Source organism: Panthera uncia, assembly GCF_023721935.1.
Source record: "Panthera uncia isolate 11264 chromosome A1 unlocalized genomic scaffold, Puncia_PCG_1.0 HiC_scaffold_17, whole genome shotgun sequence".
NCBI lineage: Eukaryota > Metazoa > Chordata > Mammalia > Carnivora > Felidae > Panthera > Panthera uncia.
In genome coordinates, this window is record NW_026057577.1 from 102,911,908 (window position 1) to 102,973,356 (window position 61,449).

Sequence of the window (61,449 nt, forward strand, 5' to 3'; positions counted from 1 at the left end):
TCTTTATCCCTTCATCCATCGATGGACATTTGGGCTCTTTCCATACTTTGGTTATTGTTGAGAGTGCTGCTATAAACATGGGGGTACATGTGTCCCTTCAAAACAGCACACCTGTATCTCATGGATAAATGCCTAGTAGTGCAATTGCTGGGTTGTAGGCTAGTTCTATTTTTAGTTTTTTGAGGAACCTCCATACTGTTTTCCAGAGTGGCTGCACCAGCTTGCATTCCCACTTTTGTTTTTTTAATCAGGCTTTGTTTATTTGTTTAAGTTTATTTATTTATTTAGAGAGAGGCAGAGACAGCATGAGCAGGGGATGGGCAGAGAGGGAGAGGGAGAAGAGAGAGAATCCCAAGCAGGCCTTGCACTGTCAGCACAGAGCCCAACACGAGGTTTGATCCCACAAACCATGAGACCATGACCTGAGCCGAAATCAAGAGATGCTTAACTGACTGAGCCACCCAGGTGCTCCTAATCATGCTTACTTTAATAAACAAATCAAAGCACACCTAGTTAAAGGTTGAAACACTCTCCACTGCAAGCAAGAAGGAACTCTGCAGAGGACTGATCTGGGGGAAAGAGCAGTGAAATGACAACAGCAGAGTGCACACAGCATACACCTAGAAACACTTCCTGCCGTGCCAGGCTCTGGACAGTGTCTGACCCCTTCTTAATATGGCACTATTCTCAGGAGCAGGAAACATAACAAGCTTTCATAACATGCAAAAGACACAAACCTAGACAAAATGACAAGATGGAGGAACCCTCCCCAAAAGAAATATCAATAAGAAACCACAGCCAGGGGGTGCCTGGGTGGCTCAGTCGTTTGAGCATTCGACTCTTGATTTTGGTTCAGGTCATGATCTCATGGTTCATGAGTTTGAGCCCCACATTGGACTTCATGCTTCATGCTCATGCTCAAAGTCTGCTTGGATTCTCTCTCTCTCTCCCTCTCTTTCTGCCCCTCCCCCACTCACTCTGTCTCTCAAAATAAATAAATAAACTTAAAAAAAAAAAAAAAGAAGCCACAGACAAGGATTTGCTCAAAACAAATATAAGCGATATATCTGAACAAGAATTTAGAGCAACAGTTATAACAATACTAGCTGAGCTTGGAAAAGCTTAGAAGATCCCCAGAGAAACCTTTGCCGCAGAGATAAAAGACCTAAAAATTAGGCCAAAATAAAAAAATGATATAACTGAGATGCAAAAACAACTGATGTAATAACAATGAGGATACAAGAAGCAGAGGAATGAATAGATGATATAGAAGATAAAATTATGGAAAATAATGAAGCTGAAAAGAGGGGAAGAAAATTATTAGATCACAAATACAGACTTAGAGAACTTAGCAATTCCACAAAGCACAATAATATCCATATCCTAGGAGTCCAAGAAGAAGAGCAGGAAAAAGGGGCAGAAGGTTTATTTGAAAAAATTATAGCTGAAAATGTCCCTAATCTGGGGAAGGAAACAGGCATTCAAATCCAAAAGGCACAGAGAACTCCCTTCAAAATCAACCAAAACAGGTCAACACCAAAATATAGCATAGTGAAACTTGCAAAATATAAAGATAAAGAGAGAAACCTGAAAGCAGCTGGGGACAAGAGGTCCTTAACCTACAAGAGTAGACAAATAAGGTTAGAAGCAGACCTGTCCACAGAAACTTGGCAGGGCAGAACGGAGTGGCATGATATATTCAATGTGCTAACTGGGGAAAATATTCAGCCAAGAATACTTTATCCAGCAAGGCTGTCATTCAGAATAGAAGGAGAGATTAAGAGTTTCCAAGACAAACAAAAACTAAAGGAGTTCGTGAACACGAAACCAACTCTGCAAGCATTATTAAGGGGGGGCCTTCTGAACAGGAAAGAGAGACCAGAAGCAACAAAGACTAGAAAGGAACAGAGACAATCTATAGGAACAGTGACTTTACAGGTAATACAATGGCACTAAATTCATATCTATCAGTAATTACTCTGAATGTAAATGGACTAAATGTTCCAAACAAAAGACATAGGGTATCAGAATGGGTTAAAAAACATGACCCATTGATATGCTGCTTACAAGAGACTCATTTTTGACCCCAAAACACCTCCAAATTGAAAGTGAGGGGGTGGAGAACCATATATCATGTTAATGAACATCAAAATAAAGCTGGAGCAGCTATACTTATATCCGATAAACTAGATTTTGAAGCAAATACTGTAATAAGAGACGAAGAAGGGCACTATATCATAATAAAGGGGTCCAGCCAACAAGATCTAACAATTGTTAAGTATTTATGCCCCCAACTTGTAGAAAGCCAAATATATAAATCAATTAATAACAAACTTAAAGAAACACATTGATAATAATACAATAATAGTAGGGGACTTTAACACCCACTTACAGGAACAGACAGATCATCTAAGCAGAAGATCAACAAAGAAACAATGGCTTTGAATGACACACTGGACCAGATAGACTTAACAGATATATTCAGAGCATTTTATCCTAAAACAGAAGAATACACATTCTTTTCGCGTGCACATGGAACATTCTCCAGAATAGATCACACACTGGGTCACAAATCAGCTTTCAACCAGCACAAAAAGATTGAGATCACACCATGCATATTTTCAGACCACAACGCTATGAAACTTGAAGTCAACCACAAGAAAAAATCTGTAAAGACCACAAATACATGGAGGTTAAAGAACATCCTACTAAAGAATGAATGGGTTAATCAGGAAGTTAAAGAAGAAATTTAAAAGCAAATTAAAATGAAACATAACAGTCCAAACCCTTTAGGATGCAGCAAAGGTGGTCATAAGAGAGAAATATATAGCAATCCAGACCTTACTCAAGAAGCAAGAAAATACAAATATACAACCTAACCTTACACCTAAGGGAGCTAGAAAAGGAGCAGCAAATAAAGCTCAAAAACAGCAGAAGAAGGAAAATAATAAAGATTAGAACAGAAATAAATGATATAGAAAATTTTTTAAAAAGTAGTACAGATCATCAAAACTAGGAGCTGGTTCTTTGAAAGAATTAATAAAATTGGTAACCCCCTAGCCAGACTTATCAAAAAGAAAAGAGAAAGGATCCAAATAAATAAAATCATGAATGAAAGAAGAGAGATCACAACCCGAAACACAGAACTACAAACAATTATAAGAGAACATTATGAGGAATTATATACCAACAAATTGGGCAATATGGAAGAATGGATAAATTCCTAGAAACATATAAACTACCAAAACTGAAAGAGGAGAAAGAGAAAATTTGAACAGACCCATAACCAGAAAAGAAATTGAATTAGTAATCAAAAATCTCCCAACAAACAAGAGTCCAAGGCCAGATGGCTTCCCTGGGGAAATCTACCAAACATTTAAAAAAGAACTAACACTTATTCTTCTGAAAATATTTCAAAAAAATAAAAATGGAAGGAAAACTTCCAAACTCATTCCATGCCACAAGCATCACCTTGATTCTAAAGCCAGATAAAGACCTCACTAAAAAGGAGAATTACAGACCAATTTCTTTGATGAACATGGATGCAAAAATTCTGAACAAGATACTAGCAAACTGAATCCACCAGTACATTAAAAGAATTATTCACCATGATCAAGTGGGATTTATTCCTGGGCTGCAGGGGTGTTTCAATATCCATAGATCAATCAATGTGATACATCACATTAATAAAAGAAAGGATAAGAACTATATGACCTTCTCAGATCATGGATACAGAAAAAACATTTGACAAAATACAGCATCCTTTCTTGATAAAAACCCTCAAGAAAGTAGGGATCGTAGGAACATACCTCAACATCATAAAGACCATATATGAAAGACCCACAGCTAATATCATCCTCAGTGGGGAAAAACTGAGAGCTTTTTTCATAAGGTCAGGAACATGACAGAAATGTCAACTCTCACCACTGCTGTCCAACATAGTACATAGTAGAGGAAGTCCTAGAATCAGCAATCAGACACCAAAAAGAAATGAAAGGTATCCAAATTGTCAAGGAAGAGTCAACCTTTCACTCTTCACAGATGACATGACACTCTACGTGGAAAACCCGAAAGACTCAACCAAAAAATTGCTAGAACTGATACATGAATTCAGCAAAGCTGCTGATATAAAATCAATATACAGAAATCTGTTGCATTTCTATACACCAATAATGAAACAACACAACGAGATATCAAGGGATCGATCCCATTTACAACGGCACCAAAACCATGAGATACCTAGGAATAAAGCTAACCAAAGAGGCAAAAGATCTGTACTCTGAAAATTATAGAACACTTATGAAAGAAATTGAAGAAGAGACAAAGAAATGGAAAAAGATTCCATGCTCCTGGATAGGAAGAACAAATATTGTTAAAATGTCTATCATACCCAAAGCAATCTACACATTCAATGCAATCTGTATCAAAATAACACCAGCATTCTTCACAGAGCTAGAACAAATAATCCTAAAATTTGTCTGGAACCAGAAAAAGACCCCAAATAGCCAAAGTAATGTTGAAAAAGAAAAGCAAAGTGGGAGGCATTACAATTTCATGTTTTAAGCTATAGTACAAAGCTGTAATCATCAAGACAGTATGGTAGTGGCATAAAAACTGACACATGGAGCAATGGAACAGAATGGAGAACCCAAAAATGGACCCATCACTATATGGTCAACTAATCTTCTACAAAGTAGGGAAGAATATCCAATGGAAAAAAGTCTCTTCAACAAATGGTGTTGGGAAAACTGGACAGAGACATGTAGAAAAACAGACGTGAAAAGATGCTCGACATCACTCATCATCAGGGTAATACAATCAAAACCACAATGAGATATCACCTCACATCTGTCAGAATGACTAAAATTGACATCTCAAGAAATAACAGATGTTGGCAAGGATGTGGAGAAAGTGAACCTTCTTACACTGCTTGTAGAAATGCAAACTGGTGCAGCCACTCTGGAAAATAGTATGGAGGTTCCTCAAAAGTTAAAAATAGAACTACCCTATGACCCAGCAATTGCACTACTAGGTATTCACCCAAAGGATACAAAAATACTGATTTGAAGGGGCACATGCACCCCAATGTTTATAGCAGTACTATTAACAATAGTCAAATTAAGGAAAGAGGCCAAATATCCATCCACTGATGAATGGATAAAGAAGATGAGAGAGATAGAGATAGAGATATATAGATACACCAACCCAAACCACATGCACGCATGTGCCTGCGCACATACACACACACACACACACACACACACACACACACACACACACACACTGGAACTAGGGTGTATTATGCTAAGCGAAATAAGTCAGTCAGAGAAAGACAAATATCATATGAGTGGAATTTAAGAAACAAAACAAATGAATAATAAGGAAAGGGAAGGAAAAATAAAATGAGATAAAAACAGAGAGAGGCAAACCATAAGAGAGTCTTAACTATACAGAACAAACTGAGGGGCTGATAGAGGGGAGGCGATGGGCTACATGGGTGATGGGCATTAAGGAGGGCACTTGTGATGACCACTGGATGTTATATGTATATGCATATGTATATGTAAGTGATGTATCACTAAATTCTACTCCTGAAACCAGTACTACACTTTATGTTAATTAACTTGAATTTGAACAAAATTGGAAGATAAAAAAACCATATCAGAATAGAGTTCAAAAATAGATCCATATGTATGTTGTATCAATTGATTTTAGACAAGAGTGCCAAAATAATTTAATGGGAAGAAATAGTCTCTTCACCAAATGGCAGTATTATAATTGGGTACTCAAATGCAAAAATTACAAACCACAGTTCTTATCTCACACCATATACAAAAATTAATTCAAAATGGATTCCAGATATAAAAATAATAACTAAAATTAAAACTTCTAGGGGTACCTGGGTAGTTCAGTTGGTTAAGCGTCTGACGTCAGCTCAGGTCATGATCTTACAGTCCGTGAGTTTGAGTCCCACGTCAGGCTCTGTGCTGACAGCTCAGACCCTGGAGCCTGTTTCAGATTCCGTGTCTCCCTCTCTCTCTGCCCCTCCCCTGCTAGCACTCTCTCTCTCTCAAAAATAAACATTTAATAATTTTTTTAAAAAACTTCTAAAAGAAAACATGAGGAAAATCTTTGTGACTGCATTAAGCAAAAAATGTGTTAGGACATAAAAACACAAACCACAAAATTTAAAAACTGAAAAATTGGACTTCATAAAATGAAAAATATATTGTCTTTGAAATACACTGTGGTTGTTTTTTTAATGAAAAGACAGATTACAGACTGGGAGAAAACATTTTTTTTTTTTTTTGAGAGAGACAGAGAGAGGGCACAAGTGAGTGAAGGGCAGAGAGAGAGAGGAAGAGAGAGAGAGAAGCGGGGCTTACCTGAAGCAGACCTCAAACTCATAAACTGTGAAATCATCACCTAAACTGAAGTCAGATGCTTAAGCAACTGAGCCACCCAGGCGCTCTGGGAGAAAATATTTTTAAATCACATATCTAGTGTAAGACTTATATCTAGAAAATATGAAAACTGCTTTCAATTCATTAATTTGAGGACAAATGACTCAATCAAAAAATAGGCAAAATATTCAAACAGACATCTACCAAAGGAGATATTCAAATGGCAGAAAGAAAGAAAGAAAGAAAGAAAGAAAGAAAAAACAGAAAGAAAGAAAAAGAAAGAAAGAAAGAAAGAAAGAGAGAAAGAAAGAAAGAGAAAGAAAAGAAAGAAAGAAAGAAAGAAAGAAAGAAAGAAAGAAGAAAAAGGAAAAAAAAGTACATAAGTAAGATACCACTAGAATGACTAAAATTTTCAAAATAACTGACAATACCAAGTGTGGAGCAGGATATGCAGGAACTGAAATTTTTATATATTGCTATTGGAAATGCAAAATTGTACAATCACTTTGGAAAATAATTTGGTAGTTTCGTATAAAGTTAAACATACTTTTACCATACAACCTAGAAATCCTACTCTAAGAATTTACCCAAGAGAAATGTCCTCCCAAAGATTTATATAAGAAAGTTTATAGTATATTTATTCCTAGTAGCCAAAAACAGTAAATGGTGCAAATTTCCATCACTTGGTGAGTGTATAAATGAATTGTGGTATATAAAGAAAACTACTCAGCAATTTAAAAAAGACAAACTAGTGATACATTCAGAAACATGGATGAATCTCAAAAGCATTACACTAAGTGAAAAAAAAAGACACAAAAGACTACATACCATATGATTCCATTTAAAAGACAGTCTAGGAAAGACAAAAATATAGGGACAGAGAACAGATTAGCAGTTTCTAGGGGCCAGGAATGGGGAGAAGTGATTAACTGCAAAGGGGCATGAAGGAACTTTTGGGGATGATGGAGATGTTCTGTATTTTGATTGCGATGGGAGTTACTCAGTTGTACATATTAGTCAAAGCTCATCAAATTGTATACTTTAAAAGAACGAGTTTTATTATGGACAAATTGTATCTCAGTAATTCTAAAATTTCTTTAAGAAAATTACCATTAGGGAAAACTGGGTAAAAGTTACACAGGATTTTACCGTAGCATTTTATCCAAATGCATGTGAATCTATACTTACCTCAAAATAAAAAGGTTTTAAATAATATTTTTAACTATGAGATTTTAAAAATCTCTTTAAGAGAAAGATGAAGCATGAAACATTACTTCTATTCATAAAAGAAGTAGTAGAAGGAGGAGGAGGAAGAGAAAAAAGGCTTATGCTACAAATCAGGGCTCAGTGGGAGTACAGACCACACCTATGGGTCCAGCGTTCAAGGTGATTTACCCAAAGTCATATTCCTGTGAGAGAGAGATGGCTTCTCCTCTGAGCTTGCACAAGTTGTCATCAGAAAGCCACTGTCAGTTATGACTCCAAATGTCCCCCAGTATTAGGAGGAATCCTATGATCCTCTACAACAAACTTTAGTTCAACATCTTACCAAAAAAGCTCACGGTGACAGTGAGCTGCGAAGAATCAATGTCAAACTGCAACCATTCTAAATCTCCCAGCTGTACTTTCCACCAGTGGGTTAGGTCAACCCAGGACAAGTGGCCCTGCCTAATGAGAGACTGGCAAGCCACCAAAGTACTTCCCCAAAAATCCATGGGGGCAGGAAGAGGTAGAGCTGTCCATAGCAGTGGATGAAGTTCCTCTTTAGGATTCCACATCTGCCTGTCAGACTTCCTTTCTTTGGTCCAGCAGACTGGGTTCCAGTAACCACAGGTAGGCATCACAAGCAGTAGGTGAGGCATTCTGGCAGGAAGCAAAAAGGCCAACTGTCATAAAGAGCTTGAACTTCAGCTTGGGAAAAGGCCCTCCACATATTCAGCTAGAAGCTAGACCTTGACTTTCATCAGAAAACTCGAGTTTCATCCCAGCTTGGCTTTTGCGGGACCTTGCACAAGTCCTAACCTTGGTTTTCTCATCTCTGATGATGGTAATACTTCATGAGAGATAGATGCAATAAGGTCACGGTTATTCAAATGTCGGGGTTCTTCTTTTTCCCTGAGCCACTGTTTCCCAAAGTGTAGCCCACATATCACTAGGGGTACATAAGAAAATTTTGGGCTATAATAGACTTTTTAATTTCAATACTTATAAACTTAATTTAAAGGGTATTAGAAAAATAGAACTAGCCCATCTACCTTGCTAAAATGAAATTAAGTTTAAAATTGGGTCCAAGTAAAAACTACATCAAAAATATATTAGGTTAATAAATTTTTAATGTAATTAAGTAGATATGGTAGAAATCATAAAAATGATTAAAATTTGAGAAATAATACTCTCAGCTATGAGAACCAGGGCTGTGAATCTCATCCTGGGGTCTCTTGGCAGGGGCCCTTGAGGGCTTTACATTATACAACACAGTGCTCTCTTTGTAAGAACCCAAGTCACATTATTTCTGGTCATAGGATCAGATGCAATTGTACTTATCCTACGGATTTGGTTTGTTTTATCTCATGGAATTGCAAACTGTGTAGTTGATTGGGTTTTCTGGCTTGCACTGACAACAAGAAAGCTTAAAGCTCAACTTGAGAACCAGTTGTCAAATACCTATAGGATTGTGACCTATTTGTTTTTTACTGGCCTCACTCCTAATTCTATATAATGGCTCTACCTGATCGTCATTTTTAATCTCTTCTACTTTTAACTTACTCTCTTCCCATATTTTTATATCCTTTGAAGCCATCTTAAATCGTTTTTTTTTAAGTAATGGAAGTTATAAATTTTTAAATGTACTAAGTTTCTCTTCTTGTCTTCCTTTTTTTGAAGATAGCATAAGCAAAATTTGTCCTTAAACTCAAGGGTTTGTTCTTTCTGCATCTTTCTGAGTCCCTAGGTTAATAGGAATTTCAGTGTGCTTTGATAAGCGTGAGACAATCAATTATTTCATATCATTTTGGAATCAGTCCTTGTCAAAAGCCATTCTTTTCAGTGTTACATCATTACGACACAAACAGATAGTTATGACTGATTTCAGACCTGGGTAACCCCACAGACCTAAAGTAAAATGGAAAGTGGGTGCTGTGGTGGAATTGGGCTTCCTTTGTTTCCTCAAAAGCCAAGGTTTGCTGACAAAGGAAAGAAAAAACCCCAAGCTAAAATGATACCAAAATTTGGTGTCAGAACATTCAGAATACCACAGCAATGGGAAGCCATTCTCTTCATAGTTAGTATAATGAATCTCCCAAGAGAGCAGACTTTTCCTGCCCACATCTCTTTGAACCTCCTAATGTTTTCTCCAGGGAGAGAAGACTGTATATTTTAGGTCAACTCTTCATCTTTTTTAGAATCTTGGTTACATTATTTTTTTTTTTTTCTGAGCCTCATTTTGTTCTCTGTAAAATAAAGATAATCCCTATTCTATCTATTTCAACATGAAGTCACATTGAAATATTCATCAGGACTCTTTGCTGCATTTGACAAAAATTCAACTCAAACTAGCTAAGGGCAAAAGATAGCTAGTGGTGGCAGCAGGGATTATTAGAAGTTATTCATATGAAGATTGAATAACCAAAGCAGTGCATAAAGATGGATGTCAAAGACCCCTGGAATCAGATAATTAAGTGCCACCAAGACCCTCTTTGCACCCCTCATTTCTGTTTCATTTTACAGGTCTACTTTATTCTTTTTTTAAATAGACCAGCCAGGGGGTGCCTGGGTGGGTCAGGCAGTTAAGCGTCTGACTTCAGCACAGGTCATGATCTCATAGTTCCTGAGTTCAAGCCCCACATTGGGCTCTGCGCTGACAGGTCAGAACCTGGAGCCTGCTTCCCATTCTGTGTCTCTCTCTCTCTGCCCCTCCCCCACTTGTGTGCACATGTGCGCTCTCTCTCACTCTCTCTCAAAAATAAATATAAATAAAATAAAATAAAATAAAATAAAATAAAATAAAATAAAATAAGACCAGCCAAGAAGATGACCACCATAGCTCCAGGATCTCAGAATTCACAAAGCACAAACCCACAGAGGAACCAAGATTCGCTTTCTCTAGTACCAAACTCAAAAATCCAACAAATGGAACTGATTAACTAATCTTTGGTCAGGTACCAATCACTGAACTCGTCAACTGTGGCCATAAATTTGGCTATTTTCATTGGCTCAGATCAGATCAAGTGCTTATTTCATGGCAATTAATACAACCTGGGAGAGAGGTCTTTAAAAAGATGGCAGCTCCCGCTCAAGTCACATGGAGTAGAGAAAGAAGCATTTCCCAAAAAAAGAGAAGATGCAGAAAGGTAACAGTTATGGCAGAAAAAAACACTAGATAATTACTATAGAAGATTTTAGGAAATCTGGATTATTAGGCAAATAAATGTTCTTCAAATCAATCAAGACTTCAAGACTCTTATCAAGTTTTACCTACTCCAGGAAGCCTTTACTCATAATTGTTGCCAATTATGAAACCCTTCCCTCACTAAGCTACCCATTATGTTTATGTGAAACATACCTCCCACTCAATTATATTTAATTCCTCATTTGAGTATATACTACATTAAATTGCTTCCTAAAAAACTATTTTAAATTTTGTCTCCTCCCCTTGATTGTTCCCTGATGATAGAAATCAGCTGATGTGGTCATAATGATTGGTGTTAATTTATTACTGCTCCCAAGAAACATATTTGCATTTTAACTAGGGTCTACCACCAGCAAGGTCTTAGCCCAAAGGAGTGATAGCAAGGTTGGAAATGTTAAACCTGTACAGCAGGACATCTCTGGCAGCCCAAACCAGAGTCCAAGTGCTATGAAATCAAATGTGACCCCTACTATATTACTATATTTGTCATCATCATCGTCATCAGTTCTGGTCTGTTGATAGACTTACAGAAATTATGCATTTAGGATGTATTACTTGGAGGTGGGGAAGGGTGGGCAGCATTGCATTCATAAGACCACGAACTCTGGAGTTGAGCAGACCTGAATTTGGTCTAAGTTCTGCTACCTAGTTATATGATTGAAGTGAAATTTCTTCATACCTATGAATATTAGTTTCCTCACTATAAAGTGGGTAGCACCTACTTTGGGGAGCTATTTCAAGGATTAAATAAGATGTCTAAAGCCCTTAGCCTTGCAGCTGTTACACAGGAAGTACTCAATAAATGGTAGCATTTTGTTAAAGTTCTAAATCAAATAATATGTCCCATTCCCCCATAAACACATGTATTCATAAAACCACATGATACAACTTTCAGTTGCAGAGTGCAACAATTATATCTAAATTCTATGTAGAAAGGGCTACAGTCACAACAGTATATTCAAGGATATTCCTACATAAACTCTGTTAAATCTTCTGTCAACACATAGGACTGCAATACTTCCATAAAACTTTATTAAAGCTACTATTTTTTAATTAAGACTTCCTACAAAATCCCACACACAAACATGTATAAAAACACAACTACCCCCGTCCCCGACCCGGACCCACAGCAGATTCTAAAAGGGTAAGAAACTAACCTTTCCTGGACTATGCTACTGAAAACATGAGGTAGTTCTCTAGTGTAGTATAACACAGCCTAACCTGAGTAATAAAGAATTTCTTAATTTTTTCCCCAGTGCCCTTGAAACTACCCTTCCAGAACTTCCTCTTCCCTGTGCTCTAGATCTTTACTTCCTGCTTTCTTCATCAAAACACACCTCTCCTATATCCTATGCCTTCAGTGACAACGAATTCTATATCAATTCATGCTGACTTGCGAGTGGCTACAGAAGTGTGAAAATGTTATTCTTTCCAGGAAACAAACCTATGTTTTAACTAGAGCCAAATACAACAAAGCATCTTATCCCAAAGGAGTGTTAACACCACGGAAGTCCAAAGAGAAAGAAATTTGGGACACGAGATGGTCAGACATTTTCTTACCATAATATGAAAAATGTCTCATAATTTTTTATACTTCATAAAGAACTTTTTATTCATTATCTGATGGGCAACAATTCTTATTCCTATTATACAAATAAAGGAATTGGGTATTAGAAAGTTAAAATTGCCTAAGGTCACATAGCTGATCAATGATAGGTTCAGAAATATTTACTCTAGATCTCCTAACTCCAAGCACAGGGTCCATTCATTCAGTGAATATTTGTAGATTATTTACTATATGCCAGACACTGTTCTAGAATTAATTAATTAATTAAAAAAATCTTGCTCTCGTGGAGTTTACATTCTAGATAAGGAAGAAGGGAGGAACCAACAAATTTAAATTTATTTTGTGTCATTTGGCAAAGAGACATAATAAAGAAAAATAAATCAAGACAAAGGGGATAGAGTGTGCTAAGAGTGCTATTTTATGTAGGGTAGTCATAGAAGGCTTTTATGAAAAGGTACATGTCACAGAGACCTGAATAAAGGGAGGGAGCAAGTCATGTGTTTATCTGAAGTATAAACTTTCCAGAGACAGGAGTCTGTCTGATGCTTCTAAGGAACAGCAAGGGAGCAAATGTGGCTGGAGTAAGCTGGATATGGGAGTGAGCAGCAGCAGATGAAACCAATGAGGGAGTTGGGGCAGATCGTGGAGGGACAAGTGTACCAATGTAAGGATTTGGGCTTTATCCTAAATGAAATAAGAAGGCTTTAGAACACTTTGAGCATAGGAGAGACTGAGCACTCTGATAGGAGCTAGTGATGTAACAATGGGTAACCAATGATAATTAATTTGGGAGCTCAAGCTAAGATCATGTGTATAGAAAAACCTACAATCTTAAAACTCACATATTAAAAAAGAGGACAGTCTGAAAAAAAACAATGATTTATGCTTCTATCTCAAGAAGTTAGGCATGAAATAAACTAAACCTAAATAAAGTGGAAGAAAGAAAACAGTAAGAGCAGAAAGTAATTAAATAAAAAATTAATCCTTACTGAGACAAATCAAGTTCAAAAGGAAGGAACAAATAACCAAGAGCAGAAATGGAGAGGGGCATTGCTATAGATATTTTAAACACTGAAAATATCATAAGGGATAATATTAAAAACTACTTCTAAACTTCAAATTTTAGAGGAAATAGACAAATTCCTACAACAATGTAACTTACCAGAACTGACATAAGAAGAAATAGAAAATTGAAACAATACTGTAAACATTAAATAAATTGAATACATAATTTAAAATATTTCCCCAAAGAAAACCACAGGCCCAGATAGCATTACAGATGAGTTTTACCAAGTATTTAAAGAAGAAATTATGTCAGGTTCTACAATAAATAAAATGGAACACTAACTGATTTGGGGGCCACCATAACCATGATATCAAAAATTGACAAGAATATTCTGAGGAAGGAAAATTACAGGCTAATATCACGCATGAACACTGATGCATTAAAGCCAGCAATATATAAAGGACAATATATTATAACCAAGTAGTATATTATAGGAATTTAAGACTGAGTTAACATTTAGAAATCTATACCTGTTAATTATGACATTAAAAGGATAAAAATAAATATCATATTACTGTCTCAGGAAATGAAGATAAAGTGAGACTTTGAAGAGGAGATAATTGTTCATTCATCATATTTTCCTTATGGTATCAGTTGTAATGCCTCCTCTTTCATTTCTAATTTTGAGTCCTCTCGCTGTTTTTCCTAGTAAACTAGCTAATGGTTTGTCTATTTTGTTTATCTTGTAAAAAAAAAAAAACATTCATTGATCTTTTCTATTGTCTCTCTAGTCTGTATTTCATTTATTTCCACTCAACTCTTTTTTATTTCTTCTTTCTGCTTCCGTTCAACGTCTGGCTTCCATTCAAATATGCAACCCTTTGAGATCTTGGTAGGACTTTGAGTTGTTCTTTAGTTTACCACCACTGGAGTAAATCAATCATCAATGGAAATTATGATACCTTTCATGGGAACCACTGGATCATCTTGGCAGGGAAAGAGAGAAGATGTTACCTGGAAGTCGGTAGTTTCAAATATTTTCATCCAAGATGCCCCAGATCCAGGTCACTATAAATCTGCCAATGAGCCCCTCCCTGTAGCATGGTTCATCTCCTTCATCACATTCGTCTAGCAAGTCAAACTTGAAGTTCAATCATTTGATTCCCAAGGTAAACCCACTGAGTAAAAGGTGCCATGGGATAACTGTTCCCATTTTATTGTTGAGAAGACTGGACCCACAGGAAGTCAGAATTTGTAGAGCTAAGTAAAGATCCAAAGAGAGTTTGACAAAGTTCACTCAATGCATATTTTGTTTTTGCCACATCTAAATACCACCTGCACTATTCCATTCCATTTTGTTTTGTTTTGTTTTGTTTTTTCTTAACGAGCACTTACTATTTTTACTTAAGTCAACTGATATTGAAAGGAAATTTTACTTCATTATCTTAAATATAAAAGCAATATAATTTGCCATGAATAGACTAATAGATACAATATAAAGTGATTTTAATTAGAAACTGTTGCCTCAAGAGCTTTGAAAAGTCCCAACGCCCAGGCTTTATCCCAGACCTATTAAACTAGAACTCTTTAGGGGATGAAGGATGCCAGCCCTAAGTAGTTTTCTAAAGTTCTCCCCAGGAAATAGCAATGTGAGCCAAGGATGAGACCCTCTGGAATGGATGGTATTGTGGGCTACAGCCTATGTGTCTGAGGCCTGCTCCTTGATCAAAAGAGACATCAACAAGTGATGGAAAGGTCTTAAAGACACACTAGCCCAAAACTGAATCTTCCTCATTGATGGCATCTAAGGGATGGAAAATTAAATTTGCAATGGGGGAACAAAGTACTCATTTGGGATTTGTAACTATATAGTGAGTTGTTCTCTTGCAGTCTAGAATCACCTTACAGGGCACTTGACCTTTGGAAAACACTGAACCAGAAGATCCCAGGTGGTCTGGTTTCTATTTCTGTGCCCTTTCTACTCCAACAGTCTGCTTTCCAGCCAAAGACTCCACCAAGATGACTCTGGAGAGTTCTTTCCCTCTGTGTGTCTCCAGGAGAAACCCCAAACACCTGCGTTTACATCACACTCTCAGACCTATCTTTCTATTTCAACATGAATATGTCCAGTGGATCACAGCAGAAAATCTTAAAGCCACCACATCTCTGTGTCCTTTCATTTCCTCTTGAGAAGCCCCACATTTTCACCCAGGAATGTTTGGCCCTAGAGATGGCTTAAGTCAGCTTTTGCTCTTTTGGATCTTAAAAGGAAGTATCACCAGGGAAGAGAGAAATGGGAGAGATGGTGCAGAAAGCCACATGATTTTCAGGAGCGCTTCTGCTACTGGGTTTCTCTTTCTCCCCTCACCTCTAAGCACTCACAAGCACCCAAAGACAGCCTGTGCCGATTGAGAGAGGAGTCTAAAATGAAAGCTAGACTACTGAATGGAGATTCCTATCTCCAAGACATTGTTTCCTTTCCCAACCTGGAGCATCACCATCAGTACTGGGCACCTGCCAGCCTGGACTCAAGTTTGAAGAGCTGCCCTGGAGGACAGACAGCATGGCCCCAAGAAGAGACAGTTTAGCTCGCTAAACAGAAAGTTAAGCACAGTTCTGAACTCCACACTTCCTATATTTAAAACCTCCAATGCTGACACACTGTCTACTGCCAGACAGCCAGGCCATTTTACTGCCTTGTCAGCTGAATCCTTTTCCCCTGCTTCCCTTGGAGCCATGGATCCAGTGTTGGAGTCTCCTTCCTCGTCTCCAGTGCAAAGCTAGGCAGCTACTGCTGTGCCCCTGGCCTAGAAAGTCCTTCCGCCCCATCCCTACCTGTCCAAAGCCTACCCACCCTCAAGGCTGATTGCAAATATCTCCTCCTCCATGAAACTAAGGTGATTCCTCCAGTCAAATGACAATGGTAATAGAATTAATAATAATATCTAGCATTTACTGAGTGATTGTTATAGGCAGGCACTAAGCTAAGAGCTCACAAGCATGACCTCGGGCAAATCATACATTACATAGGATCTCATTATCTCTGCCCTGCCATTTTCTAACCCTATGACATTAGTTGAATTACTTTTTCTCTCTGTGCTTCATTTTCCTTAGACATCACTGGGGTTTATAAAATACCTTCTTCATAAGGTTATTGTAAGAATAAAATAAGTTAATGCATATACAGCATGTGGCATAGAACCCGACACATAGTTTTTGCTCAGTAAGTAGTACTATTTCTTCTAAGAAGTTTACAATAAATAAATACTAATGTATTAGTATTATCCTCATTTTACAGAAGAGGAAACCAAAGCACAGAGAGTTTGGAGTAAACAGCCCACATTCAGTGAAGAGCCAGGATTTTTCTTCTCTCTGATATTAACTGGGCTTTACTCACAGTGCTCAACCGTTCTTGTCAATTATTTGTGTATCTGCCTGCTGTCATCTTTCCAGCTTCCTTGCCCACTTTTTCTTCAGCGGTCACTAAACTCAAGGGAACTATTTGGCATCTCTTGGACACTCGCCCCTGCATATTCTTACCTCATTGTCCCCTCCCCCATCCCTTTTCTCCTGATCACAACGTAGCCCCTTCCTTCAAATCTATTGTGACTGTCTCCTGTTTCACGTAATCTGCCTTCATCCTCCCGGGTGGGCATGCTCTCTCTGCCTCTTAAGTTCCCCTGGCACTTCGAGTGGTCTTGGAGCACTTCTCTCATCCTGTCCTGTTTAACAGCCATCTGAGCACTTGGCTTATTTCCCCTGCTAAACTGTAAACTCCTCATGAAAAGGGATTCCCTCTCAACTAAATGAGACACTACGCATTCAATAAGTTTAATGGATGAGTGAATGGATGAAAGCATGAAAGAATGAATGCACTTGTTTCAATGCTTCCTTGGAGAGGCTCTGTCTTCCTAGATGTGTTGGTGCCTGCATTGTACTAAAAGCACTTTTGTCCTGAGCACTTTGAAGAGAAGATAACTGTTATTTCATCACTTTTCACCTAGACCAAGGAGATATCAAGAGAATTCATATTCGCTCTGATTCTTAGTGCAGAAATCTGAGCTTTATTATACCTTGGCAAGTTTTACACGCACCCTTTCCAGAAGTTGCCATCAGTCAGTGCAGTCAAATCCAACCCACAGACATGTTTGTTGTAGTGATTACAATATTGTTTTTTGAACTGAGTTTGAGGTATAGTCACTTTGAAAGACAGCTTGACAGCTTTTACAAGACTAAACATACTTTTACCATCCAATCCAGCAATCACTGTCCTTGGTATTTACCCAAAGGAATTTAAAACTTATGTGCACACAGAAGTCTGCATATGGATGTTTATAGCAGGTTTATGTGTAACTGGAAAAACTTGGAAGAAACAAAGATGTCTTACAGTAGGTGAATTAATAAATAAACTACAGTACATCCAGGCAGTGGAATATTATTTAGCACTGAAAAGAAATGAGTATTAAGTCACGAGAAGGCACGAAAGAACATTACTAAGTGAAACAGGCCAATCTGAAAAGATTATACACTGTACAATTTCAACCATAGGACATTCTGGAAAAGGAAAAATTGTGAAGACAATAAAAGGTCAGAGGTTATCAGGAATGGAGAGAAGAAGGATGAATAAGTGGGTGCAGAGGATTTTTAAGGCAGTGAAAATAGTCTATATATCATAATGGATGTATGTCATCATACGTTTGTCCAAACCCACAGAATGTACAACATGAAAAGTGAATCATAATGTAAACTATGGACTTTAGGTGATAATGTCATGTCAGTGTAAGTTCATCAACTGAAACAAACTTACCACTCTGGTGGGGATGTTGATAATGGTGAGGCTGTACCTGTGAAGGTGGGGCAGATGGTATATGGGAATTCTTTGCACCTTCCCCTCCATATTGCTGTGAACCTTAAACTGCTCTAAAAAATAAATGTCTTATATTTTTAATGTTTATTTTTGAGAGAGTGCAAGTGAGGGAGGGGCAAACGGGGGGGGGAGGGGGACAGGGGATCTGAAATAGGCTCCATGCTGACAGCAGCAAGCTGGATGTGGGGCTCGAACTCGAGAGCTGTGAGGTCAAGACCTGAGCCAAAGTCAGACGCTCAACCGACTAAGCCACCCAGGTGCCCCAGGTCTTAACCTTTAAAAATGGAATCTGAACTCATTTAGATGGTACACGACCACCCTAGTATTTTGAGGTCTCCAATGCCATCCACACGTGGTACCCTTCCTTTGTTTACTTTTCGTACCTGGCTCCTAAAAGCCCCAGAGTTTATCATCCCACAAGTGTAGCATAATAAGGGGCCTTTACTTCAAGCCTTGGCTCTAAAACTTTCCAATAGAACAATGAGAGAATCTGAATAAAGATATGTTCATTTCAAATGCAGTAATTCTGAGTGGATATAGAAGAAAATGAGGTATGAGCATCTGGAACTGTAATTGAGGACCGTTTGACTGTGTTAGTTTTATGACCAAGGACGTTGAGAGTTCTTGTTGCCTTCAGAAGTGCCTGAGTATCCACTGGGAAATATTTTTATAATTTATTCATCAACCGCACCAATTTTTGCCTGATAGTATTCTAAATACTGTAAGATTTAGAAGGGAAAGAGGCATCTTGACACGAAGAACCTTATAATCTATGTATATAGCCCTGGAGGATAACAGTCTGAAAATAATAAAAATAACTTACCAGGTACTGAGTGCCTGCTGTGAGCTAGGTTCTGTTCATAAAGCCTGTGAGTCCTCCATATACAGTATGTACCTCAATCTTCACAACAGCCCTTTGTGGTAAGCACTAGGAAAGGTATCCACATTTTAACATGAGAAAAGTACAGCGCAGAAAAATTGAGTACCTTTCCCAATGCCATATAGAAAATAAATCTGTGTTTAAGCATCTGGGCTCTTAGAGACTGTTACATTTAACTATGTCTTATACTCCACCTCAAAAGGTAGGATGAGTTTACTTTAAATGAAATATGTAGAGAGAAAAGGTGGCTCTAGTTCAGGTCATCCAAGTTTAAAAGGATATATTACTGCTTCCCATCTCAACCCCCAATAAAGTCATGCTTCTTCTGCATCAATTTAACCACTGGCCCCATTCTCCATGTGGCATACCATGACGAAAGTCAGTGGATCCAGGAGGAAACTCACATGGCTACACCATGCAGAGAGAACTCAGATCATTCAAGGTGATGATACAAATGCAACATTTCCAAGGCTAGGATTTCCCCACCAGGAAGTGACTCTCTGGTCAACTGCCAGATAGAACGAGATAGCCTAAAGTCAACCTAGGAGCCCTTCTTCATTCAGAGTGTATTTTTTCATGCCTAATGTGTTGACCAATGAGAACACATCTTATCTCTGAGTGATACTGTGTGTTCTCTAGCTGATTATCCTTACATCACAAAAATGATGTAAGGATATCTCTCAGTTCCCATGGGAACTGGTTTCATCAGTATCCCAACCAACCTGGAAAATTTACATATGTGGTGTCATGCAGAAAGAGAAAGTTAAATTGCCTTAAAGTCAACTGGTTCTACTGACTACTATTCTTTGAGACAACATGGTATTTATATTGCAGCAAGGTTCTGGGGCATTCCAAAGACAGGTCTGCTCATCTGCTCACTAATCCTCACACTTTCTCTCACTCACCAAGAATGGCATCCAGCTAAGGAAATAGATGAGAGCAACCAAAGAAATGTGCTGGTGGAGCCGGGGGTTAAATTTCTTCTTGGCATGTTCTATAACTGCCTTCTGGCAGGATGTTCCTGATTACAAAGCGCAAGGCCCCAAGGCTTAGCTATCTTAACTGCAGGTTCTGACAACCACCAACCCTTCAGAATCTGAGCATTCATTTCTTCATCAAGGGCTCCAAAATCGCTATTGCATATCACATACTCATTTCCTCTTTCTTCACCAGCACATGCTTTCATGCTATTGCTGAAGATCCATACGTGTTTCTCCTGCTTTTCCTCCTCTCCCCTATCAAAAGTAGTCAGACTGTGTTAGCACTCTGGGGTATCGCTAGAGGTTTAAGGACAAATAGGATACAGATTTCGGAAAGAGTAGCAAGTTTGCTTCCTGGAATTTTCACAGAAAATACTACTATGTACTCAAATACGGCTTTGGATTTAGCAGCAAAGGATGATATTGGTTCTATAATCTGAAATATCTAGTTCTGTGGTCCCCAACCTGTATTCCAAATCCCCCCAGGGTACCATGTAAATACACAGAAGTGCCGTGAGGTATTTGAAAGTCCCCAAAGGAAACATGGGATACGCAACATCTATTGAGCACTTCACTGACTCAGGACTGCTCAGTGTGTCAATACTAGAGCATGCCACATTCCTTTCAATGACAGCATATCTTTGCAAAGCTATGTTTTCAGCAGTTACCATGCTGTACCATAAGGAAATCCATGTGGAACAGGAAATGAAGGTGGCCGTGTCCAATCTGACTCCACACACAGCCCATTAGTAACTGCGTGACTTAAGAAGCAATAAAAATATTATTTTCTTCTTTCAATCTATGCGTATTGTTGTTTTCAAATGACTACTAAAAAGTTGTCAGAACATAAAGACTTATCAAGTTGTCTGGACCTACCTACTTCATAAATGAAACCATTAGGTATCTCTTTTGGCCTAAGGGTGCCATGAAAAAAGTCACTGAGGCACTCAGGGTTCTGTAAACTGAGAAGGTTTAGAAACCTCTGCTCTGGTCAGTAATGTTTTCCAGCTCCCAGGGACCTCATTTGTACCGATCTGATTACAAAGCATATTTAGGTGTTGGTTTGGGTATTGTGGCTGCTTCAGCTCAGTGACTTTGTCACCTTTCAGTGCCAAAGGTACCCACGACACAGGCCATCCTAACTAGTGCACGCAGCCCAGGGCCTTCCCAGCCTTGCGGGGCATTTCCCACAGCCCTCTGCTCTACTCACACTGGCCTTCTTTCCGCTCCTCAGACACACCTAGCGCTCTCATTATGGGGTCTTCTTACTTGCTTTTATCCTGTTCACTTTCATCTTAAATGCTACCTCGTCAGGAAGGCCTCCCCCGACCTATTGCAGCCAGGTCTCTCTGTTATTCCATCTCTTCCACCTTTCATTTCCTTCATGGTATTTTGTCCCTCTGCATACACGTATTTACCTCCATGGGGGCAGAGTCTCTATTTGCTCACTGCTGTGTCTGAAAAACTTAGCACAGTGTCTAGGATATAATTGTCATTCAATAAATAACTGTGAGGCAGACCAATGCCCGCATTTTGACTCTGGCCCTGTCAAGCCCAAAGAATTCAAAAGGCTTTTCTGGAAAACAGCCCTTCACATAGAAACATGGGCCAATTGTATCAGTAGCCCAGGCAGAGGTCTCTGGTCCAGGGTGGTATCTGAGATCATGAATCCCAGGTCTGCCACCTCCTTGCTGGTTGACACTCATTCTGTCTCTACCTCCAGGGTCTTTGCCTATAACAGGGTTGTTATGAGAATTAACAACCTGTCATTGGTGCGGTCACTGGTGCCTGGCAAGAAACAAATGCTCTAAATAAAAGTCAGATGCCATTATGAGGACAGCATTCAAGGACTCCCCACTGATGCCCACATATCATTCTTAGGGGAAGTTTCTGCCTCAGAAACTGATGGGTCAAAATGACTCTTGTTCATTTTAAAATACACGGATCACTGCAAACAGTGATACATGGGCAGTTAATACCCAGATCCGTCGGTTCCCCTTACACAACTCATGATTGGAACCAAAAATAATCTGTATGGAATTCTGAATATCCAGTTGGATGCCAGAAATGGAGAGTGTTCACTGAATTACAGCTAATTTGTCTAGATGTGGCCTGCCCTAGGGCTCCAAACACTGAGTGTATTTGCTTGATCCTCTCAACCCTCTGCTTGCTTCCTTTTAACCATCTTCTAGGCTTCTGTCCAGTGGTACCTGGGAGCTTCTAATCATACGGCCGTGTGGCTCCCCTCCTTGCAGGGGGAGGACACATGAGTGCCGTCTTCATCCATTCATACCGGATTGCTGCTGCATTCTCTTTCCTGAGCCTTCTGCCCACAGTCTCTCCTCACCTCACCTAATCATATCTGGATGCATCATTTTCAAAAACCACTGGAATCACATCCTTCTCCTCCCCTCCTATAGCCCACATATCTGAAAAACAATTCTTCCTTTGGCCTCCTATATATGGCTTGGCTGAGGATAATGCCTTTCCTGCTAACCTGAGTTGCCCTACTTCATAAACATAATATAAGGTGGCCTTGCATGACAGATGGTACTGATGGACTTGAACACGTGATGTTTCAATTTCAGCCTCTTGACTTACTAGCTACATTTTCTATGGCAAGTTAACTTCACATCTATGAGCCTCAGTTCTCTCGTCTGTAAAGTGGGCAAGACAGTACCTGCCTCATAGTTTTGTTGAGTCCTGGATGGGAAAACACCCAGGAAACATAGCATGGTACCTGGCAGACAGAAGCATACTCAAAAATGTTAGCTTTTATTGTTTCTCATACAAACTCAACTCCTCATTCTTCAAGTCTCAGCTTAGACATCACCTCTCCTGGGAAGCCTTCTGTGACCACCACCCCAATGACAAGTATGTTTGTAAAGCACCCTACCCTGATCATCATCGTAAGATGTATCACACCCCAGTGTCATTGCCTCTTGGCTCTTTGGTTGCCCCCTAGGATGCATGAGAGCATCACTGCAGGGACAGCATTTCTACTACACTGCCATAGTGTCTGGCATAAAGTAAGTGCTCAGTAACATGCAGTCCAATGAAAAGTAATTAAAGAAACAAACTACTAAAGACAAAATAATTATTAAAATTTTGCTATTACATGACCTAATAATTGCTCCATCATAAGACCAGAAACTCATCTGGCAACGAACCACATTCCTTTTTTATATTATTTAATTTTAGTAAGAGTTACCATCTATTGACCCATCTTTTTTTCTTTTTTTAATTTTTTTAAACATTTATTAATTTTTGAGAGACAGAGAGAGACAAGAGTGTGAGCAGGGGAGGGGCAGAGAGAGAGAAGGAGAGAGAGAGACACAGAATCCGAAGCAGGCTCCAGGCTCTGAAATGTCAGCACAGAGCCTAATGCAGGGCTCAAACCCACAAACGATAAGATCATGACCTGAACTGACTGACGCTTAACTATCTGACGCTTAACCGACTGAGCCACCCAGATGCCCCCGTTGATCCACCTTGTACATAGAATGTAATTTGATTTTTGTATCTACTCTCAGAGCTGTACACTATCAGAGGTCCCATCTTCCTCAGATGAGGACACTGAGGCTCAGAAAGTTGAAGTGATTTGTCCAAGGTCATCCATGTGGCAGAACTGAGCAGAGACCAAAACTCAACACCGATCAACTCCAGGGTCTGTTTGTTGTGCTGCTTTTTGATAGAAGTGAGGATGCTGCTTTTCCCTTTTGCTAAATTTCTCTGGCCTCTCAAATACTCCAGAGTGGCATTTCATCATCATTGGTGCTTACGCCACATACACGGTAGTGCCCTAGGTGTAAATCAGTTTGGTGACTAACCACATATTTGTCTTGGCATTATTTAACTTTCACGCCTCATCGGGTCTCCCCAACATGAGCAAATCCTGTAGGTGGCAGTGCCCACATCAAACCATTCTATCTCCCATGGTCTAAAGGTTGTTACATATTCACATAAAATGACTGGAAGGTCTTTACCAAATGTGACAGGTAAGTTTGAACAGCCTGCCTTGGATCTGTGGTATAAACAGTTTTCACACTGGGGAATCCAGGAGGCACCTACAGAAGACAGACATATCTAACAACCTTTGTACTATTTGATTTTTTTTTTTTAACCAGGGGCATGAGTTATTTTTTTAAAGTACCATCAAAAATAAATAAAGATAGATCGATAAATAGAAAGGATTTTTTAAAGCCAAAAATTGGAGAGAAAATGACAGGGCAGGAGACCAGGGTCAATAGCTGCCTTCCAGGGCAGGTTTCCAGAGCAAGATATAATAAAAAAAGCCCAGATGAATATAAACGCCTAGTAAAGAGAGAAATTAACGTAGGCTCAAATATGAGTCCTAGACCAACAGTCACAGTGGAAGATGCTCCAAATCTCAGGCCCTGATTTTTGGTCCAAGCTACTTCGTGTCTAGAGAATTCTACGCTCCCAGAAATTCTAGCAGTAGGAATATGCTTTATTGAACGATGATTTAACAATTTACCCTACAAATGCAGGGGTGGCCAGTTGATATGCAATAATTGTCTTTTGGTTTGAGTTGACGTGGAAAGACGCAGTAGATGGTAGCACTTCACCCCAGAAATGTGCCCTCTCCACCTTGGTCCCACCTTGCTTGGTTCTACCTGTCTCAGGTGACAGTAATACCAGACCAACTGTTCCCGCAGCTTTCTAACATAAGCATTTAGATACCTCTGCAACCCTACAGCCCAGGACACACCCACTTCCGGCCTGCACACCCATTCCTTTCACTGGGATTAACATAAAATTGCACTTAGAAAGGAAGAGAAAAAGATTTCCATATGCAAATGAAGATATCAATGACAAAGTGGAACACTTGTATTACTGTGCAGTCCGTCCAGTCTAGCAGGCAGAGATGCCCACTTGGGCAACGGACTTCTGCAGTGACGGCATCCGACACCCACTGCCTTCAGAGCAGACCCAGATGGAAGGATGACTGTAGAAATGTGACCGGACTCACTGTTGAAGGGAAGGAGGTAGGTGAAGACATCTCAGCCCCTTTAAAAAAGAAGCTGACTTTAGGGATCTCTTATAAAGCATTAAAACAAAAAACATATCTGAATGACACTTGAAAACTTGAATGAGATCACTTTGGACTGCCTTCTGCTTCCAGGAAACACCACACCCATGACACTGGGTCTCCACTGCCACCCATAAAGTCCAGCGCTTCAGCAGTGACACAGCAACTCTCATCCCAAGAGCACATTCAATTACATGACATAAATATGGACCATGATCTAACCTAGCACTGTCCGGTTCTAGAAAGCAAATTCCTAACCACGACGTATTCTGCCTTTTTTGCGTGCTTCATTCATGTCTTTTTTCAATGACATTTTTTCTGACTAGAGAAGTAATACATGTTCATTATAGGCATTTTGGAAAATTAAGGAAATCAAAAAGAAGAAGACAAAAATCATCTATAATCATACCACTCAGATTATTCACTGTTAAGTTTTTGGCCATAGAACCTCCAGTCTTTTTTCTTAAAAGCACACATCCCACAGGTATGCTGTGTCAAACGGGCACATGCACCTCAATATTTATAGCAGCACTATCAATAATAGCCAAAGTATGGAAAGGGCCCAAATGTCTATCAACAGATGAATGGGTAAAGAAGATGTGGTATATATATACAATGGAACATTACTCGGCAATCAAAAAGAATGAAATCTTGCCATTTGCAACTACGTGGATGGAACTAGATGGTATTATGCTAAGTGAAATTAGTCAGTCGGAGACAGACAAATATCATATGACTTCATTCATATGAGGACTTTAAGATACAAAACAGATGAACATAAGGGAAGGGAAGCAAAAATAATATAAAAACAGGGAGGGGGACAAAACAGAAGAGACTCTTAAATATGGAGAACAAACAAAGCGTTACTGGAGGGGGGGGGATGGGCTAAATGGGTAAGGGACACTAAGGAATCTACTCCTGAAGTTATTGTTGCACTATATGCTAACTAACTTGGATGTACATTTTAAAAATAAATTAAAAAAAATAATAATAAAGACGGAAAAAAGGCACACATCCCCCATGCAAGTGGGAGCTACTTCCCATGCCCCTAAACTAGAAGTGTCCCCTCAAAAGCAGCTAATCATATGAGGGAATAACACTTGGTCTTGTGTGAAATTAATTGTCATATTTCTTTACTTCACTGACAGCCCTAACCACTTATATTTGACTCTCAGTCACCTACCTGGTTCCCACCCAGTTGGAGTATCCATTCCTCTGGGATCTTGATCCTCTCCACAGCTCAGGGCAAAACAGACTAGTGTAAAACCTGACTTTCATTGTGAGCCCATTCTCTTTCTCAATGATCAGTTTATAGGTGACCAGGAAGATGAGGAGAAGAATACGAGGACTTCCAGGACAAATTCTTTGCTCCTAAGAGAGACACACAAGGAAAAAACAGTCCTTTATTATCCTAGATGCTGTCCTGTGTGGATGAATGCCTAGAACCAGAGAGCTATTTTGGGAGGCTGAGAGAAGCTAGCTGGAGATTAAAGCTCAAAGCGCCCTAACTGATCCAGACAGAATATTCTAGGTGACCTCCAGCAAGATACAAGTAACCACTAGACACAAAACAGACTATTGTGAGAAAACAGCAATTTACAGAAGAATATGTATAGTATGACCCTATTTATATAGCCAGATAGATATAAACGCATAGAAAAAAAGTCAGGAGTAGACTCTGGAGGAATATACATGAAAATGTTGGCAATGGTGACCTCTAACCACCATGTGAATCAGGGCTTCAACTTTTTATTCTGCATGAATTTGTAGTGTTTGAAGTTTTTACAGTTGCATGCCTGCATGTATTGCTTGTGTAATTTTTTTAGCATTTTAATTTTAAGGAGTATGCAAGGCTTCCCCTTTATTTGAAATTTGTATTAGAAAGCTCAGAGCATTCATCTTTTAAAAAAAAGTTTTGGGGCGCCTGGGTGGCTCAGTCAGTTGAACTTCCGACTTCGGTTCAGGTCATGATCTCATGGTTCATGGGTTCGAGCCCCGCATCAAGGCTCTGTGCTGACAGCTCAGACAGAGCCTGGAGCCTGCTTCAGATTCTGTGTCTCCCTTTCTCTCTGCCCCTCCCCTGCTCATGATCTGTCTCTCTCTCTCTCTCTCTCTCTCTCTCTCTCAAAAATAAACAAACATAAGTAAATATTTTTTAAAAAAAGTTTTGTGGTCAGAAAACTCTTCAAGTTATTTTCAGTTTCTAGGGGGATCCTCTCCTTCTTACAGCTCAGCCTGCCTGCTGTTTGCTCCCAGACCTTACTTTTCCACAGGAAGAACCTGAGGGAGATCACAGGCTGTGGTTCAGTTTACTTGGGCCAGAGTCTGGACTGTGATGTGGGGCAAGGTGATAAACGTCTTCTGTGAAATCAGGATGATGGGCATTTGGCTGACATTACCAGAGTGCCGTCTGGCCTTGTGAGTGTCCAGAGATAAGGAAGGCAAAAGATGTTATCTCTGGACAGTGGCGCACTGGGGTTATTCAGAGTGTCACAAAGTGCAGGCCAAGATCCCCACAAGTAGAGTCACCTGCAAGCTCATTAAAATGCAGATTCCGGGGCGCCTGGGTGGCGCAGTCGGTTGGGCGTCCGACTTCAGCCAGGTCACGATCTCGCGGTCCGTGAGTTCGAGCCCCGCGTCAGGCTCTGGGCTGATGGCTCGGAGCCTGGAGCCTGTTTCCAATTCTGTGTCTCCCTCTCTCTCTGCCCCTCCCCCGTTCATGCTCTGTCTCTCTCTGTCCCAAAAATAAATAAAAAAAAAAAAAACGTTGAAAAGAAAAAAAAAAAAATTTAAAATGCAGATTCCTGAGCCCCACCTCAGATCTACTGATTAACAACCTCTGAAGGCAGCGCCTGAGAACCTGAATTCTTTATTATCTGCAGATAAAGTGTGAGAAGTACTTTCTTCATAGGCAAACTGGACTTGTCAAAATAGTCGGGCCTGTGGCAGAGATGGGGCAAGTAAAGGTTCTTCCTTCTCATCCTGGTTATCTGGATGCTCAGGGCCAAATGAGTGGCTAGCTGCAGCCACAGGGTTTCATGGCATGAGGGCTATTAGGAGCTCTATCTCAGGCTCCTCCCATTAATTCTGTCACTCATCTTCTAGCTTCAATGTCCCCTAGCAAGCTACCAAAAGTCTTCCTGGGACAGGCAGGATAGATAGATAGATAGACAGATAGATGATAGATAGATAGATAGATAGATATAGATAGATAAATCAGCCACTTATTAAGCATTTAGCCAGGATGCTGTGCTAAGTGCATTGCATCTCACCTCATTTAATCTCACAACATACCTAAGATCGGGTACTATTATTAACCCCATTTTACAGATGTGAGAACTGAGGCTTAGAGAAGTTAAGTAATGTGCACAGCAGGTGCCAGAATTCAGGTCTACTTGTCCTTGGTGCAGGTGGTCCCACACACCTTTCACACAGGACTGGTCCTGGGGCTGCAATCTGAGCCGGGACAGGGGTGGGGGGGAGCAAGGCTTACCTTGAACCTGCTTTTGCAAAACTAGCACGCTATTTTGACTTAGATTTTATATTCAAATCAGCTTTTTTTTTTAATTCTGAGGCTGCTTTTATGAACACATTGGTAAAATGGTTTTATCTTACTTGTCTTATTTTATGTATGTATGTACTTAAGGAAGGCCACAGAAGGGCTCCCCTGTGGTGATGCAGCCACTGTAAACAAGCTGGTGAAACTATTTCTGCCAACTTTATATTAAGTTTTCTGTTAAGTAATCGTTGATGACTTGTTGGGAGTAGTAAACACATTTTTACAGAAAGAAACCCCCCCATTGGTACATATTTTAATGTATGTATGTGTGTGTGAGTGTACAGGTGCCTCATATAACAACAAAAATCAAACTGGAAAGGTCCCTTCCGCATCACCGTCCAGCTATATTCGTCAGAGATGCCCATGGTAACAAGCAGGAGAGCTCACGCGTGAGCACACACACACACACACACACACACGGTATCATACAACCCAATACAATGCAACTTACTTTGTTCATATCTACATATGACTTGGATACAGGACGTTTCACTTTGTTGTTTAACTTGAGAAGAACTTCTGTTTCCCTTGAAGCCTAGAGGGCAGAGGAGGTGGGAGAAGGCACTCGGAGCTCGAGGTACTGTCTCCGCCCAAGCCAGAGCACCAGGTCGGATAAACAGTGGGACTGCCAGCTCAGCAGCCCCCGCCCTCCCCGGATGGGTCAAACGGAGGGAGGAAGTGTGTGGTTGGGAAGCTCCGCTGCTCTCGCCCGGTCTCCAGTTTTCCCCGCGCAGAAACTGCAAGGAAAGTTAGTATGGGAAGCTGCGTCCACCTGAAACCCTGCCGGGGCCCAGGAACTTCCCAGGCGGCGGGGACTGGAGACGGTGCTCCGAAATGGAGACCTCGCGGGTGAGAGTGAACTCTCGGGTCGCCGGCGCGGGTCTGGCACGGCCTCGCAGCAGCGCCCCCTCTCGGCGGCCCTGGGTACGGCCTGTATCTATCGGCGTGCATCTGTGGGCTTGTACTTGGTGTTGGTGTTTCCAGCTAGTGTTTCTGTTGCTGCTCTTGTGCAGAATGGTTGTGGGTGTCTAACACCGTGTTCACCTTTCACTCCTCTTAACAATGTTAAATTCCTCTAGGAATTTCTAGCTAATTCTGTTAATTCTGTGCATCTGTATAGAGCTCCTAGGGCTCTATGGTTTTGTGTGCATAGGAGTGTGAGGTTATAGTCCGGTGTGTGCCTTGAGTGTGGCATAGGTTGTCTATATCCCTGACTGTGGATATTTCACTTTCTGTCCCCACCTGTCTGTGAGCAATTACCTATGAGCATGAGCTGTATCCCTCCATTTTTGAGTCTTACTAGTAATACACATTTTTATCATCTTCCCATGGCTGTGCCTGTATAAATGTACAGGTGTGTGTGTGGTGCATGAAGCCACAATGGGTAGTAATGGGATGTTTCTGAAATCCAGATGTTGAAGGAATAATGTGGAAGAGGGGAACCTCAAATATACTAAGTCCTTTGCCCTTCATCTCATTCTCATTGACTTCAGAAGAACCATAGAGTTTGCTTTTGGACCCTCTGGCTTACAATTGCTTGATTCTGACCTGAACCTGGCCTCCTGTGTGAACTCTCCTTGGCCTTCCTTCTCCTGTCTGTGGAAGCTGCCTGCTGCAGGCAGGCTTTAAGCCCATTGACCCTGATGTCAACAGAAAGAAGTGAGCATCCCATCTCCTTCCTTTCTCCCCACCCAAAAGTCACTTCCTCTTAGTTCATTACCTGGGATTTTGATGCTTGTGTTCCCTCAGCATTATTGATACACATGGGGAAAAAAAAAAAAAAAAGGAACTTCTTGAAATTCCCCCAGAAGGTTTTGAGAGTTGTTTTCAGTGTTGCAACTTGAACAAGTCAGTTTCTAGTTTAAGTTTCCATCAGAAAGCTTGGTAGGAGTAGGGTATATAAGCCCCAGTAGCAACAACAGCAGCAACAGCAGCAGCAGCAGCAGCAGAAGAAGAAGAGACAAGTTTCAGACCCAGAAAACTCTGCAGCCTGCCCAGAAGCAAGGTAAGCACTTCCTTGGCCCCTTCTAGCTTTCCACAGGCCCGCAGGCTGTCCGGGGTAGCACCGTTTGAGTGGTACCCCTACCCCTGGCAAGCTACCAGGAGTGTGTGGATTCCTGGAGGCATTCCTGGTGACTTACCTGCCGGGGACGCTAGTGGAAAGTCAGTATTTTGGGGACTGATGTATCAGGTCTTAATTTTAAAAGTCAACTAATAATAATTGTACACGACAGTCTGCAAATGAATGCACATTTGATAGAAGGGCTTGTTTTGTCTTGTCTGAGAGTAGTGTGTACATAAAAGAGTGTTCCTCAATTTTAATGCCCACCAGTTAAATTGTATCAAGTGAGGTGTGCCTCTGTTAGGACTGTAAACTTTTTTAAAGCTGTTCGTTCATTAAGCCATAATGAATTCAATAAACAATTGAATTCATACTTACACCTCATAATTGAAAGTTGCAGAGCAAACTTTGTGTTGGGCTTAATAGATAGTTGGAACAGTCAAGCAGACTGGAGGCCAGGTTATCCAGATTTTTTTGGATTAACTTCGGAGCTACTTTAAAAATGAAAAGCAGCTGCATTGTTTAAAAGTATTTGCCGAAGGGTTTTAAAATCTGTGAGGAGGAAAACAAAAGATTATACTCTATTAGTGTCTTATGGTTGCCAAGGTAAATCGTGTGCAACAGTTTTTCAGGTTAAAAAAAATAACGATCAGGTTAAAATATCATTTTAACCAAGAGATTACCAAACCCCCGCTGATGGCCCACTCTGTCAGATAAGGAACTTCAAGATATTGGAAAGAATTTGGACAACCTCTTGGGGTTCATTTTACTGGGATCTGAAAACTGATGATTTCTGTACATTTATTCATTTTCCTCTAATAATTCATAAGATCCCTCGAGGCCAGAGTGTTTATGCTAGACTCTGGAGGTACAGTGTGGAGTCAGAAAGACATGATCCCTGCCCTCAGAGAGCTCAGTGTGGCAGAGAAGACAAACATAGAGAACTATATTACCACAATCACAGGAAAAAGTGCTATGAGTGGGATTCAGGGAGAGCAAACAGCCAGGAGTCCTGACTTCCTTGGGCACCCTGCTGGATACCTTCATGAATTATTTCATTAACTCCTCACCACAGTAGGATGCCCATTTTACAGGTTGAATGTGAGACTTAAATAAGTCAAGTGACTTTCCTAGAGTCACGCAACTAATAAGTGGCAGGGCTGGGATGCCAATGCAGGTCTGCCTGGCTCTAGAATTGGGGGTGCTACCCATGCTTTGTGTGATTTTGCCTTTTTATTTTTTAAATAATAATTCTTTTTATTATTTATTTATTTTTTATTTTTTTCAATGTTTATTTTTGAGAGAGAGAGAGAGAGCACGGCAGAACGCTAGCAGCAGAGGGGCAGAGAGAGAGACACACAGAGTCCCAAGCAGGCTCCAGGCTCTGAGCTGTCAGCACAGAGCCTGACACGGGGCTCGAACTCACAAACCGTGAGATCATGACCTAAGCCAAAGTCAGACGCTTAACCGACTGAGCCACCCAGGCACCCAATAATAATTCTTTCTAAATTAAAAAGTAACAAAATAAAGCTTGCAAACGAGATGCCCACCCAAGTGTCCTGGGCATGCCCATGTTGGCACTAGCTTTAGGGAGCATAACCATACCACAGGACCTGGGGTCCCTGTGTTCCTTATACAAAGATTTCAAGAATTTAGAAAACCTACAAAATTACATGGAAAAAAATATTTAATCCTCAAGACTCTCAAATGTAACATGCCAAGGAAATGTGGGCTGTGGAATATAGCTCTCTGATATCAGCTGAACTGGAGAACAACAGGGCAAATACATGCTGCCCCCTTTTTGGATTTCCCTGGGTTGGATTAAGAGAGTGACCCACCACCACTTCCCCCCCCCCCACCCCATCCAGCCAGTGTTCCATGGTTTAAAATGTAGGTGATACTAAAATGCAAGTTGTTTCTTAGAATCATCACCAAGGCTCCCTTGATCGTGAAGTGCAGTTCACCTGAAATTCTCAAACACATCTAAGGCCCCAAGAGGAAGTGCCAGGAATATAGCCAAAGGGAAAATCCCAGCATTAAGACAGTGCAAAAGAATCACCAGGAGATGCCAGGAATCTCTGTTATTTCCCTGCCCAGAGTGCCGGCATCTGGGCTTTACAGGCCTATGTAATTACAATACCTCTAGGGCATTTCCCTACAACCAGCAGGAAGGTTTTGTCCGCTGTTGTATACAAAACAGACATATCGCATTTTTCCTTTATCTCTTCACCTAAGTACAAGCTAACATGTTATTGGTTGCCTTCTATAATATGATATGTCATCTCATTGCATTCTGTCAACAACCCTCTGAAATGGGTATAATGTCCATTTTATAGACGAGGAGACTGAGGCTCAGAGATAATTTGGGCAACATCACACAACTATAAGTGGAGGAAGCAGAATTCAAGCCCGTCTGCTGGACTCCAAGCCTGTGAATGTACTAACTGATACCCTGTGGCAACTAGTACATTGTTACAGTCATAACTTGGACATGATTAATGGGCATGTCTGTGAAAGCTCCATGCTGCAGTGACAAAGTGCTGACAGTACAGGAAGGCCTGACTTCTAGTCCCATATCTGCCACTCTCAACCTTTGTAATCTGATTGAATAAAGCACATGGCAAGGTTCTCCTAGGATTAGCAGCAATTCTAACAAAGCCGTGATTTGTCAATATTCAGTAACCCCAGCCAAAAGATGTTCATTTTTAAAGTATCTGGCTGAAAATTTTTTAATGTTTTATTTATTTTTGAGAGAAAGAGAGAGAGAGAGAGCACAAGCAGGGGAAGGGCAGAGAGAGTGAGACACAGAATCTGAAGCAGGCTCCAGGCTCTGAGCTGGCAGCACAGAGCCTGATAAAAGGCTGGAACCCATGAACCATGAGATCATGACCTGAGCCGAAGTCGGACGCTTAACCGACTGAGCCACCCAGGTGCCCCCTGACCAAAAATTTTGGGTCTTATTATTTGTAGGATTTATTCAGTGGTTTCTGAAAACATGTTCCTGCAGAACATTGGTACTCTCTGAGATGGATGGAGGTGTTTCAGAATGAAATTCAATAATCACCATCTCTACGTAATTCAGAAGTAGGGTACAATCTTCACGTCCTGAAGATTTGCATAAACCCTGGATCCCAATCTAGATTGAGTTTTACTCTAAGATGGTAGCTGATATTTAGCACAAAATTATACATTTCACTTTTCAGAGTGGATATATCAATATTTCATGGCCTTCTTCCAAAGAACATCTTGCTTTTCAGAGCTGTGGACGCTAAACATGGGTTAACCCAGTAGTTCTCAAAGTGTGATCCCTGGACCAGCAACATCAGCTTCACCAGGAAACTTTTAAGAAATGCAGATTCTGAGGTCCCTCTCCTCCTTCCATCCCCCTTGACCCCTACCTGCTGAATCAGACACTCTGTAGGTGGAACTCAGCCATCTGTGTTTTAGCAAGGCTTCCAGGTTACTCTGATGTGTGCTCAAGTTTGAGAATCACTTGTTTTGTTATGTGAGAGGAAGTAACCTTTGAGTTTGGAGCAGTTACAATCTAAACGAGGAGAGAAACTAAACCTGGCCGCCAGGTGGTTGCCATAACTTGGATCATAAATATTTGTTGAATGAAAGTATTTGCTCCTAGAAGACAGGACCCAGGCCCAAAATCCTTTTTTTTTTCTCTCCTAACCACTCTAGCTCTATGCCCTTTACATAGAAAGTACATAGTAAGTAAATAACAGTTGAATGTTGATCCAGACAAGTCATGTTCCTTCTCTGCACCTTAGGTTTCTCAGCTTAAAAATGAGAGGATTCTGGGATGCCTGGGTGGCTCAGTTGGTTGGGCAGCTGACTTCAGCTCAGGTCACGATCTCGTGGTCTGTGGGTTTGAGCCCCGCATTGGGCTCTGTGCTGGCAGCTCAGAGCCTCCAATTCTGTGTCTCCCCCTCTCTCTGCCCCTCCCCTGCTTCCTCTCTCTCTCTCTCTCTCTCTCTCTCTCTCTCTCTCAAATAATAAATATTAAAAAAAAAAAAAGAGTATTCTATCAGATGGCTGGCCTCAGTTCTCCTTCAGCTCCAGATAGTCTGTGGTTCTCTCTTTGGAGATGTTCTTACTCAGAGACTGGCACAGGGTTCCTGCAATTCGCGTGGTATGAATCTGATGAGAAAAATCAAGATTAAAACCAAGGTACATTGAATGAATATGGTTTCCAAAATGACTGAGTAACTGCTGACATTGTCTCTTCTCTTTTCCCTCCTCTTCTCTCTCTTTCTCCTTCTTCTCCTCTGTTTCTCCGCCTCCTGCAGATGCATCCTCAGCAGCTGGTCATCTCCTGGTTTTCCCTGGTTTTGCTGGCACCTCCCCTCATGGCCATATGGGAACTGGAGAAAAACGGTAACCAGCCTCTCCTTCTCTGGGGAGGCCCTGAATTCCAAGCCAGGACTGTCAGGCAGGTGGTGTGGGGACCTCAGACTAGAAGGGGCAACCAAGCCTTGGGGCCTCCTAGTGAGTGCCATCCCTGGGAAAGTGTGGGTCCGTCTGTCCTTCCTTCACCTTTGAGGGTGTCTGTGTTGTTTGGCCTTCACATTAAATGCCACAGTAGGAGCTTTATGTGGACTCTGATGGGAAAAGATATATGGATTTTGCTAGTATCACTAAAAACTGGCTGTATCGTTCAATTAAAATTCCAAAGTGAAGGATTTGAAAAGTATAAGAACTCTGTTCTCTCATCCCCGCTCCATCACACAATATCACCCCCTCTGCTGGCACCAAGAGTACTAACCTCTGACTATGCACTTAACTAGACTCACATTGACTTGGGCTCAAAGGCTGATTCTGCCACTTATCAGGTAGGTGACCTTGAGCTGGGTCACCTCCAAGCCTGAGTTTCCTCCACTGTGACCTGGGGATCACAAAGAGTTGCCTATTATGCAGATGATTAAATATGTCAGTGAATTCAGGGGACAGCACAACAAATGTCCAGTGACAGTCAATGTTAGCTGCTATTGTTTTGATTGTTTAAAGTGATGGCACTGATGATTCAAAAGAACCTGTTTATAATCCCAATGACCAATAAAAATTACTAGAATAATAGAATAGGTTTTAGTGAAATTCACTATATCCTTTTATTATCTCACACAAAGTAATGTATTAACTGATTGTTAGTTGTTCCTGAAAGACCTCAAATGTTTCTCGTTTAATTCTCACAACATCCATATAAAATAGGGACTGTCTGTACCCCATTTTAGAGATGTTGAAAATAGAGGCTACAGAGATTAAGCAACTTCCCCAATTTCACATACTTGGTAAGGATAGTACAGGGACTTGATTCCAATTCTGTCTCACTTCAAAGCCTGTGCATTTAAGTATTTGAAGAAGGTCTTACAAGAAGGACATAGAGCAATGGTTTCCTATGTGCTTAGAGAACAGGAGGAAATAGGCGTAAGTTACAAGTGAAGACATTTCCGCTGATGACCAGAAATAATCTTTCGATAGTCAGGAAAGTACCACACTGGAAAATGGGTACCCGAAAGGAATGTGGGACTATTCTTCTATTCTTAATCTTTTCGGGAAGACAAGAATTCAGTCATCTCCTCTCCGCCTGAGGAGGGTTTGAGTTTTAGACCCTGCCTTGAGGAAAGGCAAAAGCCTGAGCTAGATGAGTATGTCAGATTCCTATCAATCCTCGTATAGCTAGTGAGCTCAGGAAACTTGGCCCTCGCATAGTAAACCCTTAAGTTACTTCTAATTTGGTAAACCACAGAAATTCCAGGAAGTCCATGTGAGAAACAGAGGGCATAGGACTTTGGAGACCAGATGAGATGATAAAGCCAGGCACAAGGTTCCAGATGCTCTTCATCAGGCTCCCCTTTGTGGTTGTTTTCCCCTGTTCTTAGGTAAGGGTCTTCTAGGCCTTCTGAGTTTTAGCTGTGACAGAAAAATAGCCTTGCTGTGGTTCAATTTCCAGCAGAACAAAGAAAAACTAGAGAAAGCCGAAGGTGAGACACGGTTTTATTTCAGCATAGGTAATCATTTCCAAAGAGTTGGGTCCCAAATACTTTTTACCTCTTGTTTTGTTACCGATTCAGTAGTTAAAAATCCCTCGGATCTAAAATGAGAACTTTATATCCCACAATACTTTACATTTGGATGCCAACCATAAAAGTCACCATTTATAGAGCATTTAAGGGCACTACGTTAAGCTGTTGTATGAATTGGCTTATATAATCCATGTCTCAACCTGCCGAAGCAAGCACTAATATTTTGCTCATTTTAAAAACGATGACACCCAAGCTTAGAGTAATTGAATGTCTCGCCTGAGGCCACAGGCAAGTATAAGATACAGAGCTGAATCTAAACTCAGACCTATGTGACTCCAAAATCCAGGCTCTTCACCTGTGTGGCTGTCCAATTAGAGAGGGCATCAAAATCATCTGGAGACCATAACAGACCACCAGGCCCATCCCAAAGTGGCTGGTTTGGTAACTCTGAATTTGGATATCTATCAGTTTCCTCGGTGCTGCTGCTGATAATGGTGGCTGAATGATCAGGTTTGGGGAACCAGTGCATTGAATGATTCTAGTTAATGAATAAGTGATGCATGAGTGAATGAATGAAGCTGTGATGTGGCACACTCATTGAAATACTCTACTAAGCCATTCCTCAGGTGCCAGTTTGGATACTCATATTTGAGATCCAGTGCAAAGTCAACGAGATAGAAGGCCTGAGCTACAGCTCTTGTGTTTCTAACTTGATGTAACCTTGCTTGGTCTCTTGGTTTTGGCATGAAATGGGAAGACCAGGATCTACTGAACTGCTTCATAAGGGTGTAAAATTGTTTTAAAAAGTGGAATGAAAATCTCTGTTGGTGAGTTTTGCACAGTAGGGACTAAATCCTTAAATGCCCTTGGAAAATTGTAGGACAGTTTCTCTGTGCAGTCATCTGACCCTTTGGTCTCTGAATAACAATAACCAACACTGAGTTTACTGTGGTAGGCACAGCGCTAAGTGCTTTATATGTTTGTTTTTTATTTAATCCTCATAGCCAAACCTACGACATAGATGTTATTATTGTCATTTCACAGTTGAGGAAACTGAGGCTCATGGTGATTAAGTACCTCGTTCCAAATCCCTTAGCCAATTCGTGGGGACAGGATTTCAGTGCTGGTCAGTCTTTCTTGACATTTCTGTGCCCTGCCTTATTCCCTATGAAACCAAAGTTGTGCTGGAAGGTTCTTATCTCCACCAGGTCTTTGGTAAAGAGTTTTGTGCTCTTTGCATTTTTGGTGTATCAAGGCCTTCCCCATCTGCCAGCTAATCAGAAGTTAATTATTGAAGACAGCCCGTCAGTAGGATGGCAGCTGTAAAACTCTTTGCTTGTCTTAGGGCGCCTGGGTGGCTCAGTTGGTTAAGGGTCCGACTCATGATTTCAGCTCAGGTCATGATCTCACAGTTGGTGAGTTTGAGCCCCGCGTTGGGCTCTGCACTGGCAGGCTTGGGATTCAATCTCTGTCTCTCTCTCTCTCTCTGCCCCTCCCCCATTCATCCTCTCTCTCTCTCTCTCTCTCTCTCTCTCTCAAAATAAATAAAAATTAAACTACTCTTTGTTGTCTCTTCACGACCTTGAGCCCAAGTAGGGCCCAGTGACCTGAGATCATCTCAGCAAGTATTTGCTGTTACAAGCAAGGCTGTGCTTTTCTGCAGTGCAAATGCTCAGGTGGTTCATAAAACCCAGTCCCAAGTTCACGTTGCTCACAGTCCTGTTCTCCACTCCCTGTGCTCTCCAGTTTATGTTGTAGAGTTGGACTGGCACCCTGATGCCCCCGGAGAAATGGTGGTCCTCACCTGCAATACTCCTGAAGAAGATGACATCACCTGGACCTCTGACCAGAGCAGTGAAGTCCTAGGCTCTGGTAAAACTCTGACCATCCAAGTCAAAGAATTTGCAGATGCTGGCCAGTATACCTGTCATAAAGGAGGCGAGGTTCTGAGCCATTTGTTCCTCCTGATACACAAAAAGGAAGATGGAATTTGGTCCACTGATATCTTAAGGGAACAGAAAGGTAATCCCATTCCCTCAGATGGTGCTTTCTCTTTTGCCCCATAAAAATTAAAAAAAAAATTTTTTAATGTAAATCCCTTGCTGAAACCACCCAGCACCTGTGTTTTTCTTTGCTTTCTTAGACACTTTGAGTGATCAACCATCCAAATCTCATGTTCAGAGATTTTCGTGGTGAATCTGGTTGGTTTTCCTGAAGTTCTTTTTAAATGGTTAATGGAAATTAACCAATGTGTATAGTTCATAACTCAGCTCTGGGATGGCAGCCTTGCCAAATTTAATCCCTCCCTCTGATATATCAGGTGCAACGTATACTCTGCAGAATCAGCATCCTACTGACACATTCCCGGTCCTCGCTGAACTGCCTGTCAGGGAAGCAGCATCATTTTCCAAGGAAATAAATGGAAGATCTTCACTCTTGTACCGCTTGGTGGCCTGTGGTTCATCACAATTAAGATCTACCTGAAAGAAAACTTCTAAATATTGAATTTTTGTTGTTTTCAAATCCAGAATCCAAAAATAAGATCTTTCTAAAATGTGAGGCAAAGAATTATTCTGGACGTTTCACCTGCTGGTGGCTGACGGCAATCAGTACCGATTTGAAATTCACTGTCAAAAGCAGCAGAGGGTAAGTGAAACCACTCTGATCTCTTAGCATTTTGTGACAACTATTGCGTTAAGAAAATAAGGGCAACCTAGCAATGGCCTATCAGTTAATGATAAGTGAGAAAACACAGTCAAACCTGTATTTTTTTCAACACCCCCTCTTGCCTAAATTGGGAAAAGAACATGGAGATTTAAGCTAATCACCTGAACAAATGTGTAGGTTAGAACAGGACATTATTGGGGCCTGAGAATAGGCTCTGCTGTGTTTGAACCCACTCATCCAGATTGCCTGGCAATGCTTCATTAAGGCTCATGGCACCATGGGGAGGCATAAAAGGGGAAATCGAAGCTACAAATGACTTGCCAAAATTGCACCCTGAGATGAAAAGAGAAACAAAAGCTCTCGGACACAGATCTTGAAAGCCCTGAAGCCGACTCCAAAACTCTGAGGCCTCCAGAAATTTTCTCAGGGCCATTTCAACTCCTTTTCCCTCTGCTGACGTCACTAATCTGAAGTTCATTGTTTGTCCAATACACTTGGACTTCCCCTAAGAAACCAGTTTCCATGGATACCGAACCTATGTTAGCCGGTCTGTGTGACTTCCCTCACTCACCATCTAGGTTCCTGAACAAGGCAGGGTAACAGAGCAAACCCCAGGTGATTAACTGAGCAAATTAACCTCTGGAGTCTTCCTTTTCCATCTTTAAGATGAAAATCCATACTAAAAGGATGCTTATACAAGGGCACAGAGACATGGAAGCCAGTGTTCATTGTAATGTTTTTGGTAATCAGCAGGGGAAAAGCTAAATAAAGCGTGGTACATTATCCCCCAGCTTAACGTGCATTCATCAAAATGGATAACCCAATCTGTGTGGTCTGTCATGGAGCGCTCTCCATATGTTCAGAGGGGGAAGAGATGGTTACAAACCATATATATATGTATAGTAGGATCCTATTTAATGGAAAATAAAAGCATTGTCTGTGTATATAGACAAAATATGTGTGAATGCATATATACATATGGATATATGATTGGTCTGAATATTCATAGACTAAGGTCTGGAGGGACACAAGCTATGAATAGTATTTCTATTTGGGGAGTGAGATTATGGTTGAAAGAGGCACACACGTTTCATTTATACACATTTTTATCTTTTTAATTTTTTATCATTAGCATGTGTTGATTGTGTAATTAGAATGAGAAAAACGAATTTAAAATTCTAATAAGGAGATTTAACCCAGGGCTCTGGATCTAGAAATTTCTGGATTCATTTAGGCCAGAGGCATGTAAATGCAGAACTGTCTCTAAATATTTGTACCACCTCTTGAAGCAAAGCTTGTTCTCATGGGGAGGGCAGATTCTTACCCCCTTAGGAGAAATCAAACAAGTTGGAGAAATTGTGTCCTCAAACAGCTGCCTGGCTCCAGCCCCTAGAAACTCACCCACAATTGTGTGACACAGGGTAATGTCTGTCTTTGACTTCAGCTCCTCTGACCCCCAAGGGGTGACTTGTGGAGCAGCGACACTCTCAGCAGAGAAGGTCAGAGTGGACAACAGGGATTATAAGAAGTACACAGTGGAGTGTCAGGAAGGCAGTGCCTGCCCGGCTGCCGAGGAGAGCCTACCCATTGAAGTCGTGGTGGACGCTATTCACAAGCTCAAGTACGAAAACTACACCAGCAGCTTCTTCATCAGGGACATCAGTGAGTTTGCTTGATTATACGTACTTACTAAGGATATAAATGCCATTTGTCACATGTGCGCAATGCCCCATGCACTGAGGTAAGGGTTTACATGCATTATCTCTTTTATTCTAACCCCCCCCCAAAGTGTACAATGTAGATACTATTGTCTGCATTTTAAGGAAGAGAAAATTGAGTCTTACACAGGTTAAATAAGTTGCCCCAGATCTCACAGATAACAATTCAGACCCAGTCCTGCCCCACTAGAAAAAAGTAGGCTCTTGGGGCACCTGGGTGGCTCAGTCAGTTAAGCAACCGACTATTGATTTCGGCTCAGGTCATGATCTCACAGTTCATGAGTTCGAGCCCTGCATCTGGCTCCCTGCTGACAGTGTGGAGCCTGCTTGGGATTCTCTCTCTCCTTTCTCTCTCCTCTCTCTCTCTCCTCTCTCTCTCTCTCTCTCTCTCACACACACACACACACACACTAAATAAATAAATACACATAAAAAAAGGAAAGAATAAGTAGACTCTTGGCTATACTTGTATTCTGCTATTCTGCTGTCCAGGAAGCTTCCACAGGGAACCTAGGAGGAGCCCCTCAAGCATACCATACCATACCAGGCTTCCATACTAATTGTGGTTATTCCCAACCAATCTTTCTCCAGCACTGGAAAAGAGTCTTCTTTATTGGAATATAAGACCCTCCGAAATGAACATCGATTTTTTTTAATTTGCAGATGGAGATTTTGCCATTTGTCATTTCCTTTGCCATTTATCCACTGAATTTTCATCATGAAGTAAAATGTATAAAACCACAGAACTCGCTCTAGCATTTGTGGAGAGACTGCCCTTGGTGGGTAGGGAAAGGTTTGCATTTACATAGGATGGCCAGGGAAGGTCTCTTGGAGGTGACATTTAGCTGAGTTCTAAAGGAAAAAAGAAAAATGTCAGTTATGTTAATAATAGAAGAATATTTGAAAAGCATCTACCAGGAACCATGGTCTTTGGGATTTGGACATCCCATAGAATGTCTCCTCTGCCCTTGTCTAGACAAGGGTCTAGAGTCTTCCATGATACTCGCTACTGTATCCTCTGTGCACAGTCTAGTTAGTGACTGGCATGTGACGGGTGCTCAGTCATCATTTATTGAATGAATGAATGAGCATAGAGACAATTTGATAACTGCTGCAAGACGAGTCAGTGCCAGCTGCCATGAAAAGACAACGGAAAGAGCACTAAGTGGAAATTCTCTCATCTCATCCCCAGCAAGGGGCTCCACTCAGCTCCAAGTTCAGTGCAAAGAGGCATATTGACCACAGAGAGGGTGGTCCTTCACCACGTAGCCCAGATATGAGTCTTGTCTCTACAAAATTTCTTCTGAGCACTATGCAGAGGTGGTTCCACTGCTATGGCTCATCTGATTGTGCAGTGGTGAGAAGGATTCTGAGCCTCTCTAGGGGTCAGCCACAGAGGCTGTGGCCACCTTCCACAGGCACCAGCAGCAGGGGTGCCTCATGTTTGCCAACAGGTGCCCAGAGAAGTGAAGTAACTACCTATGGACTCACAACTGGTCAAAGGTGAAAGTCGGTTCAGAAGCCAAACACCATACACCATACACCAAAAAGCCCCATTAGGAAAATAAAGGGTGTTTCTTTGGATTCTTCCACAGTCAAACCGGACCCGCCCAAGAACCTGCAACTGAAGCCATTAAAAAATTCTCGGCATGTGGAAGTGAGCTGGGAATACCCTGACACCTGGAGCACCCCACATTCCTACTTCTCCTTAACATTTGGCGTACAGGTCCAGGGCAAGAACAACAGAGAAAAGGTAAGATGTGATCCAGGCTCCATGTATTCAGTTTTATGCACATCCAGGGGATGAGGATACCAGTAACTAACATTTATCTAGCACTTTCTAAGTGCCTGAGACTGCGCTGAGGGTTTCACATGCATATCTCACTGAATCCTTAAGGTAACCCCGCAAAGCCAGGCAGTATTATCACCACTTCACTCGTGGAGTCATGGAAGCTCAGAGAGGTTAAATGACTTGCTCAAAGTTACTCAGCTAGGAAAGAGGAAGGATCAGAACCACGGAATTCAGTCTAGGGGACGCAAATGGCCTGCACCGAACCACGCTACTATTGCCTCCAATATGGTTCGTCATTAATTCTTGCACTCAGAATTGATCCCCATATAGGAAATCTGGGCTCCAGGCGCCTAAAATTATTGCTTGAATTTAGCAAGTGTAATGAATGATAGAACATTCATGCTATGTCTCACCCAAAATGGATAATTCCCAGCTGTTCCACATATGGTGAAATTATCTTATTGAACAGAATGTTAGCGTTCACACAGGCTATGACAATGGCTTTCAAACTTCTTGCCTTGGCATCATAATTCCCAGATCCAAGATTCACTTTTATAAAGCCCAACACTGCTTCAACCCCAGTTTTAGAAATCACTGGATAAAGGCCTTATTCAGGATAGTATTTAGCATTTAGAAGGAATTCAGTCATTTAGTCACTCCCTGAGCATTATGTTTTGTAGGAGGGAAGGGCTATTCTGGGTGAATTTACCTAAATATTATTTAAAAACTTCATATGTATCTTCCCTACATAAGATTTATATCATTAATAGATAATATCTACTGAATACTTTCTACCTGATGAAAGTCTTCACTAAGAGTTTTACATGATGATTACCTTTAACTTTTACACATCTTGAGGTAGGAATGATTATTATCCCTCTTTTATAAATGACGAAACTCAGACACAGAGCCTAAAGCATTTTCCTGTGATTACACAAATAAAAGTAAACAATACCTGGATTTCAGCACGTTTTCTGATAAAAGGATCAGGATATAGTATTTAGGAATATCCAGGGAGCAGCTATAGCAAATCTGCCCTAGTCCCACCATCGCCCAGTACAGACTGAGTGTGCATTGGGCCTTCAGGCAAGGTAGCTGTGCTAAAAAGATGTGAGCTGGACGGAACCATTCCTCCCTCTGGGCTGAGGTAGAAAATGTGTTTAGAGCTTCTATCAGTAGGTGGCGCAAGTTCTATACAACTCCACTGTTTATTGCAACTGTGAAGCCCTTAAACCCAGGTGTGCTTGTTTTGAGAGACCAAGCGTTGCAAAAATAGGCCCAGCCCATCTTGTGACTGCATTGCCAAAGACATCCCTCTCCTTTGCAGAAAGATAGACTCTCCGTGGACAAGACCTCAGCCAAGGTCGTGTGCCACAAGGATGCCAAGATCCGCGTGCAAGCCAGAGACCGCTACTATAGCTCATCCTGGAGCAACTGGGCATCCGTGTCCTGCAGTTAGGTGAGCAGGCCCACAAAGCCCAGCCCATACCTGAACACTCAGTGGACCCAGGTGCAGGGCTTTGGTGGGGGGCAGTGCAGGAGAAGAAAGGGGAGACAGGGTGCCCGGCACATAGTCACTAGAGTCAGAAACATATATTTGTTCATTAACAGATATTTATTTGATGCCCATATTGTTCCAGGCACTGTGCTGGGTACAGAGATACTGCAGTAAAGAAAACATACATAGGTCCTGTTGCTCTAAGGGTCAGCAAAAATGGCTTGCAAGCTGCTTTCAGGACTTAGAACCTTCTCCTAGGCACCCTGGGGGCTTGCAAGCTCTTTTCAGGACTGAGAACCTTCTCCTAGGCACCCTGGGGGGACACTGAAAGCAGCCATATCCTAGACCACATAAGGGCAGGCTGGGCCCTTCTAACATGGAATCCCTAAAACCCCATTGCCCCAATAATATGTTGTGCGAAGTAAGAAGGGTTTGCTGCCACATTTCTAATTCACATAGACTGTTGGTATTCTTTTTCAGGTTCCAATCCCAGGATGAAACCTTGGAGGAAAAGTGGAAGATATTATGCAGAAGTTTTTAAAGAGACAATGGAATAAGCCCCAAAAGTTATTTTCTACCTAATTTGCTTTTTGCAAAGGTTCATTATAATGTCTTTGTAGTAGTTTTACATTGAAATGCCAAATGCCCACTGAAGCAATTAGCTACTTTATTTATAGATTTTCTAGCTAGCGGGTTGCCACTGACCTTAATGCTATTTAAATATTTAAGTAATTTATGTATTTATTAATTTATTGTTATTGAACACATCTGTCAAGATGTATTGTATGTTTCATACTCTCAGGACCTGATCTGTAAGGAATAGGCCCTATGATGCAAAATGTGAATTTATGTGTTATTTATACTGACAACTTTTCAAACAAGACTACAAATGCATCAGTTTTATGACAACCAGTGAGAACAGAGTGTTCTGATGCCAGCACCAATAATATGTTTGTGATGGATGGGAACACAGAAACAGTTAAACAGAAGCACGGAGACATGAATCCATTTGAAAAGGTTCTGGTGACCGAGATGTTAGTTCCTGTGTCCATGAAGATTTCCTTGAGGTGGTGTTGCTAAAGCAATTCAGGACCACCTGCACTTCTAAGCAAGTTCAGTTGTTTTATTTTTGTTGTTGGTGGTGGGTTTTTTTGGCGGGGAGGCGGTTGGATGCCTGAATTTAGAAAGGACTAAAAAAATAACTGAAATTGAAATTCAGCTTCAGCTACCCTGGCAGTCCCCACCTCCATCTACCTGTAAGACATCGGAGAGTGACCCAGAGACATTGTAAGTATCTGGAAAGTAAAAAGGTCTTAGGATCCAAGAGGGAGAACAAGTATAGTACGGCCAAGCAAACAAAATTGTCAAAATTGCCAGCTGCTTTTTAATAGCCATGCAAGAAAACACAGAGTTGCAAAGAAAACAATCAAGAATTGCTTACTCATCAGCATGAGTGAACCTGACTGGTGGATATGACCGGACAGTGCCAATCACTAAGGTGCTACTTTTAAGTAATGAATGTGCTTTCTGTAAAGTGATTTCATTTGTTTTCTGTTTACTTATTTCTGACAGTGAACTAATAAAAATATAATTCTTCTTTGCAATAATATTTTGGGCTTTCTCAGCTGACTCAAGTATCCTGTTCCCACATTTACCAGGATTGCATTACTTTTCCCCTGCCATTTAAGAATTGCCCTTCTTTGAAGCAATTTCACTTCCAGTTTTGCAGAGTTGCCCTTTCCCTTTATAGGACTCCCAAAGTCAGTGTCTTGCTGAGCTCAGGGAATGTCCCTGCGGTCTGACCATGGGGAACTCTGCAAGGGCACTGAACTGCATTATGCCCTCTTTAGGGGTTGGATGTTCTTGCTTCTTTCGCCTTCTATCCTGGAATCAACTCTACTTGCTCCCAAACTGTCATGAAATAAAGCACCAACCTGGTAGAGTCATGAGCATCCCAGCCCATAGGTCCAGACCTGATGTTTGCAGAGGATTTGTCACATGTCTGGATGTGTGCTAAAACCTTGGGTTGAGGAGATCCAGACAACCTTGGGTTGCCTTCCCCAAACAGTGCCCATTCCTGGCACAGCTTAGAAGGCAGCGATGAAAAGTTAACTTCAATAGCACTAAATGCTAAAATGTTCAGTATATATGGTGCCCTGGGGTAAGAACAAAGGAGAAGAATCAGTGTAACCTAGAGTCACCCAGGAAGGCTCAATAGAGAAGGGGAAGTCAAAGAAAGGGCAGAGCCTACCAGTTTCTCTTTGGTGCCTCCCATGGAAAGAGCAAGTGCTGGGATCAGAGAGAAGGAGTACAGTCTCTACTATCTTCAATAGCCAAATGTACATATCTGGGCTTCCTTGCAATGGCAAGGTAATTATAATAGGGATGCTTTAAGTGTCCTTATTTTAAGTGTCTCCTGGAGCCCTTATTCTACTCTGCTGCTGACCTGGAGGAATGGTGGAAAGATTCTATCATTCTCATCCAACATTTGAAACCTATCATCTTGAATTATGAGCCCATACTGGATAGCACGTGGTTGGTTAATAACTATTTGTCCTCCTACAGGGTCTTTCATCTAGAGATACCAAAACACTTAATGGGCATTTAATGAACAACACTAACCAAGAAAAAATAATTAATCATACTTACAAGTACAGACACCAGGAGGCCTTTCCCAAAACTTCCGGCCAGCCTGGGGCAGAGCTCAGATGTTCCCTCTCCCAGCATGCACAGTGCTTTCCTGACATGACCTCTTAGCATCCAATTAAGTTGAATTTCAATGAAGAGTTTTTATCTTTGAAGGACATTCTCCAGGACAATCCTTTTTTATGGGGAATCTAGCCGCTACAGACATATCAAATGTTCTACCTAAAGAGCTCAGGACTGGGAACCAGGAGACTGGGCCCTGGGCCTGGTCAGCCCTGCTACATGACCATGTGACCTTCAGCAGAACACTGGACACAACCTGCTGCTTGTCCCATTAGTAGTCACTCTCAACTTCTTTCCCTCCCAGTGACCTTCCTGAGCTCTAAGACTGGGAAGCTAAGTAATCACTTTTCTAGTCACCCTGGCTGCCCAGCAAAGCCATGAGACCTTGTTCCAGCTCATGAGATATGAGAAAATTCTGCCTGTGTTCTCCTGAGAAAAGAGAACCATAGCCAATCACTCTTGCCCTCCTTCCTCTCTTGAGCAGATGACATTTAAGAAGTTTCAGAGAATGGGGCACCTGGGTGGCTCAGTTGAGCATCTGACTTTGGCTCGGATCATGATCTCATGGCTCGTGAGTTCAGGCCCACGTCGGGCTCTGTGCTGACAGCTCAGAGCCTGGAGCCTGCTTCAGATTCTGTCTCGTCTCTCTGTCCCTCCCCCACTCGCGCTCTGTCTCTCTCTCTCTCTCTCAAATGTAAATCAACATTTAAAAAAAAATTTTTTTTAAAGAAGTCTCAGAGAAAACCCTGCAACCAGAATGGAAGCCACCATGATGGGACTGTAAAGCTACATAGACTTTGGGACTCTAGCAAAATCAAAAAGCTGAACCAACCCCTCTAACCACTTACCCCAGACTTCTTGTGTTAGAAACATAGACCCATATGTGTGTGTATTTTTTAACCGTGGTAAAATACACATAAGATAAAATGTACCATTATAACCATCTTTTGGTGTCCAATTCACTGGCATCAACTACTGGGAGGAAATGGGTCAGAACACCAGGTCTGCCCCTCACAGCTGGCATGCCCCTAGGGACACCCTGGAGCCACATCCAATGATGTCAAGTGGGGTCCTGGTGATGCCCTGTCTGCCTGAAGAGAAATAACCAGGGTCAGGAAGCTTGTTCCAAGGGCAGCCGGAGCCTGAGCAGGACGAACCGGGGGGGGGGGGGGGGGGGGGGGGGGGGGGAGGGGTTGGCAAGCAGCTTCCATGGGAGAGACACCTCTGCTGTTCCTTCATTCACTCAACAGTTACTGCTCTGTCCCTGGCACCATCGTCAACTTTCTGGATACAAGGCTAAACAAGACCTTGCTCTCTCACTGTTTCCAGTCTCTAAAAGATGAAATGCTTGAAATTCTAATCACCGAAGGTCACCTCCCTCTTGAGGGTTAAGAGCTCTATAAAATGAGATGATCAGTTTAATGGGGTTAGCACAGTACCTGGCCCACAGTAAGCACTCAATAAATGGTAGCTATTTCTACCCAATAGCTCTGTGATCTTGGGCAAGTTACTTCACCTCCTCAAGCCTCACTTTTCTCATCTGTAGAATGGGATAATAAGAGTACCCACTTGACAGGGTGGTTGTTAGGATTAATGGAATAACACTTAGAAAGTGCTTATAAAAATACCAGATCCATAATAAGTACTCAATAAAAGCTGATTGTTAATATTCTTATTATATTACCTATACCCTAAAAAAAGAATAATTCGGGCCCCTATGTCTTTGTGGGCGTAGGGAAATGGAGAGATTGTTGTTAGGAGGTAGTGATGTTTCTTAGAAGTAGGTCAGGATGAAGGATGCATTAATGAGCCAATGAAGAGATCAGTCAAGCTCCTCAGGGCAGAAACCCTTTCTTATAAATACAATTGTAAGAACATCCCCATCTGGGTGGTACCAAGATGCACCGAACCCAATTCCTGCCTCTAGGGATTGGATAGTCTGAAAGGGGCAAACATGGGGAGTACATATATTAAAATATAGCCAGGCTGGGTTAAGGGTATGCGAACCCTAAATATTTCTTTTTACAAAGGTTTTCAGCTCCGGGGAAGATCCTTTTCATTCCCTTTAACCTTCCTGGATGCAATAATTTGGCATAAACCTGCCAATTCACCTTACCCATAAATCCGATTTTAATCATCTCTTTCCTTTTCATTTCAGTATGGCCCCTCTTCTAACACAGCATTTGCGAGCAGACTGTATTTGGACAAGACTTTCTCCAGAGGGCCATATTATAACCAAGGAAATGAATTCCCTCTCTCAAGCTCATAAAATGCAAAAATAAAATCAGCATTCTAGCTGAGGGCAGAGGAAACCAGGCGCGCATACTGAACACCCTCCTCCTGCAGGAAGCGCGCTTGGCGGAGCGGATTTGCATTTACCTTCACGCAGGCCTGGGTTCCGAGGCGCGGGGCGTCCTGGCAGCCGGCCTCCGCGGTCGTGCGCAGCCCCTCCGCCTAGTGCAGGCCGGTGTGTGACCCGCTTCAGGGCTCTGCAGATGCTCGCTAATCTCCCCTGCCTCCTTTCGAAAGGAACACAAACCGCCTGTCCCCTGCCCATCGCCCCAGCTGACCAGGGGTCTTCCCTGGCTCTTTGCAAAAGGACCATTGCTAACCCCAGCATGGGGGGGTTCCAGAGAGCTGAGTGTTGTGTCAGTGACCCTGGGGTTTGGAGGAGAGGGAAAGTTAGGGGACAAATCATAGTGTCCAGGGGGCTTCTTCCTTCCCACACCATCATCCAACAGGCGCACACCAAACACTGGTGGAGTGGGGGCCCCACTGCCTGGAAGGATCCAAGGCACAGAGTGTGTGTGCACCTGGCTCTGAAACAAGAAGACCTGGGTTCAAATCCCTGCTCCCCACTTACCAGCTTTGTGCTCTGGGGCAATTCCTTAATCTCTCTGTGCCTCAGTTTCCTCACCTCTAAAACAAGTACGCTGGCCGTGCCATCACCTCCTGGGGATGTTGTGAGAATTTAAGGAAACCAGTTCCACGGCACCCAGCACCTAGCAAGTATACTTCCAAGGCCAGTTGCAGTTTCTGTTTTCATAAAGTCAAGCCCAAAAGGGGAAGCAGTCCTAATTCCTCCTTTTCTTCCCTCCCCATGTAGATGAGGGCCGGTTTGGGACATGTACATAAGCTTTCAGTCCTGACTCAGAAATCTGTGTCCTCCCACCCACCAGCCCTCTCCTGCCAGCACACAGCAGTGACATCTCCCCCGGATCACAGCATACAGAGTGGTACTCCATGCCAGCAACTACTGCATGGGTTTCTGCTCTGCCTTACGAAACATTCTCTAGCCATGGTTGACCCCTTTCTCTGAAATCCCTCTGTTTGCACTTTTGGGTGCCTTAGAGGCTAACCAGACCAATGGTCTCCCAACTTGTTTGAGCCAGAATCCCTTTGCTCAAGCGGAATTCCTAAATGAAGTCCCACCATACACAGGCACCTGGGAGGATGGTGGCCAAAGGGACTTTAGTTTTATCAGCAATGCTCTAATTCTTTACAAGAAGAATGCATTATCATATTTCCTGCATGATTAAACATTAATTTTTTATAAAGTCCTATATGTAAAGCAGACAAAAGCAGAACTACTCTGCCTGAAGCCTCCTACCCACTCAGTCCAGCCACCCTCCCTACTCACCCCTATAGCCCTGGGGCCCCACCTCGACACCCCCAAACTCTTCAGAGCCCAGTTTGAAAACCTCTCATTTTATAAGATGAGGAAATTGAAGGCCAGAGAAGTTTGGTGCCTTGCCCAAACACCCAGAGCCTGATTCTTGCCAAGGCTCAAACTTGAACCTGAGTCTCCTGACTCCCGTTTTGGCTGTTCCTGACATGTTAAGTAATAATTCCCAGAAGATTGCTATTAAACTGACCAGCCTATCCCCAGTGAGCAGCAGCACCTGAAAACCTAGGGGTTCCCACAAACACTTGCATACTAATTAGCTTCTTAAAATAGTTGCCCAGCTCCTTGGAATGTGGTGTCTGAAACCTTAAAGCATCCTCTGCTTTACTCCAGGGAGAGTAGAAAAGAACCGGCAAGGACACGCACCCTATAAGACAAAGGAAGTCATAATTCGGGCTGCCACAGCACTGCTACCAGCCCTAGAGCACCTGATGCGAATAAGAAAAAGGTATCTCTTCTTCAAGGCAGGCACAGCCCCATACCAGGGTACGTGACTTACTGAGTGGGGAGCAGGCTAGGTTTCTGCTCCCTCTTGACCCCTCAACCAGGGACCCTTGTGCAGGACACAACCTGCCCAAACACACATGGCAACGATGGTCATGGTGAGAGTGGTAGGTGCTTGGAATAAAGGAAGTTGAAGGGGAGGGAAGGCTTTCATTCATTCATTCATTCATTCATTTAGCAAATAATGACTCGGTGTTTACTGTGCCAGGCCCACAAGTGCAGAGAAGAATACATGAGCAAGGTGGGCAGGTCTAGTGACTCCAAGATCTTACAGCCTCAAGAGGGCTGAAGACAACAGCACAGACAATAAGAGTATAGTGTGGTTGAGTGTTAGCACAGGTAAGGAAAACTGTGGAGTTATCTATGGGGATTTGCCTTCACGGATGCTTCAGGCTGCAGGTAAGGGAGACCCCATTAACAAGTGACTTGAGCAATAAGGAGCTGTGAGGGCACCTACAAGAAGTCTGGAGGTAAGGTATGGCAGGATGTAATTGGGCAATTTGATGACATCATCAAGAACTCAGACTGTTTTCAACTTTCTTCTCCACTAGCTTCAGTGTGCAAGCTTTTGTCCTGGTATTTGCCCTTCAAGATGGCTGCTGCAGCCATCATATCCTCATGTCACCATGCCCGAGGACTGGAAAGGCAGTTCTCTTCTAAAATTTAGAGGGTTTTAAAAAAAAATTTTTTAATGTTTATTTATTTTTGAGAGAGAGAAAGAGAGACAGAGTGCAAGCAGGAGAAGAGCAGAGAGAGAGGGAGACACAGAATCTGAAGCAGGCTCTGAACTGTCAGCAGAGCCTGATGCAGGGCTCGAATCCATGAACCATGAGATCATGACCTGAGCCAAAGGTGGACGTTTAAACAACTGAGCCACCCAGGCGCCCCTAAAGTTTGTTTTTAATCAGAGAAGACAGTCTTTCCAGAGCCCTTGGCAGATATGCTCATGCCTTACCTACCAGGAGGATGGGAAAGCAAGAACCTCACAATTTCTCTCTCTAAAGTGGGAGGCAGGCCCTGACAGCAAGGGAGGAGCTGAGTGGGAAATGGTTACTGTTTAGGCAACTAACAGTGCATGCTACAGGACTGCAAAGGATGACCCAGAACCTAGCTTTGAAGGCGGGCATCTGTGGTAGGCAAAATTACACACCCCTCCCCCAAGATGTCCATGCCTAGTCCTCAGAACTTGTGAATATGATGAGATCATCCCAGATGATCCAGGTGGAACGAGTGTAATCACATGAGCCCTTAAAAGTAAAATACGGTAGAGGGAGAAGTCACAGATGTATGAAGCATGGGAAGGATTTGACCTTCAAGCTGTTGCTGGCTTGAATACGAAGGAGCAACATTTCAGAGAAATGCAGACCTCATTCCTATAGCCACAAAGAGCTGAATTCTGCAAGAACCTGAACGAGTTTGGAAACAGATTGTTCCCCAGAGTTTCCAGAAGGGAACACAGCCCTGCCTTGGTGAAGCACTAAGCAGAGAACGCATCCAGGCCCACCTGGACCTCTGACCTTTAGGTCTGCAAGATAATAAATGGCTATTGCCGTAGGCAGCTAAATATATGGTAATTTGTTGCAGCAGCAGTCAAAACTAAAACAGTTCCCAAATTAGAATGTATCACATGCTGTGACTTTACGAATTAAGAAGAATTACCAGGTAAAGGGAATAACATGAGCACAAATCTGAAAGAAAGATATGTTGGAAACCAGAAAGCTCCTTTGAACTGAAGCATAGTGTGAGGAACAAAAGGAAAGGAGTAAGATAAAAAGATAAGAAATAAGAATGGGGAATAAGGGAATAAGTAGGAACTAAATCCTACTAAAGTAAACCAAAGTAAGAGGGTCCTCAAGTGTCAAGCTTGGGCTTCACCGTGATGGCAACAGAAAGTCATTGAAGGGTTGAAAGCAGAAAAGTGATGGAGTCAGATTTTCATTTTTTCTGGATCGTTCAAGTTGCTATGTGAAGAATAGACAGGGAGAGAAGGCAAGTAGGCAAGGTAAAGGTCACAGTAGTGGTCCAGGTGAGAGATTATAAGAGATTGGACAGGAAAAATGCTAGTAGGGATGAAGATTAGAGGATTACTTTGAAAGAAATGAAGGAGAGAATTGACTGGACCTATTCATTGGACATGAGTGGTAAGAGAAAAGAATCAAGAATAAAGCCCATTCATTTATTCATTCATTCAATACACCTTTGTTAGAACCTTCCACAGTACGTGGTCCAAGGACTGAGGGAGTCACAGGATGTTGCCTAAAAAACAGGAAAAAGAGACATAGCCCTACTTACATAGAACTTCAAGATTTCTGATTTGATCACCTTATTCACTGAGAGAGAAGCAGGGTTGAGTGTGGAAGGAACAAAGATGAGGGACTAAAGACGATGAGCTCCCCTTATATCGGTGGACATATACATGGGACAACCAATGGTAATATCCAATAAGCCTTGCATATATGGGTTCAGAGCCCATGTGTGAAATTTGAGCTAGAGATAGAGAGCTGGGGATCACTGTTATATGCAAGAAAATTCCCTTCAGTTATTCAGAAGACAATGCCTTTGAGGAGAGGGGTTAAGAATTGGGAAATGGGAATGTGCCTTCAAAAGCTTTCACTTCCACCTTTTTGCCTTGGGAACAACCCTGAATAAAATCTGGGACTGTCTTCTTCAAGTCATGCTGGCTGAGCTGGTACCAGGAAGCCCAGTGGTGTTCAATAGAGGTTAATTGAGTAAGGAATAACTCAAGAAGGCAAACAAATGAACCCCAGTGGGCAATTCTCTCTGGTTATTTGCCATCAAATGGAAGACATGTTTACTCTCCCCCTTTCCTAAGTAGTTCCACTGCCCTAGGATGCAGTCCCCCATGATTTGAATGGCTGAGTTTAATTCCAGTATTCACTTAAATTATTTGCTCACTTCCAAAATGGAATCTCTCCTTGGATGACTAATGCAACTTTCTTGGGAGGACTAAGATGTTGGATGTTCAGGGTTTCCAAATAAGCATTTGATTTAATCATGCTGGGGTGATTGTAGAAAAACGGGTGGTATCCACATGTGTACTTTACTATTTTTCACCTCTCGAATTTATATATGAGGTATAAAAAGAAACTAATCAAAGGCAACCATTTTTGCATCCCATAAGAAACCTTTGGGATTGAAAACCAGGAGCAGTAAGAAGTATGGGCAGTCAAAGGGTGTCTGAGAGGCGCAGTCGGCTCAGGTCATGATCTCACAGTTTGTGAGTGCAAGCCTCACATCAGGCTCTGTGCTGATGGCGCAGAGCCTGCTTGGGATCCTGCCTCTCCCTCCCTCTGCCCCTCCCTAGCTTGTGCTCTCTCTCTCTCTCTCTCTCTCAAAATAAATAAATAAAAACGTAAAAAAAAAAAAAAGAAGAAGTATGTGCAGTCATTAGGAATATGCCCACGTCACACTGGAGAGGTTTTCACCCACTCAGCCATGTACTAGTTGTAGTTCCTTACCACTATAGCATCAGTTCTCCAGGCTACCAATTGGAAGCAATGATAGCAGTTCCTGCAAAGGACAGAGTGAAGATGAAATGAGATAATGCATGTGAAGAGCTCAAAATAGAGCCTAGAAAATTGTGTATTCTCAATACATGTTAACTAGTGTATTTGTTTGCTAGGGCCAATTAACAATGTACCACAAACCAGGTGGCTTAAACAACAGATATTTATTGTCTCACGGTTCTAGAGACTGGAAGTCCAAGATCAAGCTGTCAGCATGCAAGCTGTGAGGGTGAATCTATGCCTCTCTCCTGGCTCCTTGTGGTATGCTGGCTACCTTTGGTGATCCTTGGCTTCTGCTGCACTACCCCAACCTCTGCCTTAATCTTCCCCTAGCATTCTCCCTGGGCGCCAGCCTGGGTCCCAACTTCCCCTTTTTGTAAAGACACTGGATTAAGAGGCCACCCGCCTTCAGTATGACCCCATCTTAATTACATCTACAATGACCCTATTTCTAAGTAAGGTGATACTCTGAGGGTGTTAGAACTTCAACGTGTGAACTGGGGGAGGGACACAGTCCAACCTATACCAGTAGGTTAATATACAGTATTATATAATAATATATACAGTGTATATACAATATTATGTAATAATAATAATAATAATATACAGTATTATTACTACTATCATCATTCCTATGCTCAGTTCAGCGTAGTTTACCAAGTAAATATATCTATCTTTGTTTTTAAGTTTTTATTTTGAATTCATTTCAGACATAGAAAAAATGTAGTATCTAAATCAGAAAATTAATGTTGATACAATACTATTAGCTAATGCACAGGCCTCATTTTTGCCAATTGTCCCACCAATGTCCTTTTTTGGCCCAGGATCCAATCCAGGATGAACATTGCATTAAATTTCATGTCCCTGTAATCACCTCAAATTGAAGATAGTTTCTTGGGTCTTTCTTAGTCATTTGTTATCTTGACATTTTTGAAAAGCAATGATCAGTTATTTTGTAAAATGTCCCTCAATTTGGATTTGCTTAATGTTTCCTCATGATTAAACTTGGGTTCTGCATGTTTGTCAAGAACCCCACACAAGTGACATCTTCCTGTTCTCAGTGAGTCCCATCAGGAGGTGCATGGAGTCAAAGTATCTCAGGGCTGGTGATGTCAACCTTGATCACTTGGCTTAGGTGATGTCTACCAGGTTTTCGCACAGGATATCTTCTATTTTTTTCCTTTAGAATTAATGTATCTGGTGGAGGGATACTCAGAGTATGTTAATATCCCCGTCATACTTTTACCCACTAACTTTAGCATACACTGATGATACTTGCCACAACAATAGCTTTGCCTGATGGCGATTTTCTATTTTCATCATTCTTTCTGCATCTATTAATTCGGATTCTACTATAATGAAAGCTTACCCTTCTTATATTCTTTTTAATAAAACATCCCTAAATCTGAGGTTATCAGAGGTCATTGTATTGACTCTCCCAGGATCCTTCTTGGATCTGATTCTTGGGTCTACACAGTTCTGAGGTATTTACTTATATGCCTACATAAATGAAAAAAAATCTTCCTTATTTTGCATTTAAACCTCATGGTTTTAGTTCCCATTAATAGAATCTTTGAGGGAAGCATGCACTAAATGCTTTGCGGGATAAAGAGGATGTTTAAATTATTCAAGAGAAGTGCTTTTATACAATTTGGATGTACCCATTTACACATAAAAATTAATGCTAATTAGATATAATTTCCATTTATTCATTAAAACAATCCCAAAGCATTCCAGAAATCCTTAGTTAGCCTAACGTTATTTTAGGCACTTGAAAACAAAATTGCTTTTCTTAAAAAAGAAAAATCCTGACTTTGTCTTTTATGAAAACACTATTGCAGTAACAGTAGGGCCTTCTTGCTCCTCTTTTCCAGCTACCCTCCTCATTTCCTTCTCCTAATCCATCAGGCACTCGTTCCACAACCACTACCAGAGACCCTACTGTGCGCCAGCCTCTTGTCTAAGTGAACAAAACCGACCTGAACCCCTGCCCTATCAAGCTTCCAGATTCATGGAGGGAGATAAACCACAAAGTAACAAATCCCCAAAGCGGTGGCTGCCTCAAAGAAACATGAAGCAGTGAAAGAGAAGAGAGAATAAGGGGCAAGGGAACCTTTAATTTAATTTAGGTAGAATGAACGGGATGACTCCTCAGATGAGGTAGATGAGTTCAAATGTGACAGAGAACTGAAAGATGTGAGAGAGAATCCCCGAAGCTGGGGTAGAGGGGGTGGGGGCAGGGGTGCTGGGCAGAGAACATTCCAGGAAAAGGAGTAGCAAGTGCCAAGTTCTGTATTCACAGAAATATATATATATATATATTTGTGTGTTCTTCCCCAAAGTGGTCTACTTTTGCTATATGCACACAGCCTTACTTTTACTAAGGCTTAAGCTTGCTTTTAGTGTCTTCCAAATTCCTCACCCCCATTTAATTTAACATGTAGTTTCAAGTATCTTTCATCATCTGGAAGAGTATTGTATATACTATAAATAGATAGATAGATAGATAGATAGATGATAGATAGATAATAAGCATACATATACAGAGAGTGTCCAACTCCTTTTTTTTTTTTTTTTTTTTTTTTGGTGATTGACAGCTGACAGATTTAAGCCTCACCCCTCCCTCTTACCTCCTGACCCATACCCACATTAGGGCAATCTGATAAGAAAGCCTGGGTGCTCCCTACAGCATCAGAACCAAATTTTTTGTGAAGATTCACAACACACACACACACACACACACTAACTACATGTGGCTACTGAGCACTCGAAATGCAGTGAGATGTATAATATATGTAAAATACACACTGGGTTTCAAAGATAGTATGAAGGAATGTAAAATACTCCATTAATAACTTTTATGAGCCACCTTTTATGTGGCTCAGTCGGTTTAGCATCCAACTCTTGATTTTGGCTCAGGTCATGATCCCAGGGTCATGGGATCAAGCCCTGCATCGGGCTCCATACTGAGCATGGAGCCTGCCTGGGATTCTGTCTCTCTCTCTCTCTCTCTCTCTCTTTCCCTCTGCCTCTCTCTCCCCCTTGTGCTCTCTCTCTCAAAACATTTTTTTAAAAAATAGCTTTAAATATATATATATATATATATATATATATATATAATTTTTATGTTGATTATATGTTGAAATGATCTTTTGTGTACATCAAGTTAAAATACTCTTAAAATTCATTTCACCTGTTTCTTTTAACTTGTGTTAGGGTGGGTACTAGAAATTTCTAAATTACATATATAGTTCATATTTGTGGTTCACTTTCTCTTCCTGTTGGAAAGCACTAATATACCAAGGTATTAACAATGGGTATATCTTAGGGTTTTAAAAAAATATCCTTCTTTCAGCTTCTCTGTATATTTTGAAAATGTATTTAAAAGTAAAAAGGTACTTTCCTGCAATTCTTGTCAGTGGAGGTAGGGGGACTGTTTAACAGCCTAGGGGTGGAGAGATTGCCCTGCTCAAAAATTCCAGAAAGTGAAAATATTTTCTAATCAGTCATAATTCTAAAACTGAAGTCCATCCCCTGTCTGTAGGTGCTCTGTGAGGGATAGGCAGCTTCCTGTAAGCTTTGGAGGAAATGACATTCTAATGGTGATTATAGAGTTTGCAAAAGCATTGATGCGTCCAGGCCTACAAGCCCTAGGTCCTTAGATGTAGGACCTGCTAAATGTGATGTGCTGTTGTCATAGGAAACAAGGTGTGACTGGCCCCACTTTTTTGTATGTGCGTGCCTGGAGTGGCCATTTGTAGCTGATCCAAACTCTGGTCTGTACAAACCTTCAGTATTCAGATCCTTCTTCACCGACCAGGAGGACCAAGCTTAGGATGGCTGTCCAGGTACAGACTAACCTGATTTCCTGGGTAATGTTTTGGAACAAACTGCGCATACTTAGTCATGCAAAAATGCTATTGTTTTCAAGAGGCCAGAATTCAGAACATACTCGGCTGGTCCAGCGACTGAATTGCTGACTCTCAACCCAGCCCTTTGTACTTAGGTGGCCAGCTCTTTCTACCAGAAGAAGAATGGATAGTAAGAGAAGAAGGAGCAGAGGAAAAAAAACAAATGGATTTAACTGAATGATCACATAAAAACTGTAAATTTCATGTCACTTTTCAGAAAAATTCACCATCTGTTTTCAATGATTTGTGATTTTGTTATTTGTCTCTTCTTTACACAAACACATTTAGAAAATTAAATCTGAGTAATTTCAATTCTGTAAATTTTAAAACTTCACTGGGTAAGAGAACTATTGAGTACTGAATCTCAAAAGACAAGTATGTATATACAAATAAGCAATTTGTGCTTTACATTTGGCCCTAGAGTCAAAAAAGGGAAGAATTTAACTTTGAAATAATGACAAAGTTATTTGAATATATACAAACAAACTTTCATTTTTGGATTCACTTTTTAACTCTATAGACTGAAGCCATCATTAGCTACTAGAATTTGAATGCCAAGTTTTTTTTAATAGTTATAATGAGTATAATTCACATATTATGCAACTGACCATTTAAAGCATATAATTCAATGGCTTTTATTATATTCACAAAGCTGTGCATTCATCACCACAATCTATTTTAGAATATTTTCAATATTCCAAAAGGAAACCCAGCACTCCTCAGCCATCAGGCTTCAATCCCAGCATCCCTCTCCTCCCCGAAAGCCCTAGGCAAGCACTGTCTACTTTCTGCCTCTGTGGGTCTGCCTATTTTTTACATTTTATATACCTAGAATTACACAATATGCAGCCCTTTGTGACCTCCTTCTTAGCACAATGCTTCCAAGGCTTAAACAGGTGACAGCTAGTATCAGTATTTCATTCTTTTTATTGCTGAACCATATTCCATTGCATCCATATGACACATTTTATTTATCCATTCATTAGTTGAGGGACATGTGGGTTGTTTCTGCTTATTGGCTATTATGAATACTGCTATGAATATTCATGTACCTAAGACTAATTTTAGGCTTAAGTAATCCTTGCTTTATGACATGGATGCATCCAAGGAAAGTGAGTATACAGCAAACTTCCGCAAAGCAAACTTTGCTTACCAGAGATTGCCAGTCATAAATCATGTTTTCCCAGGAAGACATCTTTTTTTTTTTTTCTTTTTTTCAACGTTTTTTTAATTTATTTTTGGGACAGAGAGAGACAGAGCATGAACGGGGGAGGGGCAGAGAGAGAGGGAGACACAGAATCGGAAACAGGCTCCAGGCTCCGAGCCATCAGCCCAGAGCCTGACGCGGGGCTCGAACTCACGGACCGCGAGATCGTGACCTGGCTGAAGTCGGACGCTTAACCGACTGCGCCATCCAGGCGCCCCCCAGGAAGACATCTAACAGCCTGATTTGGAAACATCAAGAAAGCCCCTCCTGAAGTTGTTTGGTCTTTTAACAGATTCGAACACATCGATATTTATTGCAAAACTTCCAGATGCAACATGCTGTTTGTGGTGGATTAATAGTTTTGAACTATTAAACAATGTTTTTCTGTGTATTTCTTTGCACCCCTGTCCTGCTCCTCAGTCAGTCATTCACTGCCTCAGGGAATGGATAACTCAGAGAAGAGAAGAGAACAAAGTAATTGGCTTTTGGCTTTTGAATCTCAAAACCCAGGCAATAAATTTGGGAACATAGCTGATGAGTCAGATCAAAGCTTCCTGTCCCACTGCACCCCAACCAGATTAAGTTTTTTGAGAATTGAAGAAAAAGGAGTGTATGGGGAAAAATGAGCCCAAGAGGAGAATATGAAAGAACTCAATGAAGGTTTATGAGATCGTAGAGCATGGTGAAGGTGGGGCCCACGAGAGGTGCCAAGATCTCAGAGAAGAAATGGCTTCATGGTTTGTGCCTTGGTAGAGAACCTAGACGGCTTCATAGAGACTTCCTTTGGCTCATCTTCACCTTCTGAGAAGATGGAACGGTGACCTGATGCTGCAGAGAGTGGTCCTGAGGTAGCACAGGGTTTTAGCACTATACTGAGTGTCTCAAGCATGAGGGAACCACAGTTACTCTGTATGTTCAATACAAGTACAGACACAACAAGGTGCGTCCTTTAGACCTGACTTGGAACAAGGGATGATGTAACAGAGACCTATATGGACCAGTGACGAAGGTCCAGCACAGATTCTGGAGACCTTAGGAGATATCAGCATGGCTAAATCACAACCAAAGACCAGACACCTTCTCCATCTCAATCCTGTGTCCCCAATGTCTTGGCATAACGTTAACACCATAGCACTTAGACTCAACACTGGGGAAAGGAGAGGGAACTTCAGATTGACCAAAATTAAGTTTTTACTACTCAGAAGAAGAACAGGGACTCTTAAAAGAAATTTAAGAAAAGTATATTTCTGAGTTAGTCATCTAAGATTTGTACACGTGGGTTTTTTGCTTTTTGGGTTTTTGTTTTGTTTTGTTTTGTTTTGTTTTGTTTTGTTTTTGAGAGTGCTTCAGTGAAACCAGGAATGTAGCTCCCATGCTGTCAAAGTTCTTATTCCCTGGATCATATGATTTTACCTC

The 61,449-nt window shown here is 41.4% G+C and overlaps 1 protein-coding gene and 1 long non-coding RNA gene across 2 annotated transcripts; one reads left to right on the forward strand and one right to left on the reverse strand.

Moving 5' to 3' along the window:
• Positions 1-23,850: 23,850 nt before the first annotated feature.
• On the reverse strand, positions 23,851-29,452 carry LOC125934483 (uncharacterized). Its single transcript, XR_007461435.1, has 3 exons — positions 29,176-29,452; positions 26,349-26,536; positions 23,851-25,143 (listed from the first exon to the last, which is right to left on the reverse strand). It is a non-coding gene; the product is annotated as an uncharacterized LOC125934483 (long non-coding RNA).
• Positions 29,453-29,624: 172 nt separating this feature from the next.
• IL12B (interleukin 12B) lies at positions 29,625-46,461 on the forward strand. Its single transcript, XM_049647872.1, has 8 exons — positions 29,625-30,729; positions 35,082-35,169; positions 38,562-38,837; positions 39,344-39,461; positions 40,927-41,144; positions 42,796-42,953; positions 44,320-44,451; positions 44,971-46,461. Exons 2-7 carry the CDS (start codon positions 35,082-35,084, stop codon positions 44,449-44,451), a joined length of 990 nt encoding a protein of 329 aa, XP_049503829.1. The 5' UTR covers positions 29,625-30,729; the 3' UTR covers positions 44,971-46,461.
• The last annotated feature ends 14,988 nt before the right edge of the window (positions 46,462-61,449 follow it).

Bases quoted from the DNA above. Each gene is read 5' to 3' on its own strand.
- IL12B (XM_049647872.1), top strand. From the start codon at position 35,082: ATGCATCCTCAGCAGCTGGTCATCTCCTGGTTTTCCCTGGTTTTGCTG. The intron at 35,170-38,561 runs GTAACCAGCCTC...TGTGCTCTCCAG, and splicing joins ATGGGAACTGGAGAAAAACG to TTTATGTTGTAGAGTTGGAC. The intron at 42,954-44,319 runs GTAAGATGTGAT...TCTCCTTTGCAG, and splicing joins GCAAGAACAACAGAGAAAAG to AAAGATAGACTCTCCGTGGA.